We start from the raw sequence: 71,804 nt of genomic DNA on the forward strand, positions 1-71,804 counted from the left end.
ATTCTCTCTGCCTGCCAGCCCTGCCCATCCTTTCTCCTGCCTCACTATTGGCTGTTCAGCTCTTTATTAGACCATCAGGTATTTTAGACAGGCACAGTAACACAGCTTCACAGAGTTAACAAATGCAGTATAAGAGAATACAGCACATCTTTGCATCATTAAAACAACTGTTCCACAACATAAACAACTATAACACATCTTAAAACAATTGTCCTCTATTTCTGGCTTCACATTCCTACTTGAGGGGAAGAAACAGGAAGTGATATGGGTGGGCTGAGAGAGGAAGTGATAAGGCAGGAGGAGACAGGAGCTCAGCTCTTTTAGTCTGAGGATTCCTAGAGGTAAGAAGCAGAGCTGATGGCTCTGCTTCTCTGATCTTTCAGCTTTAAACCTGATATCTGACTCAGGGTTTTTATTATTAAAGCCTATTAGAGTTCATGTTACACATGACAACTCTGTAGTTTGTGTTTATCCTCTCCCTGGTTACCACAGTCAAGTGCCATGGACTTCAAGGCCATGCCGTGGCATGTCAGTGACACCAGCCAACCCTCCCTGGTGACTGAGGACTGTGGTGGCACCCTTGGCCCTTGCTGCAGAGATGCCTGTTGTGGTGGCTCCCCAGGCCCCTCCCTGACCACCAGCCCCTCTTCTCCATCTATGTGGGAATCTATTGAACTGTGTCCACTCAGCAAATGTGTCTAATGCTCCTGACCATTGTGAGCATTGTGTGCAACACACAGAGAGCAGAGTTATCTGTGCTCCGACATATAAAAATACTATGATCATGGGTACTATTCTATTGTCATAGACTTAGTTCTCATTTTCATGATGTTTCCACATTATTCAAGCCTGATGCACTGTGCGTACAACATACAGGGTTGTCCTGAGGATGAGTGTGGAAGCCAGGCCGCAGTGTCAGGACCCTTCCACTCCCAGGCAGTCACCCGGGGTGTCAGCGAAGTCCAATTTCCTTCCCTGTGCTTTGAAGTCCTGGTAGGTTGTCTGTGTTGATGCCTTGTATGACTTCAGAAGTCCCATGTCACGTGCTCAGTTGGAAAAATCCCAGTCCCCTCCGTGGTCCCTAGAGAAAGGGAGGTCATCAGGGAGGTGAGCCTCTGTTCTGAGGCAGCCAGTGAAGTATCCACCTTCTCTGAGTTCTGTCCTTTTCAGGATGTGAGCTGAGCTGTGGTGACCACAATGGCCCTGTGCCTAGGCTGCTGGCCCCTCTGAGATCCGCTAGGTGGTGCTGGTGTTCACTCTCCGCCTCCCAAAGCCATTTCAGGATTTCAGGGTGGCTTCCCATTGCATTAAGATCACATACCTCTCCCCCTGCCCCCCGCCCCGTCTCCCCTCCTCCTGCCTGCGCGCTTTTAAATCTATTTATTTTACATCCCAGTCACATTCTCCCATCCTCCACCCCAAGTCTCCCTCCCCCATTCCCGCTCCCACTCCCCAACCCCCTCCTCTTCCATCTCCATCCAGGAAAGGGCAGGTCTCCTTTGAGTATCAAGAAAACATGGCATATCAGACTAAGCACCTCCCCATGTTTTAAGGCAGGGCAAGGAGACCCAGTATGAGGAGTAAGGCCCCAAAAGCCAGTAAAGGAGTTGGAGACAGCCCCTGTTCCTGCTGTTAGGAGTCCCATAAGAGGACCAAGCTACACAACTATAACATGTGTGAAAAAAGTATAATAACTGTAAGACAATAGGATACTGGTGCTATAACCACCTGAACTCAGACAGTGAAAGAGAAAGAGAATGAAAGAACTAGGCACTAAGGCTCAGACAGGGATAAGAAACTGTGGTGGAATAATTCACAGAGCTAAGCAACCACTAGATAGTGAGGAATGGATGGAGATAGGTGGCCAGTTTAAATCTATGAAAAAATAAAGCATTAATAATAATAAAGAAGATCACAGCCCCATTGGCTGCAATTGCCTCGGGACCAAAGGTCTTTTCAGCATCCCAACCACTGATGTGGCAGCCACCCTGAGTGACATTTCTTGCCAGGTCAACTGAGCCATTCTTTAGTAGATCTTCAGGATGGGTTCTGCTTGTGTACTTGGAGGTTGAAATCCTTATTTATCTCTTTCATACGAATCTGCAGCCAGGTTCCACGGCCCCAACCCTGGCTCTATTCAAGAGTGTACTAATATTCCAGTTCATTCAATGCCCTGATCAGTGGGTCACCATCATGGCCATCCCCATAGCTTTCCTGGACATTTTCATGGTTCTGCATCTCACTGTGGTGTCGACGGTTGAGATAAAGTCAAGCAGATGAAAAAGGGAAGAACTGGGGGAAAAAAAAGGGGCTACAGAAAAAATAACTTTAAAAAGGAAAGTGTGCTCCCAAGTGTCTATTGTCTAAACGTGGATCTTGGCTTGTGTACTCGGAGACTGAAACCCTTATTATCTCTTTCATATAAATCTGCAGCCAGATTCCACGGTCCCAACTCATGGCTGTCTCCAGATGATCATCTGTTCCATGGACCTACCAGGACAGGAGGGCTCTGCTCTGGCTAGTGTGAGGGAAGAGTGAGGGGAGGCCTGGGACTGATCCTTACTCAGGAGAGCCAGGGACTGTCACTCTTTGACCTTAGTTGTTCTGCTAAATCAGAGAGAATCATGGGACACCAGCCTCCCTTGCAGCTGTCCCCACTCCATCTTAAAGTTGGGTTTTCTCTTCCTTTTAGCCAGGATTCACAGATAGCTGTGAGAAGGACCAGAGAGAGACCCCACGTCTGCCACCAGGGACCCTGCAGCCCTCATGGTCTCCAGAGGTATGAACTTCTCTTCTGTGTTTCCTGAGTGTGGTCTAGAACCTTGGACCTCCACACTGAGAGCTTGTTGAGATCAGGATAGAAAAAGAGTCCCCAAAAGGCAGTAATGGGAGTCTCCCCTACCTGTGTATAAGGAGTTCTCTTCTTGGCTCTGTCTAGGGGTGCATGCTCAGGGATCCCTTCTTCCCCTCTTTGCCTCTTAGAGAGGTTAGGACAACCTGAAAAAGTGGAGCACAGCAGGTCATGTGACTTAGTGACAACCCCCAAAGTCTGAGGACACAACAAACTCCCCACCACATAGGAAAACTCTTGTCTGGTGTCTTGTTCACACCAGGTTTTACACGCTTGGCTGCTCCTGTGAATAAGCCCTTCATCTCCTATAAAATCTCACTACAGTGAGTGTATGAGCAAGGGTTCCTGTTGCTGTAATCAAACACTGTGACCAAAGCAACCTCAGAGTAAGGGCTTTCTTTAACTTCCATTTCATCCACTTCATAGTTCATCAACAAAGGCTTTCATGTCAGGAACTCAAAAAGGTAAGGACCCTGTAGCAGGAGGTGATGCAGAAGCCATAGAGAAACGGTGCTCACTGGCTCTTTTTAGTTGTACATCTATATAATATCCAAATGGCAGAGTCAATACCAGTCTGTCTTGAAGTCTCCTCTGACAATAAAATTAATACAAAACTCTTCAATTTTGCCTCAGGCAGATTCATAGGACAGTGGCAGAAAGCAGACAGATTCTTTGTCAAAATATCACAAAAATGGCTTCCAGCCTGGTTGCTAAAATTATTCCCCTCTGAAACATCTTGAGCTGGACCTCCATGGACCACATGTTCTCAGCACTGTTGTCTAGAAATGTCCTACTAGGAAGGCCCCTTAACCCCCACTTACTATGTTCAACCACTCTCCTAGTCCTGAGCCCCAGTGTCTTCCACATTCATCAAAAAACATAATGGTCAGGCCTGTCACAGCAATAGTCCACTCCCTAGTGACAACTGCAACTTATAGAAGAAAGTGTTTAATCTGGGCTTACAGTTTCAGAGGATGAGATCATGACCATCATGGCAGCAGGCAGGAATGGACTGGAGCAGTAGCTAAAAGCTCCCATTTGATCCACAAGCATGAGGGGGATGAGGAAGGGAGGGAGAGGGAAGGGAGGAAGGGAAAGTGTAAGGATTATGTTCTTAATTAAGTCACTAGCCCTCTCTTTCCGCACTCTCTCCTTCCCTATTGTCCCCCCTCCATGTGGTCTCTCTCTCTCTCTCTCTCTCTCTCTCTCTCTCTCTCTCTCTCTCCCTCCCTCCCTCCCATCAGGAAACACAGATACTTACATTATGATCCATAACAGTAGCAAAAGTACAGTTAGGAAGTAGCAATGAAAATAATTTTATGGTTGGGGGGTCACCTCAACATGAGGAACTATATTAAAGGGTCACAACATTAAGAAGATTGAGAACCACTGAGAGAGAGAGAGAGAGAGAGAGAGAGAGAGAGAGAGAGAGAGAGAGAGAGAGAAGACATTATACATATGATGTCTATTCTTTTTGTTATCAGTACCACACTCTTATGGATTAGGGATATATATTTTTGACATTACCTCACTTTCTTAAAGACATATCTCTAAAATCATTTGCTGCCATAAGGGTATCTTTCCCTTGCCGCCACCACCACACCCCAGACTAAGGAAGCAATACCAGTTATCCCAATCACATCTCTCAGGGCTGGCTCTCTGATTCCCCTGTCTACAGGGTCAACTCTACTGTGCTGCCCAGCCAAGGTGCAGAGCTCATTCTTGAAAGTGCTGCAACTGGTGAGGGGTTGGATAGCTCCCCCACCTACTGCAGGTAGCCAAGGGTGAGGAGAGAAGGGCAATTTTCTCTTAGGCATGCCACCACGTGGCAGAGAAGAGGGGTGCAACCTGCTCTTCCACCTATTCTTATGCCCTCAGGGCCACCTCACCCATGACCCTGCAAACAGAGTCAGTTCTATTGTGCTGCCCAGATAAGGTGTAGGACCCTTTCTCCTGAGTGTTTCAGCCAGTAAGAGGCAGGACCAGTTTTTCCTAGTGTTGCAGCCAGTGAAAGGCGGGGACAACTTTATACAGCCCTATCCTCTGGAGCTTCAGTGGAATCAGTAGCCATGGACATCAACACAGACCATGGCTGTAACAGGGCCATGAACCCTTCTCAGAGAAGCTGAATGGGTATGGCCATCGAGCCCCAAGGACATATGTATGGGATGATGCCCACTGTAATGCAAAGGTCATTTGGTCCCTGTGATCCAGCTTTGTGTAAATTTCTTTCTGCCTGGAGCAAAGCAGGACTGCTCCACAGCCATCAAGCTATGTCAGTTTATAGACAGGAGGAGCCAGAGTGGACTTTGACCCCAAGTACTCTAGGCACCAAAAGAGGAACAGAGGAGTCTGCCTTGGAGGATGTTGGGGGCTTCTGAGAGGAAGCAATGTATGATGGTTCCAGATACAGAACAGGGGCTAGAAGCAGAAGCCATGTAAGCAGATTTCCAGGTGCCACTGTTGAATACAATAGCACCCCTGTCTGCATCAATAGACCCCAGGATAAAGGGCCATATCAAGGTAGAGGAGAGAGAAATGTTCTGCTGGACTGCATGGACAGAGCAGGGTTATTTACGGGGCGATCTACGGAGGTTCCCACCATCTGTCATGGCAGTTGTTTCTTCAAGTTCACAGAGAAGTCGCATTCAAGATATCATTGAGAAAGACTTGGAATGTAAAGCTAAGGTTGTTCCTCTCTGTGGGTCATCCATGAGGGTAGGACTGTGGGTGTTTCCCTACAGGTGGCCATACGATTGTGTGGATTGGACCTTGCTCAGGAAAGTGGGACTTTCACTTTCGGTTGCTGGGTATAACCAGCTGGCAGCTGCTTCTTATTGGGACATTGATGTGCAGCTAGTGAGCTAATGCACACGGGAAGCTTCCAGATCAGCCAGAAGAAGATTTTTAGGTAAGTTGGGGACCTCTTAAGCTCCCCTGCCTGCTCCTTCCCCCAGCCACTCTTGAAGAGAAAGATGGTCAAGGTCAGACATCAGCCCAGGACACAGAATAGGCTTCCAGCTATGCCAGCTCTGATTGTCCCTCTCTCCCTCTCTGCCATAAGCACCAGAAAGGGTGGAAACTCTTAGAAGACATCACCAAGGTTCTCAGGGCTCTGCTGAAGTGCCAGTCTGCCTGAGACTTTGTTAGCAGGCTCCCAGAGGAAGGTGGCTGTTGTGGGTCCCCACTCCTTTGGAAATGGAGGGAATAAAGGGTGTAGGGGAAGGTGGGCAGGCAACCCAGAGCTCCCTGGCTCACGTGTCCTATGCACTCTGAAGTTGGCACTGAGTAGCTATTCCTGCCAAGATCAGATGGGACAAATGTTGACTGACTTGGGAGACTCAAGGTGTCCAAGAGTGATTAACGCTGTCTAGAGGGCCATCCTGCAAGGCAGCTCAGGGTTTTGAAAGAAATCCACGGCATCAGCGAAGCTAAGAGTTTTCTATCTGAGGGGTTGTAGGGAAGGAAAAACTCATACTCTCTTGATGGTTCTTTTCTTTAATCTCTTATGATGTTCTCTCTCATTGCTCCTTTGTTCCCTTTCCCTCCGCTGCTTAAATACTCTAACAGAATCTCTCAGGCAATACGAAGGCCATAAAAAGGTACTTTCCTTTTCTCAAGTAAAGGATTATAGATAGAAACAAGTCCCAGGCTGGTGGTGGTGTCACACACCTTTATCCCAACACTCAGGAGGCAGAGCCAGGTGGATCTCTGTGAGTTCGAGGCCAGCCTGGTCTACAGAGTGAGATCCAGGACAGGCACCAAAACTACACAGAGAAACTCTGTCTCGAAAAATGAAAACAAAACAAAACAAAACAATGTTCCAGGCAGGGGAAAGGCAGTTCAAACTAACTGACAACTATGTAATAATTTTGAATTAACACTCTATAATTAGAAGTCATAAATTCTGATTTCATCTACATTACAAAATTGCCTGATGATTGACAGGCTAAGGGTGTCAGGCTTCTCTAGTTCAGGGCCAGGTTACTGTATATCTTTTAATATCAGCTCAGCTGACATTTCCCACAAGACATGACCATAACACCTAAAACTTAGTGTATTTTCTGCCCTGTGTTTAACTTCTGATTATCCAAGAACACCTGCAGTCCTCATTTGGGGCTACAGAGTCAAATTATTTTCTGTAGCCTTAACTAGTCAGAATTTATTTTCACAAATTGAGGTCAGGAATGGGTGCAAGAATTTAATCATTTTCCAGATAGAAATAACTGGGCTGTTTTTGTATTTACAACCTAGCTGTGTGTTCTTGCTTGTCTCGGACAGTTTACCTTAAAAACTATTAGCAAGGCATCTGGTCTAGTGAAAGGAATTTTAGCCAGCCTGGCTCCTACTCTAATATTTTCCTAAATCATAAATCTGAGCTGTGATCTAAAGCAGCTCCAAAGTGTGACTCAGAGGCCTCGTGTGGAGCAATAGGCCTTAGCTATGAAACATATCCTAGTTATTTATTTTTATACCTCAAAACTCTGTATCATTTAGACAATACAGCTTAAGGAGGAAATCATCTTTCTGACAATCCACAGAATATAAATGCCCAGTAGATCAGGGTGTTTTCCTGAGATAAACACACTACAATACAGGTAATGGGGGACTCCCCGCACACATATACATCCTATCAAATACCAGAGGGAAGCATGTAAAGGTACAGCAGAAACAAAAGACATTCTGGAGTCTGTATTCTCACAAGCCTTGTTTAAATGAGACATTACCATCAGAGAGTTTTTCTTCTGGTGGACTGACACCTGAGCTTCAATTGTCACCTGCTGTTGCTCTGATACAGCCATGGCCACTGGCAAGTTATGCCACACACTGTGTCTCTGAGCATGTGGCTGTGTGAGGCCCTGGGGAAATCTAGGTCTTGCTGAGGATTCTGTGAAGCAGACTGAGCAGGTGGGTGGCAGGACTGCCTCCTCTGGCCCTCCGCAGCCTCTGCCCAGCCTGTGAGGGGTGGAGAAGGAAGACAGACTGTCCTTGTTTGGGTGGGTGGGGTACCATGTGGGGCAGGGCAGGACAGGCTGCACAACCACATATTCAGCTCTGTGAACCCTGTAATTGCAAGGTCAAAGACCAGACCACAGGTGTGGTTAGAGGACATTATCTCTGTGTCTGTAAAAGCAGAAAGTCCTAGAAACTTTAAGACTATTATCTTTTTTAATGCACACTATTTCCTTGAATAAAGCTGTGTCCTCAGAAACTAATGACTTGGTGTCCAAAGAATGTCTCCAGAGGCCAGACAGTGGCAGGCTGGGCACATGGAATGAGGCAGTCCTAGCTGGTCCTGGCACCACATAGGACTGGGTGGCATTTCCTGTGAGGAAGAGACTTAGCATAGTCCTGGAGTCCTGTCAGCTGCTTGTGGAGGCTGAGAAAGGAAGGAATGAAGGGAGGGACTGCAGTAGGAAGAAGGCTCTCTGTCCAGGGTGACTGGCCTTGAACTTGACACTGGCAGCTAATTAAAGATTCTCAGGTTCATACTGTCCTGAGCCCTGTCTCCTTGCCCTAGGAAGATTTACCACACCCACAGGGAAGTGTGACTTGCTGAGAGTCTCTATTCTACCCCACTTTGAGAGCTTGGCACTGGTAGGGAGGGAAGATGCCCAGCCTGGGCTTCCAGCTGGCCGTCAGAAGGCAAGGGCTAGGGCCAGCTACACGTCCTGCTAGCTCACATCCACAGGAAGCCAATGCTAACAGGCTCCGTGTGTGGCAGGTTAGTAGAGGGCTTAAGGCAAGCATGAGGGACAGCTGCACTTTCTCTCCTCTTTCCTTGAATTCTTTTGTGGTACTGGGTGTCAGCCCCAGGACCTTTGCACTGGACAAGGGCTTTACCACTGGGCTCTGCCACCAGCTCAGAGCCACACAGAAACAGGAAACTCAGAGTGTAGAGATTTCACACAAGTATAAGATGACCCCAAATGCCAGTCTTTCTGTCTAGCAGCCTCTGGGGTCCTGTAGCCTATGAAACAGAGCACAGGAAAGGGACACCAGCTCTCTTGTCATCTGGTCCCTTTAGCAAGAACCTGTACCATAACCTCCTTGTGTCTGGATAGTCACAACTGGGTCACTCAGTCATTGTGGTACCGACCTCAAGTCTGGACCTCATGTCTGGAGGAAACAGGGTCCAGAAGGAAGGGTAAACTCGGGGAGCATGGCTTCTACACTGAGTGGCCAGGTACCTCACAGTCACTGTCCTACTGGGGTAAATTAAGACCTGCAGCCAAACCTGGATTGGCCTGGGAATGGCCAGGGCAGCTGTGGGTAAGGTAACAAAAGGAAGCTTTGGGTGTCCTGGCAGGGTGCCTGGCCACTGCCTGGCCTCACTCCTTACTCCCCACATGACAGAAGCAGCAGGTTCTGAGTAGTTTGTGCTCTCCTGCCCAAAGGCGAAGGGACACTCCTGTCATCAGTGAGCCTGTGGTGGTTATTCTAGGTGATGGCAAAGGCTAACCTTGGAGATCCAAGGCTGGACCAGGGCGGTAGGAAGAACCCACCATAGGATCAGGGCTTTAATGGGAAGCTTGAAGGAGTGTCTAGGTGTGTGCTGTACAAAGTGAGGGCCAGCTGTGTCCATTGCATCTGTGAAAGTCCTGTCTGTAGACAAAACGCAGGAGGTAAAGCTGTACTCAGCAAAGAACAGCACTCATTCTTTCTCTCTAAGGTAAGGTGCCTCAGTCCATTTGAGACTAGAGGAGCTTACTGTGCAGACAGGACATACAGAGATAGATGTTTATGCAGTGCAGAGTAGGAGGTTGGGAAGGTCAGAGGATGGCCCAGGCACCAGCTTTTGTTTCTGACAGGATCTTCTTGATGCACCGTAATAAGGTGTCTTCACGCATCAGGACAGTACAAGTGTTCAGATTCAGGGTTTCGTCCTCTCTTCACAGAGTCAGGAGCCCTAGCATGGCAGCCCAGACCCATGCACCGTATTCCTTTAGATAATGTTGACTATCATCATTGCTACACACAGTTCCCACCCCCGGTGCCAGAATATTTTTCCTCATCTCTCCAGAGCAGATAACTCCCTACTCATGGCTGTCTCCAGGTGATCATCTGTTCCATGGACCTACCAGGACAGGAGGGCTCTGCTCTGGCTAGTGTGAGGGAAGAGTGAGGGGAGGCCTGGGACTGACCCTTACTTAGGAGAGCCAGGAACAGTCACTCTTTGACCTTAGTTGTTCTGCTACCCAGAGAGAACCATGGAACACCAGCCTCCGTTGGGGCTGTCCCCACTCCATCTTAAAGTTGGGTTTTCTCTTCCTTTTAGCCAGGATTCACAGATAGCTGTGAGAAGGACCTGAGAGAGACCTCACACCTGGCACCAGGGACCCTGCAGCCCTCATGGCCTCCAGAGGTATGAACTTCTCTTCTGTGTTTCCTGAGTGTGGTCTAGAATCTTGGACCTCCACACTGAGAGCTTGTTGAGATCAGGATAGAAAAAGAGCCCCAAAAATGCAGTAATGGGAGTCTCCCCTACCTGTGTATAAGGAGTTCTCTTCTTGGTTCTGTCTTGGGGTGCATGCTCAGGGATGCCTTCCTCCCCTCTTTGCCTCTCAGAGAGGTTAGGACAGCCTGAAAAGTGGAGCACAGCAGGTCATGTGACTTAGTGACAACCCCCAAAGTCTGAGGACAATCCAAACTCCCCACCACATAGGAAAACTCTTGTCTGGTGTCTTGTTCACACCAGGTTTCACACGCTTGGCTGCTCCTGTGAATAAGCCCTTCATCTCCTATAAAATCTCACCACAGTGAGTGTATGAGCAAGGGTTCCTGCTGCTGTAATCAAACACTGTGACCAAAGCAACTTCAGAGGAAGGGCTTTCTTTCACTTCCATTTCATCCACTTCATAGTTCATCAACAAAGGCTTTCATGTCAGGAACCCAAGGAGGTAAGGACCCTGTGGCAGGAGGTGATGCAGAAGCCGTAGAGAAACGGTGCTCACTGGCTCTTTTTAGTTGTACATCTATATAATATCCAAATGGCAGAGTCAATACCAGTCTGTCTTGAAGTCTCCTCTGACAATAAAATTAATACAAAACTCTTCAATTTTGCCTCAGGCAGATTCATAGGACAGTGGCAGAAAGCAGACAGATTCTTTGTCAAAATATCACAAAAAATGGCTTCCAGCCTGGTTGCTAAAATTATTCCCCCTCTGAAACATCTTGAGCTAGACCTTCATGGACCACATGTTCTCAGCACTGTTGTCTAGAAATGTCCTCCTAGGAAGGCCCCTTAATCCCACTTATTATGTTCAACCACTCTCCTAGTCCTGAGCCCCAAAGTCTTCCACGTTCATCAAAAACATCATGGTCAGGCCTGTCACAGCAATAGACCACTCCTAGTGACAACTGCTGTTTTAGTTCCTTTTCCATTGCTGTGCTAAGACACCAAGACTAAAGCGACTTATAGAAGAAAGTGTTTAATCTGGGCTTACAGTTTCAGAGGATGAGATCATGACCATCATGGCAGCAGGCAGGAACGGACTGGCAGTAGCTGAGAGCTCCCATTTGATCCACAAGCATGAGAGGGATGAGTAAGGGAGGGAGAGGGGGAGGAAGGGATGGAGAGAGAGAGAGAGAGAGAGAGAGAGAGAGAGAGAGAGAGAGAGAGAGAGAGAGAGAACTAACTGGGAATGGTATGGCCTCTTTAACAACTCACAGTCCATCCCAGTGATATGCCTCCTCCAACAAGGCCACAGTTCCCAAAAGATCCACCAAGGGGGACCACACATTCCAATATATCAGCCTATGGGGACCATTCTCAATCAAAGCACCACAGCTAGCCTTACTCTTCCTACAAGCAAATAGTTCTGACATTGCAAATTCTGTTTTCTTTGACCTGCTGCCTTTATCCAACAAACTAATGTCACAACCCTGTGAGGAGGAATTGAAAGTTCCATTCACTGGCTCTGGTGCCGGTGTTGACATGTAAGAGCCTTAAGGCAGATGGAAGTCACTTTGCAAAGTTGTCACTTTCTGAGGCTAAAAGAGATACCCTTCAACTGTTCAGAGCAGAAGACATTTCCTTTCATTGTACAGCACCATGACAACCTCCCTGGTGTATGAGTCTTCCAGCTGCCATACCCTGATCCCTCAGACTGAGGGCTTGAACCAAGGACCTCTGTTTTTCTCACTTCTGAAAGTCAAAGTCCACAGTGAAGGAATGGCAGGTTGATTGTGGTGAGGACACTCTTCCTGGTCTGTAGCACAGCCTGCTAACTGAGAGTCTGCGCACAGCCTCTCCTGTGTGCATGGAGACAGAGAGGCGGGAAGGAACCAAGTGGAGGAAGGACACACAGACACAGAGATCAGTGATGACAGGTAAGTTGATAGATCAGCAGTCCTCAATCTGTGGGTTTCAACCACTTTGGAGGTTGAACAACCATTTCACAGGAGTCAGATAAGTCCATCAGAAACACAGATACTTACATTATGATCCATAACAGTAGCAAAAGTACAGTTAGGAAGTAGCAATGAAAATAATTTTATGGTTGGGGTCACCACAACATGAGGAACTGTATTAAAGGGTCACAACATTAGAAGGTTGAGAACCACTGAGATAGATAGATAGATAGATAGATAGATAGACAGACACACACAGACAGACAGACAGATACATACATACATACATACATGCATACATACATACATACATACATAGACAGACAGACAGACAGACAGACAGACAGACAGACAGACAGATAGATAGATAGATAGATAGATAGATAGACAGATAGATAGATATGACATTATATATATAGTGTCTATTCTTTTTGTTTCAGCACCACACTCTCATGGATAGGGGTGTATATTTATGACATCACCTAATCCTTACTACCTCACTTTCTTAAAAACACATCTCTAAGACTGGTTGCTGCCATAAAGCCTTTTATACATGAATTGAAGGTCACAACTCATTCGCTAGCACTGCTGACTCCATCAGGTACCCAGTGGCAGATGCTGAATACCTTGGATGTTAAATACCGTACACTCTTTGCAATTTAAACTCTTCCATGCTGTCCCTCAGACCTCATTCCATTTCTTTCCTAGTGTTGAGGAGGAGACACTTCATCCAAGAAGTCACTGAGTATCTGCAGGACTCAGCAAGCAGAAGAGACCTGCAGCTCCTGTTGGCCAAAGACGAAGCCTGGAAGGTGTTGGTGGCAGAGGCTGAATTGTCCAGGTCATCTCCATGGGACCCCCAGAATGTTCCCAGTTTTGCTCTAATCCTGCATCCCTATGCTCATCTACAGAGTTCCCACTGGGCAAATATTTGGAAGTGGAGGCTTCTTTGTCATGGGCATGTCACTAATGTGTGTCTTCACATGACTTCACACACTGACACCTATGGACTAAGAACCATGGAGTGTCTGTGATCATCAATGTTCCTTGTGGAATGCAGAGTCCTGCATGTAGTGAAATACCTTCCCATTGGTTCTATAGCACAAGTCTGTGATGTGAAGGAGATAGATTGTGGGGGCCCATCCTACAGTCAAACAAGCCTTCTTCCTGATATGCTGACCTCTTCTGTTACAGGGATGAGGAAGCTGCACTGTGTAAGGCTCTGAAGCTGCTCCTAGAGCTCCAGCCCTGGAGGACAAAGAGCGGTTTCAACGAGAGCTGCAGGACAGGAAGAGGTTTCTGGAAGCTTTTCCCGAGTTGAAAAGAAAGCTGGAGGGAAACATCAGGAAGCTTCGAGCTCTGGCTGACCATCTTGACCAGGTGCACAGGGGCTGTACCATCTCCAACGTGGTGACCAACTCCACCAGCACTGCCTCTGGAGTCCTGGGCATCCTGGGTATAGCTCTGGCTCCTGTGACAGCAGGGGGCAGTCTGCTGCTCTCAGCCACTGGGTTGGGGCTGGGGGTGGTGGCTACTGTGACTGGTGCTGCCACTGTAGTTGTGGAAGAAACAAGCAAGTGGTCAGATGAGGCTGAGCCAAGCGCCTGATGTCAGACACCATGGATATTATGAAGACGCTTCTTGTCCCTGGGAAAGATTGCATTCAAACTTTCTAAAGCTCCTATGGTCTCTGCAAAAAATTGAAAACCTTGGACAAAACATCCGTGCCATTAGAGCAGCCAGAGCCACCTTCACTTAGTGGCAGATGCCAAGCTCCTCTTGACGACTGGAGGAATCCCTGCCCAACGAGCTAGTCAGCTGCAGAACGTCTTTGAAGGCACTGCTCTGGCAATGACTCAAAAAGCCAGAATCAGAGGGGCCGCTGTTGCGGGTGCCTTCCTTGCACTGGATGTGTATTTCCTTGTAAGGGACTCAATTGCATTTATACGATGGAGCAAAATCAGAGTCGGCCCAAGAACTCCGGGCCCTGGCTCAGGAGCTGGAGGAGAAGTTGTCGGAGATTGCCCAGATCCACAAGACCCTCTAGGTGCTTGTGACAGCCTCCTCCAGCTACACTGAGGTCGGTGGAGATGATCCGGACAGATTAGAGGCACCAAGATGTCTTGTTAGAGGAGAAATGAGGTAGTTAGTTTTAACTGTCATCTTGACACCATCTAGAATCATGTCAGAAGAGAGTTTCAGTGAGGGATTGTCTAGCTTGAGCTGTCCCGTGGGCAATGCTTGGGAGAGATTTTTCTGTATGACTCTAAATGAGGTGGGTAAATTCCTCCACTGTGGGGGGCACTATTCTCTGGGTATGGGTTCTGAACTGTATAAGGGAAAGCAGGCTGAGCACCAGTAAGCATTCATGCATGAATTCATTTCTCATTACTCTGGACCGTGGATGCACTGTGGCTATCTGCTTTGAGTTCCTGCCTTGACTTCCTCACAATGAAGGACTACAGACAACCAGGGACTGTAAGCCGAATGAAAACTTTCTCTTCTCACTGGCTTCTGTCAGGTATTTATCACAGCACCAGAAGTGAAGGTTAGAAAAGCAGAGAGTGTGGCATTGAATCCACAGAACTGAGCGTTGAGGAGTTTGTAGTTCTGTGTCTCACTGTAGAGTTAATATGGACAGCCTGAGGGTCAAAGAAAGATGTGACAGCAGGCTGAACCGAGGGACCAGAGAGGACTAGAGAATGTGGGAAATGGGTCTAAAACCACACAGGGGTCTGTGGGTGTGAACAGAGTGGGCTGTGCAGGAGCAAGTCATGAGAAGCCAGGGAAACAGAAGGGCTGGAGTAGGAGGCTCCACAGCCTCCTTCCCCACCGGATGATGTGCTCTGAGCCACAGTCCTTTCTGTCCAGCATCAGCTGTACCAGCTCCCCCTTTGTCCATCAGGCAGCTCCCATATGATGATGGAGATGCTGAGGATGCTGCTGAGGATGGTGGTAGTGACCGCACAGTGGATAGAGCCCTTGACAAGTGGCCAGCCCATGAAGGAGACAGGGTGACAGGAAGGACCAGTGAAATTAAAACTATTCTCCGTGTGTCAGGCTGAGTCAGTAGTTGACTTGGGGAGAGAGGGAAAGTCATATTTGAGTAAGAGGTCAAACAAGTGGTGGGATGGATATATTAGCTAGTTTGGGATCATGAGACACAGGCTGTGATCCTTGGTAACTCTCAACTGAGCAGGGGTAGGTAGGGGAGAGATATCTCAAATCCACTGACTCTGCTTACATGGTATCTATAAATTTGGTTAAATAAATATTGCTGACCTTTGGGGAAAACTGTAATAAGAAACAACCAACAGCACAAGAGATGGTGGCATGCGACCAAACTGGTGACAGTGTCAGCATAACCCAGCTGTAGTCTTTATTTTTATCTTTAAAGAGTAAATTTATTTGGAGAAAGCCAATAATCTCTCAACCCCAAGGATGGGATTTTCCATCTCAAGGCATCTCCTAAGTAATGTCTACAGATTGTGAGTCATTTTAACAGAAGATACCTTTGAACAGGTTTTACATATATTCAGGAGCTTAAATCAACCCCTGTTTCATTTTAGCAGAGGAACCAAGTAGGAGAGTGGGACAGAACCACTTTCTCTTGGATGCAATTATCTGAAGAAAAATAGACAAAGAGGACAAACTACCTTTCATTGTCCATGACCGCATTCAACCACGGGTATCTCTCTAAAAGCCCACTCTCTAGCTACTGGCCATCAAGTCCACTGGATAAGAGGTTTGCTATGCCCACTGCAGCAGCACACTAAACCAATGCTCCTGCACAGTAGGCTTCGGGCTCACATGGGAGACCAGGGAATCATTTTCCTGCAGGCGCCCTGACTTCCTGCAACAGGAACACCTGCATCTTTGGAGCTGGTGCCTACATCGGTGCACATCAAAGCACACAGGTCAAGCTACAGTGTTGCCAGGGAAACCAAGACCTTCAAGCGTTCTTCCCATTATTCTCTACTTTCGAAGGAAGTCAAAAACCCAACTCTCCTAAGCAGAAAACCACACACGGTCTAGGTCATATGATAGACCCGAGCACTGGTGTGAGATTCCAGTAAAGGAAACTTACAGTGTTGTGGGGTAGCCACCAGAGAAGCCTGCTAAGGCATGAGTTTAAATCAATAGAAAGTCTTCATGAACTGGCCAGTGACTACACTGGGTGTTCAGGATCCCAGTGTAGCACTGAGCATTTCTCAGGGTGAGCTTTTAAGCACAAAAACCATATCCTGGGTTGACATACTTCAGTTAGAACAGTTAGCCAGGAGCAGAACTACAGAAGTAAAACAAGCGAGTTTAGTACATTTAGAGACTTTCTGAGAACTAGAGACTTTGATGGATTAAGTTTTGTTTCCATTTTTTTTTTGGGTGGTGCTGTCTACCTGCTGAGTTTTATGATCTGAATGGCACTTCCATCATGAGCCAGCTGCACTAAGGTCTGGAGACCTACTAAGATCTTGGGATCTTTTACAGTAGACACCTGAAAACACCCAAGTCAAGGTTGAGGGACTGCAGCTCAAATCCCCCTATTTACATCCCTATTCACCACCCCAGTCCATCAGCTGATATACTCTGACCTCCAGTGGAGAGGGCCATAGGAAAAGGTGGACAGGAACAGGAATCAAAGATGCCGGAGATGGTTCCCTTGAGAAAAGCAGTGACTCCTCAGGCCATGGCTTCTGGTGGATGAGATGAAATGCCTTTGAGTTTCCCAACTTCTCTCTCTCTCTCTCTCTCTCTCTCTCTCTCTCTCTCTCTCTCTCTCTCTCTCTCCCTCCCTCCCTCCCTCCCTCCTTCCTTCTCTCTCTTTCCTCCTCCCTCTCTCTTTTTCTCCCTCCCTTCCTCTCTCCCCCTCCTCTCTCTCTGTCTCCTTCCCTCCCTCCTTCCTTCCTTCTCTCTCTTCCCCCTGCCTCGGACCTGTGGTCCAGTTTTGGCTCATCCAGCAGAGGCTGCAGCTCTTCTTGCCCTCTCTGTTGCTGCTCTTCCGTTTCCTTCTCCAGCAGCTGGGTCAACTGTCTTTGCTCCTCCACAGAATCCACTCAGCTGGACCGGGAAGTGCTGAAAGAGGAGCCTTCTTCCTCAGGAGTACTCTGAGGCTTTTGACTTGGGTTGGGTCTTGTGGGAGACCTCTATCATCACATCTGTAATCATTCTGAAAGAGAGAGAGATCATCTCTGGGGCTCCATACCCTGTCATCCTGTCTCTCTTACTGGTCTCATGGTGGCCCCTGACTCCTCTGTAGACATCACCCTACAGTATGCACTACCAAATGCTATTCTTCCTCTGCCTGTCAAGGAGTCATAGCCTCAGTCATGGTCTCTGCAGCCTCTGGAATCATGTCGATCTCAGCCCCATTGTTGTCCATATTCTGGCTACTGCCCATCCTAGTACTCTGATGCCAATGCTAGTACCCAATGCCCAACCTAGTGCCCAATGCCCACCCTAGTACCCAATGCCCATCCTAGTACCCAATACCCATCCTAGTACCCAATGCCCATCCTAGTACCCAATGCCCATCCCAGTACCCCAATACCCATCCTAGTACCCCAATACCCATCCTAGTACCCAATGCCTATCCTAGTACCCAATGCCCATCCTAGTACCCAATCCCCATCCTAGTACTCAGTGCCCATTTTAGTACCCAATGCCCATCCTAGTACTCAGTGCCCATCCCAGTACTCCAATGCCCATCCTAGTACTGGTCTTAATCAAGTATCAAGATGATTAAGTCTTGATACTTGTCTCCAAAGTGATCATTGCCTCTCCTAGATGGATGACAACCAAAGTTGTCTGTGCTGGTCTGGGCTCCCCAGTCTGTGTCTGTTTTGTCATAATCTTGATTTCTACCTTGACTGAAAGAACACTCTTCCTGTCTTTATCCTATGCTTGATCAGCAAAGCCCCACCCCCCACCCCTATGCCTCCTGTTACCTGAAGACCCCTCTCTGAGATTGAGGACACTGAGCAGGGAATCCAGGTCCTCTAAGTCACTGCAGCCAAAACTTTTCAACATGTCTGGATTGCTGGGTTCATGAGGTAAGTGTGCTGCACTGATGTTTAGTCCTCTGGAGAATTCCTTAGGAGGTTTTCTGTCCCATCATCATTGGGCAGATTCCTTGGGAAAACAGTGGAGAGTAACAATTTGGAAAGACTACTCCAGCTGACATTGGGTTCCCAAGCAGTGTATGGAGTGGTGAACAAGGTGGAACGACCAATCAGATGGGCCTGATACACATCCTTGTCACTACTAAACTAATGTATAGACACATCCTGCCTGAGCATCTGTTTCATCAGTCCAGTTGACTGGTTTGGGGTCAAAGGTGCTTCCTTCACCAGCTCCCCGACCCCTCATCCTCAGCCAGAAAGTCTGTTAGGGACATGGTCTTCCCCCTTTTCTTCTTCTTCTTCTTCTTCTTCTTCTTCTTCTTCTTCTTCTTCTTCTTCTTCTTCTTCTCCTCCTCCTCCTCCTCCTCCTCCTCCTCCTCCTCCTCCTCCTCCTTCTCCTTCTTCTCCTTCTTCTCCTTCTTCTCCTTCTCCTCCTTCTCCTCCTCCTCCTCCTCCTCCTCCTCCTCCTCCTCCTCCTCCTCCTCTTCTTCTTCTTCTGTGGTGAGGCTGCCATATTGTGGGAAGAGGAGAGAATGCAAAGTTTCACTTGTATTTTTTCAAGAGGGAGCCATGGACCATATCAGGGACAAGGGCAGCAGGAAGCCTGGTGGCCCTGCCTCTCAGTCCAGAGGGAGGATAATGATGACATTTATCAGAGATGGAATGTGCCTACTCTTGTCTCGGCTGACAGCAAGGATGCCAGACATATTTCTAATGTTCATAGCACTGGGGTACAGTTGTAAAGCCCCACAAGCCACTGAAATTGCAGGAACTATACAGGGGAAGCAGGTCAGGGTTATTCCTGACCTTCCTGATGGGTGTGACTCAAGATGGCTTCCGTCAAGCCAAGCTGGATCCCTGGACACACTCAGCCTCTGATGTGTTAGCCAGCTGGCTCCCCTGGGCTCCCTGACTTCTCTTTATCCTGACCTTTGCTCTCAAGGTGTCAGAGAGCAAGTCCTCTGCTGTGTTTCTGTGTAGACTTTTCACTCTACAGAGACCCATTTCCTCCAGACTCTGCTACCTGCAGGATAGCTAGATTACCCAGGGACACTCATTTCTGTCAGGCTGGGCTGAGCTCAGGCCTATTCCTTCCCATGGATTGACTGAGCTCAGGGATCTGTGTGCAGACGTGCATGAGGCTCAGCTGTAGAGGGGCCAAGACAAACAGCTGGACAGCATCGTTCTTACACAAAATGACTTCTTGTTTTCTTCTCAATCCCTGGGAGAGCTTCAAGGATGATATTTTTCATGGTGTCCCTGCCAATTTGGACACAGAAACAGAATGGCCCTTCAGACTGTCGTTCTGATTAACTGATGGCTTGATTTTCTCATGGGTTTCATTACCCTTATAAGAAAGATTTCGGGGCTGGAGAGATGGCTCAGGGGTTAAGAGCACTGGCTGCTCTTCCAGAGGTCCCGAGTTCAATTCCTAGCACCCACATGGTGGCTCACAACCATCTGTAATGGGATCTGATTCCCTCTACTGGTGTGCATGAAGACAGGTCACTCATATACATAAAATAAATATTAAAAAAAAAAAAGATTTCATGCTGCCCGGAGATGCCTGTTGTATCCAGCCATGTTGGAATGTATAGCCATACACAGAGGTACTGACTATGGGTGGGGGAGTGAGGGGGAGTGGTGGAGAAGAGGGCAAAAATAAATGGGCATGTTCTCCATTTCATCTTTCACATGGGAGATGAAGTCCAGCTGGACTTTCTGAGGAGTCTTCTGAGAACATCCTTAGACGGTCCTTTCCAGGAAAAGAGAGATGTCCAACAAGGAACTGCCTCGGGGAGAGATAAATCTCCCATTCTGATAATCAGATGAGATGCTCCTGTCAAGCTGACTTCTAAACATTTGTGTTCACACCTGTAGATGGCTTTTTCCAGCCTTGGGCAGTATGAAGGAAAAATCAGGTACTGGGCAGTATCCTTAGAGGCTGATACCCAGTCAAGCTCCCTATAACAAGTGACCATGGCTGTGGCAAAGTGGGGCTGTGCACAAGCGTGAACAGAAGTGAGTCATCACACATTTATATTACCCCCCTTCAAAGCTCAGGGAACATTATGGGAGTGTGGAGGGAACAAAGAACGCAAGAGCTGGGGGGAGGGGCAGAGTGCTGTGGAGCTATCATTTCTGAATGAAGCTTTCTGTTGGCCCACCCAAAACCTGCTCGGTGACCTCCAGATACACAGCTTTTGTGAGCTGTCACCCATGCTGGTGTGGCTGTCCTGTGAGGCAGCTGTCCTTGTGTTCCCCACTCTCCGACAAGCAGCCCCTTCAACATACTCCTGTGAGTAACCCAAGTAAACCTAGTTACTAAGCTGGGCTCAGGTAGGATAAGCAGCCCCTTCAACATACTCCTGTGAGTAACCCAAGTAAACCTAGTTACTAAGCTGGGCTCAGGTAGGATAAGCAGCCCCTTAAACATACTCCTGTGAGTAACCCAAGTAAACCTAGTTACTAAGCTGGGCTCAGGTAGGATAAGCAGCCCCTTAAACATACTCCCGTGAGTAACCCGAATAAACCTAAGCTGGGCTCAGGTAGGACCATTCCTTTGGTCTGTCACCAGTTTTTTTTGCCTGAACTGGTGTAAAGAGACAGTTTTCATATCTCCCTAGGAAAACTCAGGTACCAATTTGGAATTCTCAGAACGTGGATAGCTAGGATCAGGTGAAGCAATTCCTGGATCACCATGCTGGGGATGAATGATTGACACACACATCAGGCAACGTCACCACCCCATTAGACAAGGCAAAGAGCTTCAGAAACATGTGGGCGGTTGACATCATTAGCAGTTGCTCATGGGGGACCCAGCCAGACCACCCACACTGTGTCTACAGTCCTCAAGGCCAGGTGGGAACTGGGCAATGATCTTACGGTATTTAAAGTGTCGTGACTTACCTTAGGCTTCAGGGGAAATGCAGGGATGAAAATCACATTCTCAGAGCCCTTGACAGTTTGAGGATTTCTCTCCCTTTGGAGAGTTAGACTGCTTTAGAACAAAGAAGAAAACAGGGAGTTAAACCTGGATATAGCCCCAGCAGTAACGCTCTTTAGCATAACTTTCTCATTTGCAAACCAGAACTGTCTCTGAAGCATCTATAATTTTCTTTTTCTAGTTTTTTTCACTTTTTATTTATTCTTTGTATCTTTTACCTCATGCATCTCAATCCCCTTCATCTCCCTGTCCCTTTGTATTCAACCTCTGCCCTTGTGACCTCCCCTCAAAATGAACTAAAACAAAATTTAAGAGAAAAGAAAAAGATAGAAAGGTAGAATGATAGAAAGAAAGAAAGAACGGAAGGAAGGAAGGAAGGAAGGAAGGAAGGAAGGAAGGAAGATCTCTTTATGGAAGCTGTAGTGTGACACAGAGTCAGACAATTTACCCTTTTATCCATATATCTTTACTGCAAGTGTTCATTGTAAAGAGTCATTGGTGTGGTTCGAGGCCTCTGGTTTCTGCTACACTATCGATGTTGGGCCCCCACTGGGACTCCTCTTGAATATCCTGTTGTTGCCCTGTGTCATGGAGATCTTGAAGCTTTGGGTCTGCAGGACCAACCCCTTCCAGTGCTCAAGCAGATCATAGATGGAGTGGATGTTGGAGTGGATGAACTCAAGCCGTAGTTCTGGGCCTGGGTAGTTGTAAGTTTGGTCAGCCCGCCAGCTCTCCACCGTCCTCAGGACCAGGGTGAGCTCTCCAGTGTTGCCCCGGCTAGCTCACCCTATGCAGCAAGGAGCAAGGGACAGAGTCAGTTCTCCTGCTTTCATGCCCTCAGATCAGCTCTCTCACACCTACACCACCAGGGCCAGCCCTACTGTGTTGACCAAGTGAGGTGCAGGGGCCATTGTCTTGATCGCTGCAGCTGGTAAGACTCAGGAAAGCTCTCCTGCTCTTATGACCTCCAGGCTAGCTCTCCCACCCATCACAGGTGGTGAGGGGCAAAGGAGGGGAAAGGGCATTCTCTCCCCCCCCCCCCCCCCCCCGCCTCCCCGCACTACAGTATGGCAGACTAGCAGCAGGGCTAGATATCCCAAGCTTGCATTTTCTGGGCCATTTCACCTGCATCCCTGGTAATAGGGTCAGCTCTACTGTGCTGTCCAGGCGAGGCAAAAGCTGCTCTCCCAAGGGTGCAGCTGGTTAGGGGCAGGGGCAGCCCTATGTCTCTTATGACCCCAGGGCTAGCTCTCTCACCTGCCACAGATGTCAAGGGCATCTCTCCCCTGCCATGCCACCAGAAGACAGATAAGGGGCTGGGCCAGATCTCCTATGCTCATGTCCTCTGGGCCTGCTCACACCCCGCACCCCAACTCCCTGTCAACAGGGTCAGCTCCACTGCTGCCCAGATGAGGTTCAGGGCCCACTTTCCCGAGTGCTGAAGCTGGTAAACAAGAGGGTCAGCTCCCCTCTCCAGTTGGAGATGGTAGGGGCAAGGGAGGAGGACATCTTTCCTTTGCCCCCACCACCACACCCCAAACCAAAGAGGCAGTACCAGCTATCCCACCCTCATGCTCTCAGGGCTAGCTTACCCATGCCCCTGTCCACAGGGTCAACTCTACTGTGCTGCCCAGGAGAGGTGCAGGGCCCATTCTCCCAAGTGCTGCAGCTGGTGAGAGGTTGGGTCAGCTCCCCAGCTTGCTGCAGGTGTGGAGGCATGAGGGAAGGAGGGCAACTTTCCCTAACCCTGCCACCACATGGCAGAGGAGAGGGGTGCAACCCACTCTCCCACCCATTCTTATGCCCTCAGGGCCAGCTCACCCATGCCTCCCCCAAAAGGATTCAGTTCTATTGTGCTGCCCAGATGAGGTGTGGGACCCTTTCTCCTGAGTGTTTCAGCCAGTAAGGGGCAGGACCACTTCTCCCCAATGTTGCAGCCAGTGAGAGGTGGGACCAACTCTGTACAGCCCTATCCTCTGGGCTTTCAGTGGTATCAGGAGCCATGAACATCAACACAGACCGTGGCTGCAACAGGACCATGAACCCAGACATGGGTCCTGGGCACAGTCAGGCCCAGACATCACTATGGCCCTGAATGGCAATCAAGTCACCCATCTCAGCCTACCCCTCACCACATTTACCTGTTCAGATAAGCTTCTGTCTACTGGAAATTAATTATTCTCATTCTCTCTCTCTCTCTCTCTCTCTCTCTCTCTCTCTCTCTCTCTCTCTCTCCCCACCTACACATCACTCCATACATTTGTTCATCATAATAATGCCCAACTGCCCAGCACTGCAAGGCACTGGTCAGGCAGGCCTGTGCTTTATCTTCAGAGCCTGGGGCAGACCACCCCAGCATGTGTATGGGCCTTCTTGTCCTGCTCCATCTCATGGTGCCAGGCAGGACCATGCTTCTCCTCCTTTGAATTTTCTTAGGTCAAATATTGCCAATGTTTCTTTTAAAAATCTGTTTATTATTCATATTTTATGTGTGTGAGTGTTTTGTCTGCATGTCTGTGGATGCACTGAATGCATGCCTGGTGTCTGAGGAGGCCAGAAAAGGGTGCTGGATCCTCTGGAATTGGAGTTAAGGATGGTTGTAAGCTATTGTGTGGGTTCTGGGAATTGAACCCTGGTTATCGACAAGAGCAGCAATGATGAGTGACAGCCTTGTTGATCTCTTAACCTCTGAACCATCTTTAGCTATCATTTTTAACAGAGAACTTTAGATTTTGAAAAATGTAAGACTTGCTAAACTATGTTCATAATAGCTTTATTCCTAATAACCAGAAACTGAAAACAACCTAGATGTCCCTCAACCCAAGAATAGATAAGGCAAATGTGATGTATTTTCACAATGGAGTATAACTCAGTTGTTAGAAAACATGACATCATGAAATTTACAGGCAAATGATGGAACTCGGAAAAAAAAACATCCTAAGCAAGACAACCCAGACCCAGAAAGACAAACATGATATGTACTCACTTATAAGTGGATATTAGCTGTTAAATAAAGGATAATCCCACTACAATCCACAGACCCAGAGAGGCTAAGTACCAAGGAGGGCTCTAGGAGCGATGCATGGATCTCCCTGGGAAGGGAAAATGGAATAGATTTGTGGGTGGATTTGGGGACAGGTGGGGATGGAAAAGGACTGGGGAACAGGTGGGGAGGGAGGGGTGAAGGGAGAGAGTACTAGGAGAAATGGCTGGAATAAGTGTGCATTTAAGTGGCAGAGTAGAAACCTAGTACAGTGAAAACTTCCTGGAACCTATGAGGGTAAATCTAGAAAGGACTCCTGGTAATGGAGAATATGCAGCCTGAACCCGCCATCCCCTGTAACCCAGCAGTGGTGGGACTGGGACACCAATCCAGCCACAAACCTTTGACCCACAGCCTGTCCTGCTGGCAAGATGCAGTGGGACAATGGTGGCTCAGAGTTGGTGGGTGTGGCCAACCAATGACTGGTCTAACTTGAGTCCCAAGCCACAAGAGGGAGCCCATGCCCAACACTGCCTGGATGGGCAAGAACTGGAAGCTACAAGGCTCACAGACCTAGGGTAGAACCAAACAGGAATGCCACAAAAAAAAGTCAGTGAGCTGATTCCTAACGGCAGTCTGCTACGCTCACAGGACCAGTGTCTAGCCCAACTGTCATCAGAGAGGCTTACTCCAGCAGCTGATGGGAGCAGATGCAGAGGCCCACACCCAAACATTAGGCGGAGCTCATGGGACCCTGCAGAAGAGGGAGAGGAAGGATTGTAGGAGCCAGAGGGGTCAAGGACACAGGAGAACACAGCCCACAGAATCAACTAACCAGGGCTCAAAGGGCTCATAGAGACTGAAGCGGCAATAACAGAGCCTGCATGGGTCTGCTCCAGGTCCTCAGCGGACATGCTGTGGTTGTTTAGCTTGGTGGTGTTGTGAAGTCCTAACGGTGGGAGAGGGGGTGTCTTTGATTCTTTTGCCTGCTTGTTGGACCTCTTTCCTGCCACACCAACTCCAGTGTCATCCGTGTGACATAAACAATTATGTCAATAATAGTGGATGGGAGATACGTGTCCCCCGAGACTAAGCTCCCTGGAGGTCCCTGGCAGAGTGCCCGAGTTATGCTTCCTTCTCGAAGAAGACGTGCTTCATAGATCATGTGAGCTCCCTGGGCTATGGGTTGTGTATAACTGCTTTTCTGATAATGTTCTAATTAATCTATGAAGCACAGCCAAAATTAATGAATGCTTGGGTTGTGAACTATGGAGGAAAGGGGAAGCTGGACATGGATCTTAATCAGATATAGCAGAATGAGCTATTTCTTAAAGACCCCAAGCTGCTAGATAAAGAAAGTATAAAGGTTCAGGCACTTCTAGGGAATGAACACTCACCCATTAGGAATCCTTTGGGAATCCCAACTACAGTGATTTATGGCAGAAGACATTATCTCATAGGAGGCAGATGATGGGCCTCTCTGTTGAGAAAGTTCAACATGGAAAACTTAAAGACTACAGCAGAACCCTTCCCCTTACAGGCGTAAAAGTACAAGAGTCCATATTCCAACAGGTAAAAAGGTTTTATATTAAAAGAGATATATGGTTAAAAACAACAACAAAAAAAAAAAACTAAAAAAGACTTAGAGAGGGTCTATAGCATCCAAATTGGCTAAGTGGGTCATGAGAACCAGAAAAGTAGAAGTGTATAATAAACTAAAAAACTGCTGGGATAAGGTAAGGGACACAGCTACACCCGCAAGAAGTCTACACAAGTCTAGGGACTGTGCTGAGTTTAAAAACCACAGACTGCTCTTTGGGTCATAAAGTTCTTGTGGGTGAAGGGATATGTCTAGCGCCAATTAATAATTGTGTGCTTGCTGTTTTTTAAAGATGATGTAATTGAATTATTGCCAAGTTCTTGTTGTTCCTTCTATGACTTGATAGTTTTCTTTTCTGTATATAAACTACTGATTTGCAGAAGAAAAATTGCAGCAGATTCAAACCACTTCTGAGTGTGTTGTCTGTCTGTCATTCGCCAAATCCTTGCCTTCCTGACTACCCAAGCCCTGGTTCTCCTACGGTCGTGGTACCCCCGATGGGCCAGTCCGTGACACTTTCCTCCTACTGGATTGCTTCCAGAATTGAAATGAGAGTTTGTGCCTAGTCTTATTGCATCTTGTTATGCCATGTTTGGTTGATATCAGTGGGAGGCCTGCTCTTTCCAGAAGGGAAGTGGAGGAGCAGTGGATCTGAGGGAGAGGGAAAGTGGGGGGTTGGGAGAAGGGGAGGAAGGGGAGGCTGTGATCAGGATGTATTGTATGAGAGAAGAATAAAGTATTAAAAGAAAAAAATTAGACTTTTGAAGCTGTGGTAAAATACACATTTCCCCACCACTGTAAGCACTGTGGGGTGTGTGTGTGTGTGTGTGTGTGTGTGTGTGTGTGCAGCATTCCTACTGTGTGAGCAACATCTCCACCATCCAGATCACCTGATCTGTGAACTGACTCTGAACCCTTATATAATAACTTCTCTCCACAACCTCTGCAAACACCACTGGCTCCTCCCCTGCAGCATCTTACCTCCCCATAGGACTCTCAAAGGAGAGATGTAGCATCTGTCCTTCCATGTCCAGCTTATTTGATTTATGCTGATGTCCCCAGGCTTCATCATGTTATGTGGGGGTCAGAATGTGCTGCCCATTTAATGCTGAGAGATTTTCCATTCAACACACTGCCACATTCTCAGGTCTGTTCATCTCACGATGGACATCCAGGCTGTGCCTTTGACTGGATCAATCAAGTCACTATGGATGTGGGAGAATGGACATCCATCTGTGTCTCCATTTTCCTTGTTGCTTCCATGAATTGACTCAGAAGTGGACTGGCTGGATGATGTGGCTCTGTATATTTGGGGTGATCCACCACATGGTTGCAGTGGATTTCAAGACTTTGCTTTCCTGTGACATAACAGTGACACCTGCCAACTCTCCTATGACTTCTAACTCAGGGGTACAGGGGGGTAGACTGGACGGTACTTTTAAAACTTGCTGCAGAGCTACCTGGTGATGTGACTTTCATAACCAGACCTCTCTTCCACTCAGGAATCTACTGAACATGAGGCCATGTCCTCTCCCTGGTTAAACTTTGTAGGCAACTTCCACAATAATCAGCAGAAAGTCTTTGGTGTGATTTCCCGCTCTTCTGGGTCAATTCTGAGTCAACTCAGTCTGGTTTAATCCAAAAGCTACTGTCTTCACTCAGCAAATGTGCCTGGTGCTCCTGATGATCACACATGCAGCAAACTGAGGGTAAAGTCATCTGTGCTTCAACATAGAAATATTACATTTATGGATTAGATTCTGTTCTCCTTATGTGCAGTTCTACAATTGGTCATAGAACAAAGCCTGAGAAGTTATATTTGCACTTGGATCTACAACTTGGAACCTTCCTGAAATGACACATGTTATCTAGAGCCTGGATTTTCCCTAATGAGTGAAGACAAGTCAGATGTACTTGGGGTGCAAGGGGCCAGGCTATGATCATCTGGGAGCAGTGGCTGTCCATCACTCCCAGGAAGGAACCCAGGGCCATCAACACAGCATGCTTACTCTTTTCTCTGTGCTTTGCATCATGGGAGGTTTGTCTATCCTGGCCAGAAAGATGATTTCAGAAGCCACCAAGTCTCATGTTCATTAGGAAGATCCCAGCCCCTAGAAAAAGGAGACCAGCAGAGAGGTGAATGCTGTTCTGGGGCCACACCTCTTCTCTAGTGTTTGGACTGTGATAGGGGTGACCATGGTGACCAGACATCTTGGCTGCTGACCCCTCCACTAGGAGATGCTGGTGTCCACACAACTCCCCAGAGAGCTCTTTCAGCTAATGTTTCTCATAGCATCAAGGTCACATTCCATTGGGTTAAAATTACTTGTAGATCATCCTCAACTCTTAAGTGACAGCCATCCTGAGTGACATTTCTTGGCATGGCACTCACTGGTCAACTGAGCTGTTCTTTCAGCAGATCTTCAGGACGTTCAGGTGGGACAGACCCAAGGTTAGAGACCCCTACTCCATTTCCCCAGCATGTGAGTCTGCAGCTCCATCCTGCTGCTCAACCCAGAGACTATTCAAGAGTGTGAACACTCCAGTCTATTCTGTACTATGTAGAGGGTCCACATCACTGGCAGCCTGCAGCTCATGTGGACCCTTTCATGGTCCTACATCTCACTGATGTTCTCTGAACTGTCTAGCTAAAGTCATGCGAATAAAAGACGACAGATTTCAGTGCCAGAGAACTTGACATAAGAAACATGGTCAACAATCACTGTAAACCAGAAAACAAGGCCACAAGTATTCCTAGGGGAGAGCCAAATAGCCTCTAGGAGAGCCAAGATGTTCTCTTTGTTTTGAATGTCTTTTCCCCTGAGGTGAGAGGCCGTCTTTCTCTACAGATCATACTGTGGACATGCGCAGTAGTAAAAGCATAGTGACTGTCCATGTATATGTGATGAACTTTGCTTTTTCCCATCTGAACCTGGGTCAAGTCAATCAGTTTTACTCTCTGGACTGAGGTACCTGGCTTGGGCTAAAAAACATTTCCGTTAAACTAACTACTCCAGCCCCATGTACCTGGTTCATCTTTCATCTTATGACCATCATGGATGAGGACTTGTGTGTTGAAATCAGGCAGGATTGAAGGCAGTGGGCTTCTCAAACTGGACTTGAAGGTGGTCCAGGCTTAGGCCCAGTACTGGGACACATGAGTATTAGACAGACAGCATTTTTGTGTTCCTCAGAGATGAACCTCAACAGTGTGGGGTGCTGGTGAGTGTAAGATCCTGACCCAGAGTTAACTTGTTTTGTTGTTTTGTTTTGTTTTTCATTAGATTAGTGGTAGCCACCACAGCTCTTAGATAGGTCGGCCATCCTGTGGCTACAGAATCCAGTTGTTTGGAAAGGTATGTCACAAGGTATTTACATGGCCCCAAAGTTTGAGTTAGAATGCCTTTTGTATGTCCTTTGTTTTGTGGACAAACAGATGAAAAGGTTTGGAGACATCTGGAAGTGCTAGGGTTGGAGCTGAAGTCAGAGCTGTTTTTAAAGCTTCAAATGCCTCTTGGTTAGTGTCTGTCCAGATTAGGGGGTCAGTGACCTCCCCACCTTGTGCGGAGGCCTTGCTATTTCCACAGACTCTGGTATCCAGAGGCAGCAATACCTATCCACACCTAGGGACTCTCGAACCTGCCTCTTAGTCTTTGGAGCTTGGATCTGAAGGATGGCAGCAATCCTGCTCTGAGACAGACTCCTTTTGCCTCCCCTCAGCACGTAGCCAAGATAGGTAGCCTCTGATGTACAAAGTCAGGGGATTTCTTAGCAGACATTCTGTATCCCAAGGACTGTAACTCTTGCAGCAGTCCCTCAGTGGCCCTTTTATAATTTATTTTAGCTTTACAGGATAAGAGGAAACATGGTAAGAGTATATGTTGTAAGAGTGTGTGCCAGGAAATGGCAGATGGAAGAGCAGGAGGTCAGCATTTAATGTCTCATCAAACAGGGCTGGAGAAATTTCAAATTCTTGAGACAGACTGACCCAGGTAAGTTACCCACTGTAACCTCTCTCTGGGTCTGTCCATGTAAAAGCAAAAATGGGTTGACTCACCTCTGCCCATGGGAGGCTGAAGAATGCATCCTTCAGGTCCAAGACTCTGTACACCTGTTTCTCTGGAAGAATCAGACTCATGAGAACCAGAGGTCCCAGGTTTCTTCACAGGCAGGAGAGGTGTGTTCCAGGGTGACTGGCAGGGCACCAGGATGCCTGTTTCTCTAAACCTAGCAATGTGGACCACAACTGTTCTTTTTCTTTCCAGGATCACTGGGTGCTGTTTAATCTGTATGAAAAGTTGATCAATTATAGGAAGTTGGTGTTGGGCCAGTCCTGGGGACTTGGTTTCTGATCATACCTCCAAGAATCTTTGTTGTCAATATAAGAGATAGTCTACCTGTGTCCTTTGATTCAGGACAGGACTTTCAGCTAAGAGATATTCTTCTGACAGAGGGCAGGGCACCAAGATTTTGCTGGATATGTGTAAGTCTAACTGTGTCTCATCATCAGGGAAGGTGATGATGGTGCTCAGTTTATGCAAAAGTTCTCATCTCTCAATCTGTTCTGTTGTTAGAACCTCTGAGGTACCTCCAGCAGCTGGAACCTATTTAAATCTTTAAATTTTTCCAATTTTTATACTATTTTCTAATATCTGGGGCCAACTGGGTGACAAAGGAAATCTTTTCAGCAACAGTCATTAATCCTTCTAAAAAGAAACAAGCCAGCAAACAGTATTTGAAGTCCCCATGCTCAGTGTTGGACAGAATAAAAAATCCATTCTATCCAAGCAGAATTGTCCTGCACGAATCCCCACTCTGACAAGGTCCAGGGGTTTTCTACTTTTTTCAGAGAATGGTAGGTTTTGAGTTTTCCAATTATACAGATTATTAGTTGGAAAAGACACATAAATTATTAATGAGGAAGGAGTGGAACTTCCTCTTTGCCCAGGGGAAGTTCTCCCATTCCCAGGGGATGCTTAGAGGAAGGGTAGTGGTTTGAGAAACTATGTGTCCCCGTTGTGTGCACTCTGCAGATGTCAGGGCCCTCCTTGCACAAGATCCCGGCCCCTCCCCTCCTCTCCATGGGGACTGGGGCTCACTCCAACCATGAGTGGAGTCAAGCAACAAAACCAGCCAGCCCTCGGGGAGTGGGACAGGCAGAGGTGTTGGGTTTCTCTGGGTGACCTAGCAGAACCAAAGGATTCAGGTCCCCAACAGGAGGGCACAGGTCATAAGCAGGGAGAGGTGTCTCACACCAGAGAAAGCCATTGGTCAGGTCAATACAGGGAAATAGAACTGACAGAAACACATAGAGAGACACACAGTAGAGACAACCAGGGGTGGCCGCCACACGTTCATACACCTGAGCAGCCCAGGGGAGTCTGGTGATGTCTCACACAGATCCTGGACACCAATCAGTGCCCATGTCCGTCCTCTCCTTGTGTCCTAAACAGAAGAACTTACCCTAACCAGACTGCCCCAGGGTGACATTCTAGTGTGTTTCCTTTTCTGGTGGAGGTGTCAGACCCCTCCAAAGCATTGTGCAGAGATTTATCAAAGGAATCCTGGGGACCTGGAACATCTCAGGGTTCCAATCCCCTTCCAGCTCCTAGACCATGCACTCTTTCCCACTCTGAGACGCCTGGTGTCTCTAGGGACCTCCAGAAATGTTGTGGGGTGTCCACCAGAGAAGACTACTCAGACACGGGTTTAAGCAAATAGAAAGTCTTTTTAGCCCACCAGGAACTACACCAGTGTTCAGAATCCCAGTATAGCCCTGAGCCTTTCTCAGAGTGAGCTTTTAAGCACAAAAAAAAAAAAAAAAAAAAAAAAAAACCATATCCTGGGTTGACATTCTTCAGGTAACAGTTAGCCAGAAGCAGATCTCCATATGCTAAAAGCAAGGTTAGCACATCCAGAGACTTCTGGGAGAACCATGGACTTTGATGCATTAGCACTTTGTATTCATTTTGTCAGGTGGTGCTGTCTATGTGCTGAGTTTTATGACCTGAATGCTGCTTCCATCATGGAGTCAGTTGTTCTAAGGTCTGGAGGCATACTAAAGTTTGGGGTTCTGTTACACTGAGGGGATGTAATACTTAGTGATTCCAAGCAGGAGTTCCTGGAAGGAGAACCAAGGAAAGCAGATGTCCATGTGTCAGACACCTCATCCTCAATAGCACCACTGTCAGCATCAACAGGACCCAGGAGGTGGGAGTGGTGCTGAGGCTGCAGGTGGGGAAGGGGGCCATGAAAAGAACCCAGGAGGGAGTGATCTGTGGAGGGTCCCCTAGTCTGTGGCAGCAGGTCTTTTCCCTTGATCCCGGAGACCCCCGTTTGAAATGGGTTCAGCCAGGAAGAACCTAAAATGACAGGCTCAAGGTCATTCCTTTGAGTAGGTCAGCAGGGAGCATGAGATGAGGGTAGCATCCAACAAGCAACAAGTTTCCCATGTAGTGTCAGTGGAGAGTTCCTTAGAAGTGGTGCTTTCTCTTTTTCTTTCTCTTTCTCTTTCTGGTTTGGGTATATCAGCAGGACACTGTGTTCCATTATCACTTGGATGCACAGCTGGTCACGGTGTCCACACAGCTAAGGACTGTCCAGTCCCATCCAAATTCTGCCTGTTGAAGACTCCTGGTAAGTTGGGGACTCTCTAAGCTCTCACACCTGCATACCCCCAGCAGCCACTCTGAAAGAGGATTGTGGACCCATTTTGTTAATAATTTCAGCAAGGTTGGGCATCTGCCTGAGGTCACAGACACAGTAGCAACGAAGCTGACCTTGCAGACAGGTTGGGGTCAGGCCGTTCCCCCTTTCCATCTTCCCTAAGCACAAGACAGGATGAGGGACTCCTCAGAGGAGACCATAGAACCTATGGGGGCTCAGCATGTGCACAGGACACCTGAGACTTGACCAGGAGACCTCAGAGAGATGTCCGCTTTCAGTGTCCCTCCATTGGGAACTGGAGGAAACAATGAGATGGGGACAGGGGACCAAGCCTCTCTGTTCTTGGGGCTGGACACCCAAAGCTGGCTCTGGAGTGCTGTGGCTTTAGCAGAATGGGGACAATGGCTGTTTTGTTTTTTGTTTTTTTGAAACATGAGGACCCCAGGTTTTTTTTCACCAACATGTCTCTGAACCCCCACTCTGGGTCAGATCCTGTGAGGAAACTGAGGCTTCAGAAGAGAATGACTTGACCAGGATTCTGGGACAGGGGCTGAACAGGTGGCTGGCAGCCATCTTCCTTCTGGAATTCAACTACTCTCTACTCAACTGTTAGGGGGTGAGTGGAAAGGGCAGGGGCTCTTGTGTATCCAAGTGGGGGTTGGCACACACACACACACACACACACACACACACACACACACACACACATACACACAAGCTGCATTATGTAGTCAGACCTAGCTCCCGGAAGCCGAGTGTCCCTCTTGTCCCCACCCCTACAGCATACATTCTGGATGTCAGAGTGCTCTCTGGTGTCACTGGACTCGGGACTGCTTGACCACTGCAGAGTGACTGGAAAGTCAATCCCTTCTCTCCTTCAGCATTAAAACTCAGCTGCTTCCAGCTGCTTTTGCAACCTGCACAAGGTTTCCTGGATTGTTTACTCTCACTTTGATTGTAGGATACCTGGGGTTAGATGTGGTCCAGGCTAGGATTTGTTCAGAGTGTTTGATGTCTGAGGACATCTGAATCGGTCATGATTATAGGGGAGTCAGTTGGCAGTTTATGTGTGACAATATTTGGGCAGAAGAAAAGTAAGAGTGTGAGAAGAGAGATGAGATTTGTGGGGAACAGGTGATCTTGACGAAGCAGGAACCAGAGGGTTAGGAGAGTTCCCTGGGTCGAAGGAAGGTTGGGTATGTTGTTATCTGGGTTATGTGGTAGAGTAGTCTGGAAGGAAGTGGGATGTGGCATAGGGCAGCTTGCCGGCTGTGATATTGTCATGATTATTGTCTTTAGATAATGGATGGGTCAGTCTGATGTGGCCATCTGACAGGAAGGAGCAACCATCCGTGGGAAAAAAATGTGTAGGCAGAAAAGAAGCTAGAGGACCCTCTTGTGTGTGAGAGGGTGGGGTAGGAGATTTGGGGATTTAGAGAGTGGGGTGTACAAATGAGACTGTGGAAAGGAAGGGGAGCGATGCAGGGGTGTCCTGGGAGCTGTTGTAAGGGTAAAAGGTAAATCATGTCAGTTTTGGAGAGGACATTCCTTCCTAGTAAGGATTAGGACAGGAGGAATGAGGAGAAGGGCGTGAGAAAGGAAAAACCTTGAAAGGAGGAGGTTAAGGAGGAGTCTGGGGTGGGGGTGGGGTCAAGGTTTGTGTATTAGTGTAGGGTCTGTGTGAGGCACCACAGGAACTGATGGAATTTCAGACTTGTCTTGAAGTACGTCTTGGATTTATGTGCCTTAAATTACTTTCTTAGACCTGCAGCAACTCTAAATCTTTCTTAGTGTGAAGCCTGTCAGCAAGGAAACTGTACATAGGAAATGGACCAGGCAGCTGGGTGCATGTTGTCCTTGAAGCTGCAGTTAGCTATTAATGTCCTCAGAGATCTGAGAAGGATAACTTTGAGTGGGAAGTGTAATTTAGATTAGTTTTGCATCAATTAAAATGACAGAGACATACTTAGACATTGTTGGAGGCTTATGTGGGTCATGGGGTGGAGAATCATCAGTCTTTGTCTGTCAGACAAGAGCAGCATTTAATCTTCAGTGGTCACACAGAGCAGCAAGCCTTCAGATATCAGACCCAGGTCTGAGATGCTTTATCTGTAGAGGAAGAACTCTGGAAAATTGACCTTACTTTGCAGTTTTTTGTATACTCAGTTTAAACTGTTGGCACTATCAGGACAGCAAAGGGTTAAGTTGGGAAAGTAGGAGTGGCCTTTGTGGAAATCCACCTGAAACAAATAATGCCTTAGATATGTTCTTAAAAGCTTTGATGAAGGGTGAGAGGGGAAGCTGTAGCTAGAGTTTTCCTGCCTTGCCCACAGTCAGGACAAATCTCTCTCACCTGCCAGTCCCATAGCTGCTCAGACCCAACCAAGTAAACACAGAGACTTATATTGCTTACAAACTGTATGGCTGTGGCAGGCTTCTTGCTAACTGTTCTTATAGCTTAAATTAATCCATTTCCATAAATCTATACCTTGCCATGTGGCTCATGGCTTACCGGCATCTTCACATGCTGCTTGTCATGGCGGCGGCTGGCAATGACTCCCTCCGCCTTCCTGTTCTCTCAATTCTCCTCTCTGTTAGTCCTGCCTATACTTCCTGCCTGGCCACTGGCCAATCAATGTTTTATTTATTGACCAATCAGAGCAATTTGACATACAGACCATCCCACAGCAGGAAGCAGTTAGTCTAACACTGACCCAGAGCAGAGTGCTTAGAGTTTTTACCATGGGTCCTTTCTCTTACTGTCTACAATGAGCTAGGTCTTGCCTCACAGGAATGAGATATGAAGCCAGGGTGAACTGATCCCTTTCCTCTACCTGGGACATCAGCTGAATCATGCCAGGAAAAAGAAGGACATGAATGAGCATCAAGTCCCGAGCCTGGGCTTAGGCTTGGGAGGCAGCTGCTCATTACCATTGTCAACCCAAAAATCCAACTCTCACCTCAAAGGGGATAAGACATTGTTGATCTGGAGCCAAATAGGAGGGACCATGGCCCAGGAACACAGAGTCGGGTTACCCCAAATCCATCTTCCAACATGGTAACCATTTCATGAAGCTGTTATAGTAACAGAAGAAAGTCATAAATGAACACATTTCCAAGACATTTCTGGAAACATCAGAGACAGTTATAGTCTCTGGATGCTGTCTGCCAATGTTCTTAGCTTGAGGGTTGGTGGAAGCTAGTGGTCAGCTAAGTTAATACATCACAAATGGTTTTTATCTCTTAGTCGTTGGATGTTAAATTCAATACAGAAATGGCAAGGAACATATATTTAGGGGACTAAAGACAGAGACAAACTATCATTAGGGCCTTGATCTGAAACATTCCAACCTCTCCATAGCTATTAAAGTTCTCATTAGCTAATTAGGATCTTAGAAGGCTCAGTTGGGGTTCATCTGGATACTTTTATTTGCACCATCCACATTTGTTACTGACCTTGAATTCATATTCTGTGCCCCCAAGAAGACAGGTGAGGGGATGGAAAGGGTTTGTACATGGAAGAGGGACAGGGTCCATCAGAGCTGGGGAGTGATCTATAGAGGATCCCATAGTCAATGGTGGCTGAGACCACAGACATTCATCCAGCACTATGAGATGAAAAGGGCCTGAGGTCTCTCCTCTGAGTGGGTCTGTGGAGAAGGCAAGACTGAGGGTGGCAGCAGGTGAGTGGCTTGTCTGGGGTGTCCACAGGATCATCAGCTGCTCAGTAGGTGACTCCACTTGCCCTTCTCAGGCTGGGAACATTGGCCCCACATTTGCCTCTGGCTGTGACTCAGATGCTCAGCTAGAGACTGGACACACTGCTCAGGACTGCTGTGTCCCACCTAACTCAGCCAGGAGAAGGTTCTTCTTAAGTAGGGAAATATGTAAAAAAGAACAATCTGCATTTTATTAAAGTGATTTAGGAACTGGCCCAGGTCATAGTTCATCAGCCTGTGGCTGAACTCGCATCCAGGTTGGAATCTGGGTGTTTTCCTCTCCCTCAGAAATCAGGACAAGAGGCTGTGGGACACCTCATTGATGGCTTCAGACTGCCTGATACTTCAGACTCTAGGGCACCTCAGAAGTTAGGTGACTGTTCGGCAAAATGGAGGAATTGGAGGATGTGAATGGAGAGAGCAGAGAACCCAGAGTCCACCCATTCTTGTGCCATGACCACCCTGGAGGTGGCCCTAAGGTCCCTACATGAACAGATGATGGTAAATGTGGACTTGGGAGACACAAGGAACCCAGAGACTGCACCATGACTCTCTTAGAGTGTGTATATGTGCCAGGTTACACAGTGGAAACTGAGGCCCAGAAAAGTGTCCTGTTCTACATACCAGAAGGAACTATAGCAGTAGATGTCTAGCCTGCACCCCTGGCCTTAGCCAGCCTCTCTTCAATCTGTGTGCTGGGTGGGAAAGTGCCAGCCTGGAGACCCAGAAAGCAAGGTGCACAATCTTGTAAACAGCGCCAAAGACTGTGTATTTGAAAGATCAAAGGGCAGAGTCCAGGGAGGGGCAATCTATTTGTCTATATGAGCAAAGAATATTCTAGAAACTTTGAAATTATTAAGAATCAGATTTTGCCCTCAAAGTCAGAATCAGCTGTGTGACATCGAGTACAGTACTTTTCCTCTCAGAATCTCTCTTTTTCATCAGGTAACCAGAGTTAGGATTGGCTGTTCTGTCATCCCTAGCAAGGCACTGTTCTCCTTGGTGGCTGGATGTCTGGGACACATGCCACAAAGGCCTTGGAAAAGTGGGTACCAAGAAGCTTGAGCTTCTTTCTGATCCCAGAGATGCCCAGAGGGAAGAGGCCAGAAACTGTTGTTGTAAGGGTATAGCGGTGCTGGTGGCTGGCCGTAGTTACCGAATGGAAAGGTCACAGTCACGACAGAACCCAGTGATACCTTTTAGAGCTTTATTAGGAGAAGGAGAGAGAGAGAAACAGAGACAGAGACAGAGACAGAGACAGAGAACAGAGACAGAGAACAGAGACAGAGCATGAGAGCATGTGGGAATGCACCAGCTTTTAGGCTGGGACGCAATCACCTGCTGATGATGTAATAAGGTGCCGAGCTCTGCATATACAGAATCTTTACATCCCAGACTTTTGCTTACTATAAAAAAAAAAGCAAGTAGATGGAAATAGGGGCGTTGTTTCTCCCAGGAAGAACTGCTTCCAGCTGACTGGTGGATGTCGGTTGGCTCTTGGGGGAACGGGGAAGGGGGAGTCTTCCAAGGTAGACAGGTGTTGTGGAATACTATCTGCCGTCCGTTGCTTTGGAGATGTGCATCCCTCATGGCTGTGGCTGGGAACCTTTGGTCTCACAAGATGCTGTTGATACAGAAAAAGCTTAGAGAGAAAAGAATCATTATTTTTTTTTTTTTTTTGGTGTGTTCCCAGACCAGGGGAGTTGGCATTTATCTGAGGTAGATCTGGCCTGTCCAGATGCATTTAAGCTGGTTTCTGGAGCTTGGGAAAAGTTTTGAAACATGTTAAGAAACAGCCATGAGAAAATTAGTGACCATATGTGGTGTTTAGTACTCTGCTTATATTGGTTAGTGTTAATGGGAGAGACAGAGAGATTTGAACATGTTAAGCTTTATCAGAGACAGATTATTTTAAGGCGCCTGTTTCCTTTACTAGTTTGGCATCCAGGAGACAGGTGATCAATTGTTAAAAGCGTTTTACAGTAATAGATGTTTATATTAAAGTCTGTTTTTGTAGAGCCCAGACGCTTTTGGATCTGGGGGTGTAAATACCTTTTAGCTGTTACAGTTTCTTACTTGATGATTTCTGAAGTCTGGTTCTGTGGTGGTCCTGTACCATTAGCTGAACAGTGAGTTAGAACAGGGAACTGGGAAGAGAAAAGCTCGTGGTGTGTGAGAACCTTTTTTTAGGGACAAGGCAAAGATCAGGGCCCTGTGTATGCATGTGAGAAACACAGGCACGTAGATCTGGTGTGAGGCAAATGGAAGGAGCAATGAAACGGAAGCTCCTATCTTAGCTGTAAATCTTTTCCCATTAAGTAACTCTGAAAGTACAATTAAATCTGGTGAGGTGGGTAAGGTTATCATCCGTACCCCGACAATAGGGAAACAAGGAGAGGTGACAGCCCAAAAACTCCCAGAACCGAGTCAGTGACTTTGGTGTCCAGAAGGGAAGAAAGAGATCACTTCCTTGCTGCGTTCTGGGTTCCCTGCATGCCTGTAGCCAAGCCTAGATCTTCTGGAGGTCTTAGCTTGATATTCCCATGTATCTTGGTGCCTGGGGGCAGTCGGCTGACTGGTTGTCTTTCTAGGCGGCACTTTTAACAAGGCTGTTGATGGCCTGGCAGGGCATTTGCTAGCCTGTGGCCTTTTCCTCACTTAAAACAGGGACCCAACAGCTTTCAGGAGTCAGTGAGTGCCAGCACTTGGCAATTTTGTTTTTGGGCTTTTGATCTCTTCCCTGGCACACCTTAAATGCCACAGATGACTCTTTTGCCTGTGGGGTCAGGAGCCTTGCTCTCCAGATGCTTAAGTTTTAGTCAGGGAGTTATGGGGAACAAGAGACAGATTTTACTCAGTGTCCTGAATTTTTTTTTCCTGATGATTGATGACTTAAGGACAGCTTTTTGGAAGATCTGCCAGTTTTTGAGAGAAACAACGCCCTTATTCATTCCCATTTACTTGCTTTGTTTATAATAAGCAAAAGTCTGGAATGTAAGCATTCTATATGTCATCAGCAGGCGACTGCGTCCCAGCCTAAAAGCCGGATGTACAACCCCCATGCTCTCTGTCTGTGTGTCTCTCTCTCTGCATCTCTTTGGCACTCTCTCTGTCTCTCTGTCTCTCTGTCTCTCTGTCTCTCTCTCTCTCTCTCTCTCTCTCTCTCTCTCTCTCTCTCTCTTTCCTCCTAATAAAGCTCTAAAAGGTATCACTGGGTTCTGTCATGACTGTGACCTTTCCACATGGTAGCTGCAGCCAGCCACCAGCGCCGCCGCCGTACACCCTTACAGTTGTACCCAGATCTAGACCCCCAGAGAGACCACTGAAGACAAGCACACTGGAATGCAAAAGCAAGGCTTTATTTGGAGCAATACAAGCCTAGGCAGGGACCCCATCAAGCACATCCAATGCAGTAGAGGCTGGAGGAGGTGCCCGCTCCTCTGAAAGCTCAGTTTTTAAAGGCAAAAACCACAAAGTTACATCAGTTAGGGGTGCTAGTATGGGTACAATTCTGATTGGCTTGCTTCTAGGAACTTTCCAGAAACCTTATCTTTATCTTACTGCTAGGTGGGTGGGTGGCTGTCAGCATTTCTCATTGGCTGCCTGCGGGTTGGAGCATTCTGTGGTTAAACAATCACTATGGAGACCAGGATTGGGACATTTCATTGTCACACAGTCACCATCACATGATTAACTTGTTATCCTGTGCTTTGGACTTGCAGGTTCCTGAAACTTGGGTCAACTGTGGGAACTCAAAATCTAAACTTAGAATAGAGATTCTTACAAACTGGAGGCCTTATTTTAAAAATGGAGGAGCTTGGGTCTCACAATACCACACCCTGGATCCTAGAACTATCAAGGACTCAGGTATAGACAGAGAAAATAATTTAAACAAATTTCACTTGAACTAATTTAAACAACATCTCAACACAGTGCACATAAACACAGGCACACACATAGTTTCCTGTCAGACTAATCTGTACAAAGCTGTGTTTCAATCTTTGTCCCAAAAATTTCCAAAGAGTTTATTTCCTAACACTTAATATTTGTGTCTGGGTGTCAGAGCACACCCTGGAGTTAGTGGACTCTGGTTGAGTGGTGTGATGGCTAGTCTTGGTTGTCAACTTGACTACATCTGGATTAAATTAAAACCCAAATATGGGCACACCTGTGATGGGAGTTTTTCTTTATTTGAAGTGGGAAGACCCACTTCTAAGCCAGATCTTTGAGGTGGGAAGACACGCCTTTAATACAGATCTTTTAGGAGGGAATCTCTTACTAATCTAGGCCACGTCTTCTGCTGGAAGCCTATATGAGGACACGGAAGAAGGAAGTTTTTGATCTTTGCCTGCTTGCTTTTGCCTGACTAACAAGTCCATTCCTTCACTGGCATTAGAACCTCCTTCTTCAGGATTCCAGCATATACTGAAGAGCAGCTGAGACATCCAGCCTTGTGGACTGAGCAGCTACTGGAGTCTTCAACCTTCTATTCATAGGCAGCCATTGTTGGACTAGCTGAACCATAGTCAGTGAGTCATTCCAATAAATCCCTTTTTTATATATAGAGGGAGAAGTATTCTATGAGTTCTGTTACTCTAGAGAACCCTGACTAATACAGAGGGTCACTTCTCCCCACTACTCACTTTCACCTTCAGCAAGCTACTCTGACCTGTAGCTAGAGTTTTCCTGCCTGGCCCACAGTCAGGACAAATCTCTCTCACCTGCCAGTCCCACAGCCGCTCAAACCCGACCAAGTAAACACAGAGACTTATATTGGTTACAAACTGTATGGCCATGGCAGGCTTCTTGCTAACTGTTTTTACAGCTTAAATTAATCCATTTCCATTCATCTATACCTTGCCACATGGCTCGTGGCTTACCGGCATCTTCACATGCTGTTTGTCATCTTGGCGGCTGGCAGTGTCTCTCTGACTCAGACTTCCACTTCCCAGCTTTATTCTCCTCCTTGTCCCGCCTACACTTCCTGCCTAGCCAATGGCCAATCAGTGTTTTATTTATTGACTAATTAGCAACACATTTGCCATACAGAACATCCCACAGCACTGACCTCTACCTTGCACCCCTGCCAGCTTCATTTGCAACCCAAAAGGGGAGTGAATAGAGGAGGTGGGGTCAGATAAAGCCTGGAATAAGTCAGAAAGGGAATTTATGTGCTCAAAATATATTCTTATAAGTGGTTAGGTGAAACGTTACGAGTCTATCATAAATGTGCTCAAACTACAATCTTACAGGTGGTTAGGTAAAAGAGTCTATAAGTCACTAAAATAAAACTGCCTCTATTTTCCTATGCCACCATATACTGGCAGGGTGGGGTAACTCTGCTCAGAGCTAGGAATTCTGCCTCATAGCTACCTTGTACCTGTTATGCAAAAAACCCTTTTGTTCTGAGTCAATTGCTCTGGAATGCCATTTGGGCTGTGAGAGAAAGAAGAGTCTGAGCTTCCTTTGCACAAGAAATAAAGCTGTGCACCTAGCTATCCCCTAGGTGGTGTCTCCAGAAAGGTGTTTACCTTAAGTCAGGAGACTGTTTGCTGTTATGGCTTAGGATGCTTGAGAAGTATTTCAGATTAATACACTGTGAGAAGTTCTTAGAAGCATACATAGCATACGAGAAAATCATTGCAGGAACTGGCTTATATATATACAAACGCTAAAATATCACCAAGACTCCTTAAGCCATGGCTTGACCTTCAGAAACGTCCTTAACTTCCCAAGTAGTAGCTTTTGTCATGGTAGCTGAATGTCATTCCATTTTCCTGTGGCTTGCAGTGTTGTACCCATTTTGAGAAACCCCAAGAGACCACTAAGGAGCCGGTTTCCGATGCAAGCACATAAGAATTCTTTTATTGTAAGTTTCGAACCTGCGCCACCCCACTGCAGATAGAGAGAAATGTGGCAGCAGCAGCAAGCCCAGGTGTAGAGTTTTTGTAGGGAAAAACCACAAGCCAGGAATTACATGTTTTGGCAACTTGGATTAAGTAGAAGGAATATGGGTCAAGGAGATTTTTTTTTATTTTTATTTTATGTGCATTGGTTTTTTGCCTGCATTTATGTCTGTATGAGGGTGTTGAATCACTTTGAGCTGGGTAACAGACAGTTGTGAGCTGCCATGTGGGTGCTGGGAATTGAAAGCGGGGCCTCTGGATGTAGAGCCAGTGCTCTTAACCACTGAGCCATCTCTCCACTCCAAGGTGATTTTTTGAAACTATTGGTCTAGACTTTGAGTGTGAAACCACATTTGAAACCATTTGTTGGGGAATCACAACTTGCTGAGCAGGATTATCTGGACTGCTCAGCAGGATTATCTAGGTATCTTCAAGGGCCATAAACCACAGAAGAATGTCTGCAAGAGGATACTGCTCTGTATCTGTTCTGAGTTGTCACGGCACATTCCTGAGGTCCTTCCTGGAACTGAAGATAGCAGGTGGTCTAAGATGGTGGCCCTACTTTAAGATAGAGTCTGTATTGCCTTCACAGCCACACGCTCCATCTCTCATTCTGTGTGCAGAGTCTGCTGTTTCTCCACCTCTGTCCTCAGCTGACACCTTCTCCATTGTCCCTAAAAGGACAGGAGTCCTCCACCTTGACTGGGGAGAGGGCAGCAGGGTTGGGGCCAAAGATAGGCCCCAACCTATAAATAGCAGTCACAGAGCCAGGAGAGCAGACATGCTTTGGGTCAAGTTCTTTTGGTCCAACATCAAGTACCATTGAGAGACCTGATCCCTGATCACAGCACCTTGACCCATTTTATCCCACAGGTCCTTTTTCCCTCCTGTAGCCTGGATACCTGGTGAGCTGTAAAGAAAACCTGTCAGGATTACCTGAGAGACATCAAGACCCAGCAGCTGCCATGGGCTCCCCAGGTAACCAGTCTTGTTCTCTATTCCTGCTCATGGCCTAAGACTGCCAGAGCCTCCCTGCTGAGTGTCTGCTGAGGAGTCAAGGATACAGGAGATGAATCCCAAGGGGAGCATAGGGAGTTTCCCAGTCCTGGGTCAGAGAGGCCTCTTCTTCCTGTCTTGTCTTGGGTGCTTTCTCAGGAGTCACCTCCTAAATACCCAGCAGAAAAATGGAAGCCAGGAGGGGAGGGAGGGGGGAATGGACGGAACAGAAAGCAGGAAGTGTCCAGATGGAAGGCAGCTCCAGCCCCCTCATGGACGCTTGCTCTCAGAGATGCTGGGGCGCTTGTCCCTGAGGAGGCAGCCTGCCCTGCTCCAGCTCAGGAACCCACCTGTTTTAACTGTCTCAGCAGGAAGTTACTGCACCCCAATGAGACCTTGTCCATAGTCCATCTATGTTACCTGGAGATTCTCACCTCAAGTCACCTATACCATTAGGGCATGTGTCCCCATGTGTACAGGCAGGCTCCAGCCTGCTGCATCCTCTGCCTGCACTCCATTAATTCCAAGTGACCCAGTTCCCATCCCAAAGCTGTGTTAGGGCACCTGCCCTTCACTGCCAGGATCAGAGCTTGTTTACCAGGTGTGCCTACCTCAAGGAAGGCCTGATTTTTCTTTTGTCATGTGAAAAAAAAAAGTCTGAAGTTGAAACAGAAACCCAGGGGAGAAAAATAAATCAGGAACTAAAATCCTCCACTCAGGAGTGACTCTGTGCCCAGGAACACTCTACACCAGCCCTGGATCCACACCGATCTCCAAGCCCCGTGTTCTCTGGCTTCCTCCCCAATTCTGCTGCTTAGGCAGTCAGGTCATTTGCTCAGCACTTGGCCAACCCACACAGCACAGCAGTCATGTTGACGAATGAGAGAGAAAAAACTACAGAGATGTGTCCTCGGTCAGCATGGCTCTCATTAAGGAAATAGGCAACAAATAGTCAGAGGGACAACGTGTTCATCATGGGAATGTAAGTTAGTCTGGAAATCAGTATGGAGATTCCTCAAAAATATGAAAATAAAACTTCTGTAAGATCCAGTTACCCTGCTCAAGAGTGAACACCCAAGGGAACCTCCATCAGTGCGTTAGAGAGGTGCTAGTGCATCCTGGTTTTATCGGTGTGATTCACAGTAACTAAGATATGGAAGGAGCAATCTTGCACATCCATAGACAGATGCATAAAGACAATGTGGTGCACTACCTATGGAATTTCATTCAGCCTTAAAGATGAACGAAAGTATCTTGTCTATAGGAAAATGCATGGAACTGTGGGTCAGCATGTTGAACAAAACAAGTCAGACTGAGAAGACAAATATTGAGTGTTTTATTTCAAATGTGGAACCTAGATATCTCTCTCTCTCTCTCTCTCTCTCTCTCTCTCTCTCTCTCTCTCTCTCTCTCTCTCACACACACACACACACACACACACACACACACACACACACACACGCACACACAGAATAAAAGTAGAAATGGGACTATTTAGCCAAAGGCAGACTAGTAACAGGAGAATGTACAGAATGAAAACAGCCAATGTACATGATAAACTTGAATGAAACTGGCATTTTTGAAACTCTTGACTATGGAGAATAAACAGATGTTAATAAAAAAGAAAAAACATTCAATAGATCAAGGAAGGGAGGAAAGTTTAGAAGCAGGGAACTCAGAGCACCCAGAAGGCCCTGGTATTCTTGAGGAAGGCTAGGGAACACGTGGATTCCTCAAGGTAAATATTCCCTTTTACTAAATGGGGCAGCATAAAAAACCTTGACAGGTCTGGGGTGCCAGCCCCTGACACATGAGGAAACCACAGGTCAGCGTGGAGGGTCCCACCTACCAGCGACCCCCATATGCTGCCGATCTTAGCATGTCCATCAGAGCAGGAATCCTCTTCACTGATAGTTGATCTTAGTAGTGTGACATTTGAAATGTCATTTTAAACTGTAAGAGGCACTCCCACCCAGGCGTGTTACAAATAACTCGTCCTCACTCCCTTCTCTTTAACATAATAACCTCTACGTCCCTGAGAACATTCATTGTGGGCAATTCACTTGGGCTGGAACCTGATCTCAAGTGACCTGAGAATATCTGCGGCCATTACACCATTGGTCTCATTTCATGGAAAGTCCCCATGTTCTGCTGCCATCGTGAATAGATGCCTGGACTGCTGGGACTGCCCCTGTATGCCTCCTCCTTTCTTCTTCTTCCTTTTCCATCTCTCCCTTCTCCCCTCTCTCTGTCCTCCCTCTCTCTTCTCTTTCCCTCAAAAAAAGTCTTGCTATGTCACCCAAGCTGTCCTGAAACTCACAATCTTTCTCCTTCACCTTTGATGTGCTGGGATTATGGGTCTGCCCCTTCATTTCAGGATTCCATTTTTCACAGATTAGAAATGCTAATTAATTGAATATTTAAGAGTAGCTAATAACAATATTTCAGAGTAGGTAGTAGTAGTAGTGAGAAGTGAATTTTTAATATTTCATTCTTTTCTTATAGTTTGTTTTGGTTTTTTGTTTGTTTGTTTGTATGTTTGTTTGTCTGTTTGTTTTTCAAGACAGAGTCTCACTTTATAACTCTAGCTGTCCTGGAACTCACTCTGTAGACCACCCTGGCCTGGAACTCACAGAGATCCACCTGCCTCAGTCTCCCGAGTGCTGGGATGAAAGGTGTGCACCACTATGCCTGGTTGCATTTCCTTTTTAAAATTCTTCGATCGGCTCCATAGACCATTCGTTCATTTATTCACTATAAGTTAGTTTTGAAAACTAATGTTACTTATTCTTGTCATTGTTGTAGGTAATGAAAACAGATATGTTTTGCTTGTAACATTGCATATTTTGGTCCATCCTGGAAGGAAGCAGGGGTGGCAGCTCACATCATGGCACACAAAAAGAAGTCAAATGAAATGACCAAGACAAGATGCCCATCAGCCCCAAAGGCACATCCCGAGTGCCCTCCTGATGTCAAGCAGGCCCCACTTGCCATGGTGCCTCTGCTCAGTCTTTGAACCACTCACTAGCTCAGAGCAATTATGCTCTACTTATATCTGGGAGACCCTCACAAACCATCCAGATAAGGGCTAATGATCTCTGAGATATTTATTAATCCAGTGAATTGAAACTCAGGATTAATAACCAACCATTCCAATGTGAAAAGTCATATTTGAGGATAGAGAGGATCAATGGTTAAGAGCACTTGCTGCTCTTGCAGAGGACCTGGGTTCAGTTTCCAATACTCACATCAGGTTCACAGCAGTCTGTAACTGCCACTCCAGGGGACTCAAGGCTCTCCTTGGGCAACACACACACACACACACACACACACACACACACACACACACACACACACATGCACACGGTACATAGACATACATACAAGCAGGCAAATATTCCTATACATAAAATAAAAAGCAAGAAAAAAAGTACATTCAAAGTCCATGCCACAGGCACAGTGTAAATGGAAGCCATCACTGGAATCTCCCTATTCCTGGGTATCAGGAGCTCATTTTATACTTGTTCTGAGCTAAAAATGATATGATACATGTCTCAGCAAAGCACCATGACACAGCTCTGGTACCTTGGTCTTCTCAGGATGCCATCACAAAGCAACACTGGGTAGGTGACTTAAAAAGAAAAGGCCTCTTCTCTCACTGCCCTGGAGTCCAACATCCACAATCAAAGTGTGGTAGGTTGGCACTGGAGAGCTCTGTCTTCCTGGTGGACAGAAGGAGGCTGTACCCTGTGCTGACCAATGGGCTCTCTTATGTGTCTGGAGGGAAGAAGAGATGCAGGGAAAGAGAGAAAGGAGGGGGAGATAGAGAGGAGGGAAAAGGTGGGAGGGAGTTTCTTCTGGCTGCTACAAGGACCCTAATGCTATGGGTTAGGAACCTCACTCACAACCTCACTTGGTTCCTTAGCAGCTCTATCTCCAAATACAGTCAAAGGTGGTTAGAGCTTTTACAAATGAATTAAGGGACACAACTCAGCCCCTACCACTAGTGACACCAAAATTTACCTCAAGGGACAGATGCTCAGAACCACATTTACAAAGCTAGTTCCCAAAGCCATCCAAGCGCCAAAGCACAGTCCTCTAACCATATTCCTTTTCCTTCCCATCTAGAGAGAAAAGGCTTCATTGAGTCTGTGGTTGAGTACCTCTGGGACACAAGGAGCAAGGTGTATCTACAGCTCCAGCTGACTGAAGTGGTAGAGTGGCAACAGCCTGTGGAAGGAGCTGCTTTGTCCAGTTTCAATATAATTAATTTGATGTTGGCTGCCGGCTTGCTGTATATTGCATATATTATATTTAGGTATGTTCCTTGTATCCCTGATCTCTCCAAGACCTTTATCATGAAGGGGTGTTGGATTTTTGTCAAAGGATTTTTCAGCATCTAATGATATGATCATGTGGGGGTTTTTTCTTTCACTTTGTTTCTAAGTAGATCACATTGACAGACTTTTGTATGTGGAGCCATCCCTGCGTAACTGGGATGAAGAATACTTGATCATGGTGGATGACTTTGTTTTGATACATTCTTGGATTCAGTTTGTCAGTATTTATTGAGTGTTTTCACATCAATGTTCATGTGGGAGATTGGTCTATAATTCTCCTTCTTTGTTGCATTTTTGTGTGGTTTGGGTGTCAGGTTAACTGTAGCCTGATTTAAGAAATTGCACCTGGATTTCTTTGTGGACCCTGCAAGACTGAACTCAGGTCTACCTTGGATTGCAAATGCTTGACCAACTTTGTCACATCCTCGGGCTGCATCTAGGGCTTTAAGGGAGAATTTTCTGTTGTCCTCAGGAAACAGGCCAGCATGAAGTACATGCCCAGCAAATCATTGAAAGCTTATTTTTTACAAAAGATTTTATTTTAATTTCTGTGTGCCCGTGTGTGTGTGTGTGTGTGTGTGTGTGTGTGTGTGTGTGTGTGTATTTCTTGCACTTGACTGGGCCTATCTTACAAGCTGTCTTCCTCACTCGGTCAGTTTCTCCTGTAACAGGAAATGGGAAACTTCCTTGCGTGAAGCTCCTGGTGAGATAGTTGCAGATCCTGATGGAGAAGATGTGAATGAAGAGGAGCTCCAAAGTGACCTGCAGGACAAGACCAGGAGGTACTCAGCCACACACTCAATCAAGACCAGGAGGTACTCAGTCACACACTCAATCAAGCTTTTTCTCTCTAGTTGGAACAAAAAAGAACAGGGTTAGGGAACAGTGCATAAGAGCCTGAATGGCATCAGGGACAGATGTTTAAATGTGTTTCTGAGCACCTGCCTCATGAGATTTGTGTTTCAGAGAGTAGATCCAAACCCCAGGCCTTGCGGTGATAGGCAAGTGGTCCACTACTGAGCTATATCCCCAAACCCCACATGAGATATTTCAATGGTGTCACTAGTGGTAGAGACTGAGTTATGTCTCTAAATTCGTTTGGAAAATCCCTAAGCCCAGGTGACTGTATTTAGACATTGAGCTTTTAAGGGACCACAGTATTGAAATTAAGTGAAGTGTGAGTGAGGTCCCTAATCCACAGTGTTAGCCATGAAGGCCAAAGAGGACATCAGATCCTCACCCTGCCGCTGTGAGCCACCAGGTGTGGGTTCTAGGAATCAAACTCATTTTTTTCTGGAAGAGAAGTACATGATCTGAATGGAGGAGCCATCTCTCCAGCCCCTTTAAGAACAATTACCTTTATTTACCTGAAAATCATCAATTTGTCTAGACTGGATGACCAGAGAACACCAAGGATCCTCGTGACTCTGCATCCCCAGAGATTGGAGGCCATGTCCAGCACTTGGCTTTTCTATGTGGACTCTGGAAGACTGAACTCAGAGCCAATGTTTGCATGACAACACTCTACCAATTTAGCCACATCCACAGTCCCTTTTAAGGATCTTAAGGGAGAATCAACTGTTGTCCTTAGGACACAGTGCAGTCATGTGAGAGTTCATATGGAGTGTCACACACCAAGGGAGCTCTCATGGGAAAGAACAATTATTCTGATACAAGTTAACAATCAAGAAGATGTTGTTCAGGACAGTTGCTCTAAGGAAAGAGACAGAACAGTTCTGGATATACATTCAGCTGGGGACTCTAGAGGACAAGCTGAATGAGGGGCAGTAGACAGCAGAGAGAAGGGGTACTGTGCAGCTGACCTCAGGAATCCCTCCTGAGGGAAGTCAAGACCTAAGGCCCTGGAAGTTAGACACGGGAACCTGATTGAGTATTGAGTATCAAAGGTAGGGCAGTCTCACATCCTCACAGGATTCTTGACAAGCCTGGGCAGGGCACAGCCATCATGTACAGGAAAGGCATGGAAAGCCAAGGTCAATCCACACTTGGAAAGCAGTTTAGAAAAGATTAAGTAGCCGGTTGTGGTGGCGCGCACCGGTAGGATTTGCTGAAGGAGGCAGAGGCAGGAGGATTATGAGTTCGAGGCCAGCCTGGACTACACATTTAAAAAAAAAAAAAAAGAAAAGAAAAGATTAAGTAAAGATTTCCTAAGGAAAAATATTTGTCAACATAAGCCTCTGTGTCCAGAAGTTTCTTGGGCCTTAATCACATACACAGCTCCAGGAGAGACCCAGGGTCTCCCTCCTGGAATCCATGCCATTAGTGTCTAGTTCCACTTCAGGTCTGAAATGACAGCCAATCCTACCAAATATCACCATTCTCAGGCTGAGAAATCAGTCTGAGGACTGCTAGGGAACCTACATGTTCTGAATTCTCATTTTTACCTGCTACTAGAACAGTTGCAAAGGCACAGTGAGATTTCTTAGGGATGGAACACACATGTAAATGAGGATTACATGTAGCATCTTCTACTCACAACTGGAATGGAACTTAATATGTTTTGAGTGGATAGATCTAAGCTGTGAGCTGGCCTATCAGCTCAGGTGTACACACAACTGCAATGCAAAAAGAATTCCTATATAGGGTTTCCTTATTAGGGATGTGCAATTTGCAGATTCTTGAAACCCAAGTCCCCTAGCAAACAAGGATAACCCTGACGAGCAGGACTTTGTGTATAGTAGGTCATGTTTCAGCAACTGATGCCATAGAAGGTTTTTCTTTGAGGAAAGTGAACTCTTCTGAGAGCACAAACTTTCCCTAAATTAAAGGATGAATTTTTTTTCTCTCTAACCTATTTAGGTCAGTGTTTAGAGTTCCTGTTGAGAAGAACTTTGTAGTGATGACATTGACCTTGAGGGGAAGGCATCTTTCCTAAATGATTGGCAATAAGAGGGTGTGTCAAAGGACTAGAGAGATGGATCAGGGGTCAAGAGGACTGTCTGTTCTCCGAGATGACTGAAATCAACTTCCCAGCATCCTCATGATGGCTCACAACTGTCAGAAACTCCACATCTAGAGATTCCATGTCTTCCCAGGTCACCTCCCTGGCGGATGATAGCATGCCACCAGAGCCCATGCCTGTGGCTTTTTCTGTGCAGGAATACTCTATCCAGGCAGACCAAGTAGTTGGGGTTGACGGTGTCCCTGCTGAGCAAGTATTTCCTCGGTGCTGTTCCCTTACAGGGGACAGACTCTTGTTGGGGGAGATGACAGTCCCAGGGGACAAGACTGTTTCTGCCATTGCTGGTCCTGTGACCAGGAGAACTTTATTTCCTTTTGCTTTATTTGGACACCATTGACCTTCATTGTAAGAAAAATCAGAGGATGCCTGTGGGGAGATCAGCATATGGCCAGCATGCACTATGTGCCCAGCACATAGTAGATGTTCACTGAATGTTGATTTTTTTACCAAAGGTTTTTATTTTATTTTTTCTGTGATTACGTTCTTGTGTGTGTGTGTGTGTGTGTGTGTGTGTGTGTGTACTTTTTTCATTTCAGTGAGCTTATCTTACAAGCTGCTTTCCTCACTCTATCAGTCTTTCGTGTTACAGGGAAAAGGAAGCTTTTCTTTGTGAAGCTCCTCTTGAGATGGTTGCAGATCCTGATGGAGAAAAAGATGAAGATGAACAGGAGCTCCAAAATGACCTGCAGGATAAGACCGTGAGGTACTCAGCCATACACTAAATCAAGTTTTTTCTCCCTAGTTGTAAAAAAAAAAAAAAAGAAAAAAAAAAGAACAGGGTAGGGGACTGTGTATTAGACAAACTGTTTAAAATCTTTCTTTCTTTTTTTATTTAAGTTTTTTTTTTTTCATTTTACATACCAACAACAGATTTCCCTCCCATCCTTGCTCTGGCTCCCCTGCCTGCCCAGCCAGCCTCCCAATCCACCACCACCCCCCATCCCCTACTCCAAAAGTGTAAGGCCTCCCATGGGGAGTCAGCAAAGCCAAGTACATTTAGTTGAGACAGGACCAAGCTCCTCCCCTCTTAATCAAGGCTGATCAAGGAATCTCACCATAGGTGATGGGCTCCAGAAAGCCAGCTTATACACCAGAGATAGATCCTGATCCTACTGCCAGAGGGCCCTCAAACAGACCAAGATACACAACTGTCTCCAGTATGCAAAGGACCTAGTCCAGTCCCACTCAGGTTTCACAGCTGTCAGCCTAACGTTGATGAATTCCAATGAATTTGGTTCAGTTGTCTCTGTAGATTGCCCCATCATAATCTTGACCGCCCCCCCTTGCTCATATAAACCCTCTTCCTGCTCCTTAACTGGACTCCCTGAGCTTGGCCTGGTGCTTTGCTGTGGATCTCTGCATCTACTTCCATCAGTTACTAGATGAAGGCTCTATGATGACAGTTAGGGTATTCACCAATCTGATTACTGAAGTAGGTCAGTTCAGGTACCCTCTCCACTATTGCTAATAGTCTAAGCTAAGATCATACTTGTGGATTCCTTGGAATTTCCCTAGCACCAGGTTTCCCCCTAACTCCATAATGTCTCCCTCAATCAAGATATCTCTTTCATTGCTCTCCCACTCCATCCTCCCCCAGCTCAATCATCCCTTCTCATGTTCTCATCTCCCAACCCCTCCCCTCTATTGCCTCCCCCTCACCCCCAGTTTACTCAGAAGATCTCATCTATTTCCCCTTCCAGGGCTATCCATGCATGCTTCTAAGGATTCTCCTTCTTACCTAGTTTCTCTGGAGCTGTAGGTCGTAGTCTGGTTATCCTTTGCTTTACATCTAGTATCCACTTATGAATGAATACATACCATGTTTGTCTTTCTGAGTCTGGGTTACCTCACTCAGGATGATATTTTCTAGTCCCATCCATTTGCCTGCAAATTTCATGGTGTCGTTTTTTTACAGCTGAGTAATACTCCATTGTGTATATGTACCACATTTTCTTTATCCATTCTTTGGTTAAGGAGCATCTAAGTTGTTTTAAGGTTCTGGCTATTACAAATAATGTTGCTATGAACATAGTTGAGCAAGTGTCCTTGTGGTATGATTGAGCAAATCCTTGGGTATATGCCCAAGATAATATAGCTGGGTCTTGAGAGACATTGAGTCCCAATTTTCTGAGTAAGCGCCATACTGATTTCTAAGTTGGCTGTACAAGTTTGCACTCCCACCAACAGTGGGGGAGTGTTCCCCTTGCTCCACATCCTTTCCAACATAAGCTGCTTCAGTGTTTTTTATCTTAGCCATTCTGAAAGGTATAAAATTGAATCTCAGAGTCATTTTGATTTACATTTCCCTGATGACTAAGGATGTTGAGCAATTCCTTAAATGTCTTCAGCCATTTGAGATTCTTATATTGAGAATTCTTTGTTTAGATCTGTAGCCCAATTTTAATTGAATTGTTTGGTATTTTGATATCTTGTTTCATGAGTTCCTTATATATTTGGGAGATCAGCCCTCTGTCAGATTTCAAATTGGTGAGCATCTTTTCCCATTCTGTAGGCTGTCATTTCTTCTTTTTGACCATGTCCTTTGCCTTACATAAGCTTGTCAGTGTCAGGAGGACCCATTTATTAATTGTTGCTCTCAATGTCTGTGCTACTGGTGTTTTATTTAGAAAATGATATCCCATGCCAGTGCATTCAAGCCTACTTCCCACTTTGTCTTCTATCAGGTTCAGTGTAGATGGATTTATGTTGAGGTCTTTGATCCACTTGGACTTGAGTTTTGTGCATGGTGATAGATATGAATCTATTTGCAATCTTCTACATGTTGAACTTCATTATAAGAAAAATAAGAGGATGCATGTGGGAGGTTCAGCATATGGCCAGCACACAATATGTGTCCATCACACAGTAGGTGTTCATTGAAAGTTGATATTTTTAGGAAAGGTTTTTATTTTAATTTGTGTGTGTCTGTTCGTGTGTGTGTGTGTGTGTGTGTGTGTGTGTGTGTGTGTGTGTGTACTTCTTACACTTGAGTGAACTTATCTTACAAGCTGTCTCCCTCACTCAGTTGGTCTGTCCTGTTACAGGAAAGAGGAAACTTCCTTGCATGATGCTCTTGGTGAGAGGGTTGGAGATCCTGATGGAGAAGAAGATGTACATGAAGACAAGCTCCAAAATGACCTGCAGGACAAGACCAGGAGGTACTCAGCCACACACTCAATCAAGCTTTTTCTCTTTAGTTGGGAAAAAGAAAAGAACAAGGTTGGGGGTCAGTGCATAAGAGTTTGAATGGTTTCAAAGACAAACTGTTTAAACGTGTTTCTGAGCACCTGCCACATGAACTTTTTTTTTTTTTTTACAGAGCTTAGGTCCAAACACATAGCCTTGTGGTTGATAGGCAAGTGTTCTTCAACTGAGTTAAATCTCCAACCCCCACATGAGATCATTTTAATGGTGTCACTAGTGGTATGGACTGATTTATGTCCTTAAACTCATTTGGAAAAGCCCTAAGCCCAGGTAACTGTATTTAGACATTGAGCTTTTAAGGGACCACAGTATTGAAATTAGGTGAGGCATGAGTGAGGTCCGTAATCCAAGTGTTAGCCATGAAGGCCAAAGACAACATCAGACCCCCTTCAGCTTAGAGCCACCAGGTGTGGGTTCTGGGAACCAAACTCACTTTTTCTGGAAGAGAAGTACACGATCTGAATGGAGGAGCCATCTCTCCAGCCCCTTTAAGAACAATTACTGTTATTTACCTGAAAATCATCAATTTGTCTAGACTAGATGACCAGAGAACACCAAGGATCCTCGTGACTCTGCATCCCCAAACAGAGATTGGAAGCCATGTCCAGCATCTGGCTTTTCTATGTGGACTCTGGAAGACTGAACTCAGAGCCACATGCTTGCATGGCAAACACTCTACCAACTTAGCCACATCCACAGTGCCCTTCAATGGCCTTAAGGGAGAATCTACTGTTGTTCTCAGGACACGGTGCAGTCGTGTGAGAATTCACACGGAGTGTCACATGCCAAGAAAGCTTCCATGGGAAAGAACAATTATTCTGATACAGATTAAACAGTCAGGACAGTTACTCTACGGGAAAGAGACAGAACAGTTCTGGATATACATTCAGCTGGGGTCTCTAGCAGACAAGCTGAGTGAGGGGCAGTAGACAGCAGAGAGTAGGGGTACTGTGCAGCTGACCTCATGGGTTTCCTCCTGAGGGAAGTCAAGGCCTAAGACTGCGGAAGTTAGACACGGGAACCTGATTGAGTATTGAGTATCAAAGGTAGGGCAGTCTCACAACCTGACAGGATTCTTGACAAGCCTTGGCAGGGCACACCCACTATACACAGGAAAGACTTGGAAAGCCAAGACAGATCCACACTCTGGAAGCTGTTTAGAAATAAGTGACGTTTACTCCAGGAAATGTTTGTCAACATAAGCCTCAGTGTCCGGAAGTTTGTTGGGCCTTAATCATATACACAGCCCCAGAGGGACCCAGGGTCTGCCTCTCTCCTGGTGTTCATGCTTTTAGTGTCTAGTTCCCCTGCAGGTCAGAAATGACAGCAAAATCCCACCACGCATTACCTTGCTCATGTGGAGAATACAGTCTGGGGACTGCTAGGGAAATACATGTTTTGAATTCTCAGTTTTGCCTGCTACTGAAACACTTACAGAAGCACAGTGAGATTTCTCGAGGATGGGACACACATGTCAATGGGGAACCCACTCATGTTTCTTTACCTTCCTCTCACAGCTGGAAAAGAACTTTCTATGCTGTATTTTGAGTGGCTGTGTCTCAGCTATGAGCTGCCCCACCAGATCACATGTACACACCACCACAGTGCAAAAAGATCTCTAGCTTCAAAGAGTGCCCTATATAGTGTTTCTGTCTCGGGGATGTGCAATTTACAGATTCTCAAAACCTAAGTCCCAAAGCAAAGGTGAACATTGCTGACCAGCATGACATTCTGGGTACATAGGTATTGTGTCAGCAGCTAAGACCATAGAAGTCTTTTCTTTGGGGAAAGTTAACTTTACCTATAACACTAATTTCCCCTAAAAGAAAGGGTTATTTTTCTCTAACCTCATTTCTCTGTTCTTGTTTAGAGTTTCTACAGAGAAGTATTTTGGTAGTGATAACACTGACTTTGAAAGGGAAGGCATCTTTACTAAATGTCTAGCAATAAAAATGCATGTTAAAGGCACAAGAGGTGCCTCAGTGGTTAAGAGCACTGGCTGATCTTCTAGGTGACCAAGGTCCAGTTCCCAGCAGCCTCTTGATAGATCTGAATAGACTGTAAAGACAGTCCTAGGGATCTGATGCTCTCCTCTGCCCTCCACTGGCACCAGGCATTCACAAGGCACACACACACACACACACACACACACACACACACACACACAGGTGCACACGTGTGCGCAAATAAAACACTAATACACATAAAATAAAAAAATTGAAAAGACACATTAGGATGGGATTTAACCACTGTCTCTTTAACAATTAAAGACATTGTAGTGTGTCAAGTCCTGTCATCCTCGTAAGAAAGATCCTGTACAACTGTAACACTCTCCGCCATTCATTTCATTTACAGAAAATGCTCTGTGGTTTCCACAGGACAGATCTTACCTACAAGCTGTCTTCCTCTCTCAGTTGGCCTCTCCTGTCACAGGGAGGAGGAAGATGCCTTGCATGAAGCTCGCAATAAGACCATAGTGGATGCAGATGGAGAAGATGACAAGAAGCTCCAACAAAACCTTCAGGACAAGAAAAGGTTTTTGGAAGATTATCCTCAGGTGAAACTGGAGCTTGAGCAGCAGATCAGGAAGCTGCATGCCCTTGCAGACAAGATTGACAAGGTGCACAGGGACTGCACCATCACACAAGTGGTGGCCAAATCTACCGGTGCTGTGTCCGGAGTCCTGACTATCCTTGGTCTCGCTCTGGCACCCGTGACAGCAGGACTCAGTCTGGGACTTTCAGCCACAGGCTTGGGGCTGGGGGCTGCAGCAGCTGTGACTAGTGTTTCTACAAGCCTTGTGGAAAAGGTCATCACGGTGTCAGCAGAAGCTAAGGCCAGCCAGCTGGGGCCAACCAGCAAGGACAAAGAGGAGGTCATTAAAGAAGTTTTGGAGGAGAATACACCCGGGCTTATTTCTGTATATAAGAATTCCATTCAGAACCTGGAAGACATCAAGAAGAACATTGATGCCATCAAGCTGGCCAAAGCTGACTCTCACCTAAAAACTAATGCCAAGCGTCTCATCACCACAGGGAAGGTGTCAGCCCAAAACACTAGAAAGGTGGAGAAAGCATTTGGAGGCACAGCTCTGGCAATGACCAAAGAAGCCCGGATCATGGGTGCAACCAATGCAGGCCTCTCCATCCTGATGGATGTGGTCAGCCTTGTGGAAGACTCAAAGCATTTGCATGAGGGTGCGAAAGCAGAATCTGCTGCAGAGCTGCGGCAGCAGGCTCAGGACCTGGAGCAGAAGTTGAAGGAGCTCATCCGGGTCCATGACAGCCTGACAAAGTGACCTCTTCTTCAGTGCAGCTCAGAGGACTGGGGATGGGAGATGCTCTAGACACTTGATAGCCCTTGTCTGTATCCCCTTCACAGCAATGTCACCATGGTGGAAGTGCCTGCTAGAGGGGGAGGCCACATTAAGAGAAAGGAAACCAGAACACAGATGGGACAGGCTTGGGACCTTCCACTAGACTCCATCTCTTAGATCCAACAACCTCCCAACATCCCACATGAGGACCAAGCTCCCAAGCTGGGGAGAAGATCCAGGGCATGACTAAGCCACAGCATGGCTGCTCCTCAGTCCTGCCCACCACACTGCTCCTAGCTGAGGCTCACCATCCTCAATGTCCTCTGAGCTGCCAACTTTTATACTGCTTTCTGATTGGTTGCATAGAGGCCTTCTCCTCCTTCCTAGATCTGCCTAATTCTCTGTTTTTCCAAGTATTTCCAAATCCTGCAATCAGACTCTGGAAGGAATACGTTTCTGTGTTTATGGTTTTGGTCATGTGGAGTGATGGGTCTTTCGGTGAAATACTCAGAGATTTGAAAAAAAGGATGCTGGGAATATCATCTGCACAGTCATCACGGGTTCTTGGTCCTGCATGCCAGTAGTGGGTCCTACAAAGAAAGAGAGGGGACAGGATATGGCTGGTCAGTTCTGCTCTCTGCTACCAGATTCTGGGGAAAATCACAAGGTTTAATTCCTATTGACTTTTAAAATCTGCTGAGATGCATGTGAAGGACTACATTTAGTCCATAGTGTTTGAAGAATAAATTTCTGAATATTGACCTGGTCATGCTTGTGTGATTTCTGCAAATGATATCCTGTGTTTACTACATTGTTGACTTTAGAAAGTTGATCATTTGCTCCTGATTTTTTTTATCATCTCCTCTTTTAAAAACTGTTCTCTTTCTTGTGGTTTAACAAGAATATTTGAAATTTAGACAAGAAGCATTTCCTTCTCTTTGCTGCCCTCCCCTTCTGGCCACAGATGCTCCCCTGAGGCTGCAACACCGAGTGGTGTCCCCTCCTCCCTTGCAGCTCAAGTGCCTTCCTCCCAAGTTCTCACCAATAGAGACTGACAGATGACCTGAGCATAGTCTAGGTCTTGTCCTCTAGAGGAACTTTCTTGTGTTCCACAGCCCCTTCTGTCCTGCCTGGACTGGAATGTCAGCCTAAGGGAAAGCTGGATGTGGACAGAACCATCTCCCTGGGGTGCAGAGCAGGGACAGAATGGATATCTGAATGAACATGGGAAAGAAAGCTACCTGTGTCCTGAGCTGCCTAACAACTTGCTCCTAGTGTCCAAGTTCATTGAGTCCTCTCTACTGTTGAGACCATGTGCTGTGTTAGTGAACACTGTGCCAGCTGCTCAGCATCTGTCCCTTAACTAACTCAAGAGCCATCACCAGAGCTCACCACACCCTTGACCTTGAACCCTGTACTCTTTCCTGACATGTCAGTCTGGCCCTTTGTGACATCAATTATTGAAGAGTCTGTCCCTTTGTCCTTGCACTCCTCCAGGCTTTCAGACCTCTGGGAACCACTGCACCACAGCCCTTTGAATGAATGACCACTTGGTGTCCAGAGCCCAGTGTCCAGATAGATCCCTGCAGCCTTCCAATCCAGGGCCACCTCACCTCCACATTCTGTCCACCTAGGAACACACCTTTCTTTACAAAGAAGACAAACAAGCTATGGAGGGTGTTGGGGGGAGAATGGAGACAGCCTGTTGTCACTTTTCATAGATACAGCGTTACCTTATGGGTGGTGAAAGTATCCTAGTAGGTAGCAGAATATTTTCGAAATAGTGATACATTTTAAAAGAACTTAAAATGAAGTTATGTGATGTAATAATGTACCTCAGATTTTAAAAATGCTCTTAAGAAAAGTCTGTAGAAGGAGACAGACCAGGAAAGCTCAGAGATGATTAGAGGCCCCTGAAAGCGACAAGAGAAATGGATAGGGTGAAGGAAGGAAGGTGCAGGTCTGTCTCTGCCAAACACAAGTGACAAGAAACAAGACTGTTTCTGCAGCTGCTGCCCCTGGAGGGATACTGCATTCAGATCAGGCTCTGAGGGTGTCCTGGGGTGTGGGGAAAACAAGGGGGGTCCCTCATGTTGAGCTGTGATTCTTCAGCCACAAAAAAGGAAGAATTAATATGCCCACAACTTTGCAGATGGCTGTCAATGGCATGTGCTTAGTCAAAACAAAGCCAACTGTAATGGGTTATAACATTTCTGATTCCAGTTATAAAGATAAACTATTGAAATGAAATGATGGAAGAAGTGTAGAGTTGGTGATTGTCTTGTGTATAGGGAAGGTTCAGGACCCTGAATGCTTTACACAAATATGTCACTTTGTGGTGATGGAAAATTCTTGACCTTGATGCCACAGTGGCTCTGTGAACCCATATCTGTGATGAACAGTCAAAAATTACTATAAACACACGGAAATGACACAGTCAGAACCAGGGGGATTGAAGTGTGTCCTGAGGTCAAGCTCATTGGTTAGGCGTGGCAAAGGAAAGCAGTTTACCATATGACAGCCAGGGAGCACCAAGGAGTGACAGGAGGGAGACACAGCCAAGACAGAGCATTTGATGACATGCTCCCAGTTACCCATTGTCTCTAAGAATACCCCACTTTAATAGACTCTCCAGAATTTTACTCATTCAGTAAGTTAAACCACTCATCAAGTTCAAGCCTTCCCCAAGCATCTTTGCAAATTCAGATATAATCAGAGGCAAGCTCTATTAACATGCATACTGTCTTGCATTTCAGCCAAATGTACAATCACGATGACCATTCACACCTCTCCCTCTTTCCTGCTATTTCTCCATTACGAGCTCGGTGCTATGCAAGGTAAAAAAAATGTAGGAGAATTTTTAAGAATGCTGACAAGTTTCAGGATGGATTCGTAGAGTTGATTTTCTGCTCTCTGTTGATCAGAGTGTGATGGTAGCCTTGTTCATTGCTATCCACACGACATAAAGGAAAGAATAAATACAGAAGGAAGGGAAGTGGCTGTGGGCACTACTTACCCACAGATTACCAGGTACAGTGTGTGCAATGATGCCATTCCCCAGAAAGACCTCAAGTGGGATTACAGTTATGAGATCCTTAAGAAACTGATCCAAATATCAATAAGCTGGTTGGCTCAGAGCAAGAGCAAGTGTCCACAGTCAGGGTCTCCTCCTCACAGAGGCATGAGCCCTAGTGTGGGAGTCCACACTCATGTGCCATATTCCCTCCATCTGTATTAGCTATTACCATTGATACACACAGGTCCCATCCCCAGATGCCAGAACATTGCTCCTCATCTCTCCCATGTGCCCATTCAATCCCTTCTTGTGGCCACAACTTCAAATGATCAACTTTTCCTTAGATCCTAATAGAACTGGAGGCCACTGTCTTGGCTGGGATGCCCACAGCTGGCTGGACCACTTCTATCATCTGCTAGTTATGTGACTTTGGCAAGTTAGTTATAACTTTCCAAATTAGGGTCATTGCTATTGAAATTAGTGTAAACAGAACAGGATCATGCACATGGAGTGCTCAGAATATGGTCAGCACACAGTAGGTGCTCCTGAAAGTTAGCTTTGAAAGCCTAGTGTGAAGAAACCAGAATCAAAAATCTCCTTGTAGGAGAACTCGTTAGAGGAAAAGTGTGAACATGATCAACATGTCCCCAGGTTCTGTCTCAGTCAGTTTCCTCCCATCTGAGGAACTGGAACAACAGCAGGGTCCTTGTGTGAGCTGAGGAGGGAGAGAGCCCACAGTGCAGCTGCACAGAGCTAGGTTGACCCTGACTGTCCTTACTGAGATCTGGAGCCCCAGTATGTTCAGTAGGAATGAGATTTCAGTCTGAAAGGACATGGTGATGACAGCCTGGGGTGAGGAACAGGTCAGGGATGGAAAACCAAGTGCCAGCACCCTTCCCAAAGCCCAGAGACCAGGGCCAGGGTCACAGTCAGGCTTCAGAAGAGACTGCGAGTGACCCTAGGGAGGAGGTGTAGGTAGAAGGCTGGGACAGCAGGGCTGGAAGGAGAGGGAGGAATTGAGGGCACAAGAAGAGGCCTGGCAGAGGACATGCAAGAGGGACAAGGGACATTATCAGCCCTGCTACGATCTCATACTGCATGCGTGTGCAGGGCTGAGCTTAGATGTGCTCTCCACACAGTGTCTTCACTGCAGAGTTCTCAGGCAGCTGCTCTGTTCTACTCTGAGCTCCCTGAAATTCAGGAGGATTGAGACAGCTTCCAAAGGCAGTGTGGTCTGAAGACAATTTGTACAACCTGAGAACCTCAGGGGACTCCAGGTTCTGACCCCAGAAGAAAATACATCCCCTACAGCACTGTCCAAATTCCGGAAACTTCTGGCCTAGCATTTCCTACACCTGGGTCTAAAATGCCCTTGAATCTTTATATGTGGACTTAATTTGTTCCACGTGATGTTCGTAGCACACATGGCTGTGGATGCCAATGACAGCCTTCAAAAAGAACAGGACCTGAAGAGGTTTTTAGAAGCTTTTCCTGAGTTGAAAGGAAGCTTGAGGCAACCATCAGGAAACTCCGAGCCCTGGCTGATCATACAGAACAGATTCACTGGGGCTGTGCCAGCTGCAACATGGTGGACAGTCCACAGACTGGTCTAGTCTGGAATACTAGACATGGCTGGAATAATTCTGGTACCCTTGACATCAGGTCCGCTGCTCTTAGGAGTAGGGCTAAGGTTGGGAGTAGCAGCTACTGTAACTGGTGATGCCACTTCCTGTGGATAAAGCAAGCCAGTTGTCAGATGATGCTGAAGGAGAATCCTGGAAGGATCTGCTCTGGAGGATTCAATGCCCAACATGCCTGTCAGGTGTGGAATGCCTTTGAAGGTACTGCTTGGTCAATGAAGAGAGGAACCCGAGTCAGAGAAGCAGCATCTGGGAATTCCTTCCTTGCATTGGATGTGTATAGTCTTGTAGCAGACTCCATTTATCTACACAAGGGGGCAAAGGTCAAGGCTGCCTGAACCAATAAGAGAGATGGCTGGGCAGCTTGAGAAGTCTGTAGAGCTCATCGAAGCCACATGACTTCTAAATGGTGACAGTGGTCGTGTTGGTGTTGATGGTGACAGTGGTGGTGACAGCAGAGTGGGTGGAGCCTTTGACAGAGTTTAGACCACCCAAAGGACCAATAATTAAAATGGATCCCATGTGCAGTGCTGGGACAGTGGTGGTGAATGTCAGAAAGAAATATGTGGTACACATTTATCACCTTTAATGTGCACCTAGTGTAGTCACACTTCTGTTTACATTAATGTGCACCTAGTGTAGTCACACTTCTGTTTATACTAATGTGCACCTAGTGTAGTCACTCTACTGTTTACACTAATGTGCACCTAGTATAGCCACACTTCTGTTTACACTAATGTGCACCTAGTGCAGTCACACTACTGTTGACACTAATGTGCACCTAGTGTAGTCACACTTCTGTTTACATTGTGGATGCTTAAATAACAATTCCTACTCGAGGACTCTAGGATTAAGTAGAAATAGAACGAATTAAAATTTCACTTCTGACACACTTAGGATACAGTGCTAACCTCAGACTTGTGTTCCTGCTTGCTTCAGCTGAACCCCAACAGCACCCTCACTCCCTCTGACCTCGGGAGGGCTAACACTTGGGAAAGCTATCCCTTAAACAGACATGGCAGAAACTGCTGGAACCTTGTAAGTCCTGCTTCCTTAGGTATGCCTGAATGCAATGGATTTCCACTAAGAGCGCCCTCTGCAGGTAACTGCACGAGGAACGTATTCAACACAGTTGTTTAGCCCATAAGCAGTAAGGAAACCAGGTTGAGGCTGGACTTTGCAAAGCACTGGCTGGGTCCAGGTAAGATATAAAATAATAAACGTGAGCTCCAGCTCTCTGTGCTCCGCTTGGTTCTTTGCCGGCCCGTTTTTCCACCACAGCACATTCGGGGCCTGGTGAGTGTAGACAGATTTTATCAGAAACTAAACAATTAGTGGTGTGTAGGGTCAACCAATGGGGGGCCACAAGACATGTTTTTGGCCTGGCAGGGTGGCTAAAAGGATGAAGGCACTTTCCTCTAAACATGGTGATGTGAACTTGAAGCTGGGGGACCCCGTGGTGGAAGGTGAGCCCTGGCTTCCTCAAGCTGTTCTCTGACACCCCTAAACTGGCCATAGCACTCAATTCACCCCCTACAAAACACATGCACACACTAAGTTAATAAATGTAATTAAATATCTTTTTTAAAAGATGCTGAGGTTATTTGATTTTAAAAAGAAGATGCAGCCCCCAAGCCTCAGCTTCTTCCAGAGCTGGGAATAGGGTGCTGGTCAACACGATGTCTCAGGTCACATGGCTCTGACTGTCCTATGCTCTATAGACTTGGGTTGAATAAAACCACTTACTGCTCAGGAAAAATGGATGAAACAGTCAACCATACAAGAGAAGATGGCATGGCACAGAAGAAATGGATAGAAAGTGTTGGGATGCCACCTACTGTAGTCTTTATTGGGGAGTTATGGTTGATGTAAGGTCAAGGGAATCAGGGCACCTGGGCACCAGCCTGGACTTAGAGGGAGGGTGTGTGGGGTGAGTAGCTAATGTGGCTAATGGTGACATTCACCAGAGCCAGGTAGTGGCTGTTCTTATCTCTCTGACACCTAGGCTGTGAGGCCTATTTCTAACACTGGCAGCGCAGGGATCCTGTGGTAAAGTCCCATGTGCTGCTGTCATGGCAGGGAGACCATGGAGGGAAAGCAGGGTAGGTTTTCTCATGGCCACTCAACCTCTGAGCCATCTCTCCAGCCCCTAAAGATTTATTTATTTATTTATTTATTTATTATGTATACAGTGTTTGCCTGCATGTATGCCTGCAGGCCAGAAGAGGGCACCAGATCTCATTACAGATGGTTGTGAGCCACCATGTGGTTGCTGGGAATTGAACTCAGGACCTTCGGAAGAGCAGCCAGTGCTCTTAACTACTGAGCCATCTCTCCAGCCTGTCTCATGGCCACTCTTGATGGTAACATCCCAAGATGGCTGCAGTCAAGCCAAGGTGGATTCCTTCAATAACACACTGAAACTGTGTAGTGTTGGCTGACTGATGCCTGGGACCATGTGCCTGGCTTCCCTTCATTGTGAACCTTCCGTGTGGTGTGAAGGAACTGAATACTCCACCGTCTTCCTGTGCCCTCACTCTCTCTCACTCAGGCACTTCCTTTGGTCTCTGCCATCTACAGGCCCCTCTGGAACAATGGTCGAAAACCACGCCTGTCTGCTTGGCTGGGCGCAGGTGCATTCCTCAGCCATCATGTGAGAACAAGATTGCCTAGGCTCAGGGACCTGTGTAAAGGAGTGTGTGAGGACCGGCTACAGAGAGACAGCTAGACAACAAAACTCCCCCAATCTGCTTCTGGGTTCCTCCTTGACCTGCAAGAGCTTCCATAAATTTCTTCTGTGGCACTGACCCTGAACACTTTCCAAAGGGGCCTCTTGGCCTTGAGAATACAGATTTGGGTAAATACCTCCCTGATGCCTTCCACTACCATTCAGACAAACCCCTACAATTCCATGACACATATGGGTGAGTGCTGTACCCAGGGGGGTCCACGGGCACCTCCAGGGGTTAGGGTCACACACAGTGACTGAGTAAGGACTGGTTCTGGGTCATGTGGAGTGATTGTGAGAAATGAGAGGGAAGAGCAATAGTGGATAAAATGACACCTTCTTCTTCCCCTGTTCATGTGGATGACTAAACCTGCCAGAACGTTCTGAGGAGACTTTAAGGGACCATCCTCAGATCTTCTGTTATGGAGAAGTGATAAGGTTCTGTGTGAGTCCACACTAGGGGCATCGATTCTCCATTTATCCATGCACGCATCTGAGTGGAAGCCCTCCCTGTACAGGAGCAGGAGCATGGGGTGTGCAGACCTCCCCACACCACCTGTCACTCCTGAGGAGGCCACAGTGCTCAGTGAGTCCCTTAGTGCCCACAACCTTGCTGAAGACTTCTCACTGTTCCTCTAACTGTCCCGGGTTCCCCTGTGGCCTGCAACAGAGTCTTCCATTTCTCTGAAGTAGTCCACAGAGCCGTGGTCCTCTTTCAGCTTCTCATCTGAAAAACACATTTCACTTCTTAGTCAACTGTCATCTGTTTCCTACTTTACATTCTTTCCTAGATGGTCCCTGGGTACCAAGTGCCTCAGGCTCCAAGTGCTGAAGTTTCCCTTGGGCCTGGATCACTGACTCCATTCATGATAACTGTGCTGTCAGGGGGTTTGGGTGGGAAGCAGCAGAAGTGGAGTTGGCTGATTTGAACAGAAAGAGCACCCATTAGAGGGAATTATACACACAGAGGATGGAAAGGAACAAAATCCACTCAAGTCCCAGGCAGATCCCAAACCAGGAGCTTCTGGACACCCTCCCAGTGCTCTGCCCTCAGATGGCTTAGGTCCAAACACCTTGATCTCTAAGGCCCCACCGTAACAATTGCAAATACTCAGAAGACACAAAGGGTTGGCTGAGGTGGGTGGATTATTGGACCATCCATCCAGAGGATGAGGAGAGCAGTGGATGATAGCAGTTCACCCTGAAGGGAGTCTCAGGTCAAGTGGTATGTGCAATTACTTTACATTCACAGCCTTAGCTGTGGCCATTGATGTCCTCCTCCTTATCGTGACAAACAACTTCATAACCTGTCATAGATCCCAAAAGCCCAAGACAAGAGCAAACACACACACAGCCCACTTCCCAAGATGATGGAACACCAGATACTCTGTCTGCATCTCAAGATCAGGTCCAAGTGCAGGGCTCCCTACTTAGTACTGTGTCAGTACACCTGTTCATGAGTGTGTGTGTGTGTGTGTGTGTGTGTGTGTGTGTGTGTGTGAAGGTGAATGGTACAGTAGAGGCTACGGCCTGCAATTGCTGCCTGGGAGACTGAAATGTCAACACTGAAGCTTGTGTTTCTATCTGGCTGTCAGACTGGCTTTGGAATAGCAGTGGTCTTTGGGGACCCAGCCAGACCCATCTCATTTATCTACTACAGCAGAGGAGGTGGAATCTAGGCTAAAAAATGAGATATTTGAGGCATAATGGCATGAGAGTGACACCAAAAACCTTCTCTCTGGTGAATAAGGAGTGAGTGGGGCCCTTTGCCCATTCTCCACAAAAACCTGGTGGGGTGACTCTCATGGACACTCCTTTCTCTCCTCCCCACTCCTATTTGGGAGCCTTTGAACTTGAAGCTAGATCCTCTCTGTGTCTAAAGACACTGGCACTATACTCAGGGCTCAGCAGAGAGTCTTCAAGGTGAGCCACAGACTCTGTGTCAATCACTAGATCCTGTCTGAACTGAAATCACAGAACTGCTATGTTCCCTCTGCAGATACACATGGCATTTCTGACCCGTGTATGTGTGTCAAACTGCAGGTGAGTTATCTGCACTTTGTCATAAAAATATGGTAATTGTGAGTTATGCTCCATCTCTACACACTGTTCTCTATGATCCTCCTTGAAGTTAGCACTTCTTATTTGGACCCTCATATTCCATCTGAGCAAAGGCAAACAGGCTTCTTCTTGAATCCAGGCTGTGGCTACATCAGTCTTTGGGGGGAGTGTCTGCCTCTTCTCCTTCCACGTGGTCACCCAGAGCTGTGAGCGTGAGATCTACTTCTCTTCTTTGTGTTTTGCCATCCTGGGGTATTTGTCTCTTGAGTGACTTCAGAAGCCCCATTTCACATGGTTAGTCGGAAGATCCCTGTCCCTATTATATAATGTCCCTAGAGAAAGGAAGACCAGTGGAGAGATGGACCTATGTATGCTTCAGGGCACCGAGTACAGTGTCCAGCATGTTTGAGTTGAGCATACTTTTCATGGTGTGGACTGGATGGATGTAATAAGCCGGGTAGCCAGATGCCTTGGCTGCTGATCCCTCTGAGATCCACTAGATGGTGCTGGTGTTCACCCTCTGCTTTCCAAATCACTGCAGGGTGGTTTCCCATAGCATTAAGGTCACACTCCCATTGGCTACAATTGCCTCTGGAACAAAGGTCTTTTCAACATCCCCATCTCTGAAGTGGCAGGCACCCTGGGTGACATTTCTTGTCACGTCACTGGTCTACTGAGCCGTTCCTTAGCATATCTTCAGGATGTCCAGGTGGGATGGTCTCTTCTTGTGTACCTGGAGGATGAGATCCTTATTTCTGTCTTTCAGATGAATCTGCAGCCGGGTCACACTGGCCCATGTGGGTTCTATTCAGGAGTGTGTTAATATTCTGGTTCATTCTATGCTCTGCTCTGAGGGGCTGCCTCCCAACTTTTATGGACATTTTCATAATGTGCATCTGGCTGTGGATTTCTCTCACTGTCTAGCTAAACCCTTGGTGATGAAGAAGGAAGAGGCAGAGCAAAAGAGTTTAGAGGAAGAGAATGACAAAAAATAACACTAAATGTTTAAATTCTATTATTCTTTGTATATAAGTGAGTGAGTGTGTGTGTGCATGTGTCTCTGTGTGTGTGTGTGTGTGTGTGTGTGAGTGTGTGTGTGTGTGAGTGTGTGTGTGCCTGGTTGTCTGTGTGTGCTCCAATGTGTGCACTGCCTACAGTGATCATAACAGTGTGTCAGCTCCCCTGAAGCTGGAATTACAGGAGGTTGTGGCCACACTGTGTATGGGCTGAGAACTGAACTACCTAGCCCCCAGAAGACTTCAAGCAAGAAAGTATGGTCACAGTTGTCTAATGTCTAATGCTGAATCTTGGTTTGAGTTTGGCAAGTCCCTGAACCCTGGGATGTAAGCCGTTCCCTCTCCCAGCTCCTCGGTGTCCTCAACAGAAAGTCACAGCGCTCCCTCCATATGAACACAAGAGTTGCGTGTGTTTTTGGAAACTAGGAGAAGAGGTGGATAATAAGGAGTAAACTCAGTAAATACTGAAATAAGTGTGTTGACAGTAATAGGGTAAGGATCCCATATCACCTGCTCTCCTCTCAAGAGTGGGGATGGCCGCTAAGCTGCAGGAAATATGTGTGGAATGGAACCTTTCCTCATACAAGGCTAAATTGGCCACTGAGGTCCAGCCATGCTTGAATCCCCTGCTGCATGGAGGAAAGCCGAGGTATTCCACAGCCATCCGACCTGAGGTTGTAGACACAAAGTTTCTGTCAGAGGTGGGCTTTGCCTCCTCTAGTCAAGGGATTATGGGAGCCAATCAGGGAGCCAGGGAGTCTGCCATGTATGTAGCTAGAGTTTTCCTGCCTGGCCCACGGTCAGGGCAAATCTCTCTCACCCGCCAGTCCCACAGCCACTCAGACCCAACCAAGTAAACACAGAGACCTATATTGGTTACAAACTGTATGGCCGTGGCAGGTTTCTTGCTAACTGTTCTTACAGCTTAAATTAATCCATTTCTATTAATCTATACCTTGCCACATGGCTCTTGGCTTACCAGCATCTTCACATGCGGCTTGTCATGGTGGCGGCTGGCAGTGTCTCCCTGACTCAGCCTTCCACTTCCCAGAATTCTTCTCCTTGTCCCGCCTATACTTCCTGCCTAGCCAATGGCCAATCAGTGATTTATTTACTGACCAATCAGCAACACACTTGACATACAGACCATCCCACAGCACATGTAAGATACCGGGGTTTTCAGAGGAATCTCTGGAATGGTCTGAGCTCAGAGCAGAAATGTGAGGCAGAAGCATCCACATAGGCAGCTGTCTGAGCTCTGTGCCTGCCACCCTCAGCAGCACTAACCTCATCAACCAACTGGCACTGGGATGTTCCACTGAGTGCAAGAGGGATGGGATGGGGGTGTGCTAGGGCACTGGGGAGGCTTGCCAGAGCAGGAAGGGGCTGGCAGTGATCTGTGGAGGACTCCACAGTTTGTGGTGGTGATTCTTCCCACCATGGAGAACCCACCAGAGGTGGATTGCCCAGAGCAGAATTGAGAATGTTGAGCTGAGGTCACTCTTTTGACTCGGCAAGATGGGTGGGGCAGTGGGTGGCACCCTCCAAGTGTCCACTGCAGGATGCTGATTGGACCAGGTCTGCCCAGGTGAGACGTTCAGTTTCTATTTCCCAGCTGGGTCCACCAGGCCAGAGGCTGTTTCTCCTTATGACTCAGATGTGCACCTGTTGACAGAATCTACACAGATAAAGCCATCTGTGTCCTGTTCAAACTCAGCCAGGACCAGACTCCTTGGTAAGTTGAGCCCCTTCAGCTCCTCTTCACGATTTGACCTTGGGATAAGGTAAATAATTAAGGGATAATTGCCTCATTCTAGGGATGGACTCAGTGAACTTAGGCATCATCATCCCTAGCCCTGAGTTGAGAAGAACTGGACTTGCAGCCAGGTCGGCATCTGGCTCTTTCTCTCTGCACTGAGCATAAGAAGGATGGGCAAGCCCTCGGATGGGATCACCATGTGGTTGGGGGCTCAGCTCAGGTGCTGGAATGCCTAGGATCTGGCAGGCAGACTCCTGATAAACAGCGGAGTTATGGGTGTCCAGCAGTGGGGGAAATGGGGAAACTGAGGAATGTGGAGGAGGACAGGAGGCTCCGGACTCACTGGTCTTTGGGCGAATCCTGAAGTTTGGACCAGGACTGTGGCTGCCTAGCACAGTTCCGGACAAATGTTGGCTTGGAGATCTAAGAAGCCCAGAGATTGTGCCGTGAACTGTTCTGTGCATGTACCTGTGCCATGCCCTGGGGGAAACTGAGGACCCAGGGAGTGTGTAGTACTGAGGAGTCTGTGAAAGAGACTGAGCAGATGGGTCACAGGATCTGAGCCTGTCCTGGCCTCTATCTGTAGGGGATGGAGAAGAGAGAAATGGTTCCCTGTGTATTAGGTGGGGAAGGGTGTCAGTGTGAGGGCAGAGAGGGAAAATGGGGACAGTCCCATAAACAGCAAACTGAGCTGTTTGTTAATCACAAGGTCAACAGTCAGACTTCAAGTGTGTGTGTGTGTGTGTGTGTGTGTGTGTGTGTGTGTGTGTGTATGTGTGTGTGTGTTGAGGGAGGGGTTGTGGTCCTCTGTGCATGTAGAAGCAGAGAACATTCTAAAATCTTTGGGATGATAAGGAGAGGGGAAGAGGAGGAAGAAGAAGAAAATTGAAAAGCAATCACTCTTTTTTCCTTTAATGATGCTATATCCTCAGATATTGGTGACTCTGTGTACAAAAAAATGTCTCCCAGAGCATAGATATAGGAACGCTGGGCCCAGGAGGACAATACCAACTTAGATGGTTCTGGCACCAGCATTGGGCTACTACTGGCATCATGGCTGATGCTGATACTGGACCAACACTAATGTACAGAGGGGCCCCAGGAAAGCCCTGTATTCAGTCCAGGGAGGGAATGCAGAAGCCACCCAGAAAGACTTGGCCTTGAGATTTCAAGGGGTGGAGCATGGAGGCATTTGATGGGTAGGGAAGAGCCCAGTGTAGGCCTCAAAACCTGGAAGTCGCTTGAGGGGATTAGCAGGAGGGACAGCAGCAGGGCTGAGGTGTGGTGGGCAGGGGGGACCCTCTGTGATAGGCTCCAGGTCTTGAATTATTTACCTTGGGATAGGGGATAATTGCCTCATTCTAGAGATGGAGAGAATTACAGATTCTCAGTAGGAGCTTGCTGCCCTCAGCCCTGTCTGCCCAAGGATGAAATCAGGCAGACACTGGGAGATGCTGGGCTGAGAGCCCCTGCTTGGCCATTTTTGGAGAGCTTGTGCACTGATGGAGAACAGAGGCTCTCAGCCTGAGACTTCAGTTGGTCAGGAGCAGAAAAGGACTGGATCATCCTCACACCTCCTGGGACATACCCAAGGAGTCGCTTTTCTAAGAAGGCTCACTGTCCTGCTGGCCAGAAGGAGGGCATAATACATGTGGAGCAAGACAAATTTTTATATATTCATTTGTTTTTGTGGTACTGGGTATCAATCCCAGGGCCTAGGGCATGCTTGGCAAGAACTCACCCACTGACTCATCTCTCCTGCCCAGACTCACACAGAACTATAAGGTCCATGGTGCAGACACTTTACCAATGCATACTGTCTCCCAAATTTCCAACTCTTCAGGCAACAGTCTCTCAGGTCCTTACCTGTGAAGCAAGAAGGAAGCCGCAAGGACGCAGCTCTCCTGCACACCAGTGCCTTTTGCAAGCCCCCCACCCCAAAAAACCCTCAGCAGACTTCTTCTTGTGTCTTGTTGGTCAGGATGGAGTCACTCAGTCACTGTGTTATTGACCTCAAGTCTGAGAAAAGAAATTCTGAGTGGAGGACACTGGGGACAGGTGGTGGTGGTGGCTTTTGCACATGGTAGCCAAACCCAGATGCCATCTTCTTGGGGGTACCCTGGGCTACTAAGGCTCAATAGAGAAGACAACCTTTGGGCATCCAGGAAGGGACATCTCACAGCTTCCTTCCAAGAGACAAAAGTGACTTGTTTCTGGGCAGTTGGTGTGCTCCAGCCCAAGGGACAGACCTATCTTCAAGTGAACCTGGGGTAGTTGTTCTCAGTGGTGGAGAAGGCTCACCATGGAGATCCAAGGCTGGAGAGAGGGGGGTAGAAAGAACCCTCAATAGGATCAGGGCTGTGGGTGGGTGGGGCTAGGGGGAATGTCTAGATGTGTGCTGCAGAAAGTGACAGCCAGCTGTGTCCATGGAATCTCTCTGTATCCTGTCTATGAAGAAAGAGACTTGAGGAAGGACCCACCAAGGTGTATTTGGCAAGGAAGGCATTTCATTCTTTCCCTCCATGGCAGGGTGTCCTGATGAGATCTTGTAACTGTAACGCAGTACCTGCAAGGATTCAATCTACAAAGACAGATATTTA

At 46.9% G+C, this 71,804-nt stretch overlaps 1 protein-coding gene and 1 pseudogene across 1 annotated transcript; both read left to right on the top strand.

Annotated features, from left to right (window-relative positions):
• Positions 1–10,204: 10,204 nt before the first annotated feature.
• LOC131896283 (apolipoprotein L3-like) lies at positions 10,205–14,252 on the top strand (annotated as a pseudogene).
• A 25,664-nt stretch (positions 14,253–39,916) lies between these two features.
• LOC131896607 (apolipoprotein L3-like) lies at positions 39,917–56,992 on the top strand. The gene is made up of 8 exons (XM_059247349.1): positions 39,917–40,106; positions 40,636–40,768; positions 43,019–43,123; positions 47,270–47,459; positions 48,153–48,263; positions 51,054–51,167; positions 53,509–53,622; positions 56,024–56,992. Exons 3-8 carry the CDS (start codon positions 43,111–43,113, stop codon positions 56,964–56,966), a joined length of 1,485 nt encoding a protein of 494 aa, XP_059103332.1. The 5' UTR covers positions 39,917–40,106; positions 40,636–40,768; positions 43,019–43,110; the 3' UTR covers positions 56,967–56,992.
• Positions 56,993–71,804: the final 14,812 nt, after the last annotated feature.

The sequence above is a fragment of the Peromyscus eremicus genome, chromosome 20 (genome assembly GCF_949786415.1).
Source record: "Peromyscus eremicus chromosome 20, PerEre_H2_v1, whole genome shotgun sequence".
Classification (NCBI taxonomy): Eukaryota; Metazoa; Chordata; class Mammalia; order Rodentia; family Cricetidae; genus Peromyscus; species Peromyscus eremicus.

What these genes read in the sequence shown, in the direction of transcription:
- LOC131896607 (XM_059247349.1), top strand. An exon ending in ATTGCATATATTATATTTAG is followed by an intron (nt 47,460 to 48,152) that starts GTATGTTCCTTG and finishes CTCCTGTAACAG; the next exon opens with GAAATGGGAAACTTCCTTGC. An exon ending in CTGCAGGACAAGACCAGGAG is followed by an intron (nt 53,623 to 56,023) that starts GTACTCAGCCAC and finishes TTTCATTTACAG; the next exon opens with AAAATGCTCTGTGGTTTCCA.